This window comes from Lepidochelys kempii, chromosome 6 (assembly GCF_965140265.1).
Source record: "Lepidochelys kempii isolate rLepKem1 chromosome 6, rLepKem1.hap2, whole genome shotgun sequence".
In the NCBI taxonomy this organism is placed as follows: domain Eukaryota; kingdom Metazoa; phylum Chordata; order Testudines; family Cheloniidae; genus Lepidochelys; species Lepidochelys kempii.
Genome location: NC_133261.1, coordinates 88,023,005 through 88,095,093, shown reverse-complemented (window position 1 = coordinate 88,095,093; position 72,089 = coordinate 88,023,005).

Below are 72,089 nucleotides of genomic sequence, written 5' to 3'. Positions count from 1 at the left end.
CTGAAAATTCATCTACAGAAGGAAACCAAAGGCTCACAGACCACAGTGAAAGGCAGCCACCTGAATGGAAATTGAGCCAGCCAGAGTACTTGGGTAAGACCGAACATTTACAACAGTTTTCTACCGCATTTGTAACCCACAGAGACCCAGAGGGAAGTGGTAGGGCTGTCTCAGCTCAAACAATGCCAAATACTCCCTAAAAGACTTATGTGTCTCAACTCAACAATGAATGGCTGGGAAGAGGGAGAGAAAGGGGGGTTTCTAGCAGCTCTGGGTGGCCCAGCTCTGCAGGATTTACCCCAGAAAGGAGACTGAGTCATTCAGACCTTGCAGAAGCCCTTGAGGTGGAACTAGCCCTCAATTTGATTTTTCCATGGAATAGTTAAAAGCTAGAAAGAGAGGAAAAGAAGAAATCCCACCTGAACTGTCAGAGGACTTGTGGAGGCTTTTGGTAATGGCATACCTAGCTACTACTGAGGCCTTCCAGGATAAACTGGCGATGGACCAATTTATAGATGCTCAGCTGGACTTGGACTTGCAGTTCAAAATCAGAAAAGAGAGACCAAAGACACTCTGAAAGGCTATGGAATTTGCCCCAGAATGTGGATCTTTCCTTGCAGAAGTTCATCAGAAGAGGTAGCAGCTGCTAGTGAGAAAGATGAAAGCTGATCACCATGAGCCCTGCAAGTACAGCTTTGTGTCTAATATGTATGATGAATGAGGCAATTCTAATCTGACCACACTGAACAATTAGATAAATTTGGTTTGTAAAACAAGGGAAATGGCAGTAATGCAAAAATTAAAGAAAACAGTTCAGACAAATCCTTGTACTGTGTCGAAACTGACCACAAAAAGGATTGTTATAAATTTTAAGGCAGGCCAAGACAGACTGTCACAAGTGTCCAGTGAAAACTTCTCTCCCAGTTCTGGAAAAGGGGATGCCAGCTTAAGAGGCAAAGCTTGGATGTACAATGATCAGCCCCACCATTTTTTATTAGATCTGGGAAGTTAAACAATAATAATGGGAGTTTGACTAGTGAATGTGTAATAGGGATAATCCACATGGGCCCAAACATAATGGTTATTAAACCAGAAATGCTAAAGAGGTTAAGGGAATAAGGGATCCATCAGAAGAGGCAGCAGCTGCTTATGTGGAAGATGAAAGCTGATCACCATGAACCCTGCAAGTACAGCTTTGTGTCTAATATATATGTGGAATGAGGCCTAATTGGTTGCAAACGGAGACAGTGACTGGGGCAAGTGCACCAGTCCAAATGTGGGAAAACTGGGTTTGAAGATTGGACCTCTGAAATTCAAGCAAGAAGTCTGGGTAACTGAAATAGTGGAAGAGCTAATAATTGGCTTTGATTTCATTATGGCTAATATCTGTGTAATCAGTGCCAGGAAAGGTGTCTTACAAATTCAGTCTATGAAAATTCCCTTTTTAGATATGACTCAGGAGAGACAAATGGTTTGTAGGCAATAGGTTTGCAGTGAATAAATTGTCCTATCCGCAGGAGCAGAAACCATTATAATAGCTACATGCTGTGATAGTTTTCCAGCCAGGGAAAGATGGAGTTGTTGAAATCTGTTTTGAGAACCAGGGTCTCAGGGAAATTTTAGCTGCTAAAGCTCTTGTGGAACTGAATCAAGAACTGATCTCTGTTCATTTGCTGAATGTTTCTACCGATCAGCAAATAGTGAAAAAATGGGGGAGGGTGGACTCCAGTTGCCAGATGTGTACTGATGGATCTGATAAATACTGGTATAGACGAAAACTACAAAGGGAAGCTCCCAGCGTTTATATTGGACTCGTTTCAGCACAGTGCTGCACACTTACACGAGGAACAGCAGAATAGTCTAAAGGACATTCTGGTTAGGAGTTGTTCTCCTGATCCAACAAAGCCATAGGCTGTACGGCACTGGTCCAGCACAGGACTGATTCTGCAGGAAACCAACCCATTAAATAGTCACCTCACTAGTTACCAGTAGCAAAAAGAGAAGAGGCAATACAGGACATTGAAGAAATGTATCAGGAAGGCATAAGTGAGCCTCCAACCAGTCCTTGGGTCATATCCATAGTTTTGGTTAAGAAAAAGGATGATAGCACCAGATTCTATGTGGACTATATACAATTTAATTAAGTCACTTTTTAAAGGATTCTTATCCATCACCACAAATAAATGATACCCTAGATACTGTAGCAGATTCAGTCTGGTTTTCCACACTGGATCTTAAAAGTGGGTATTGGCAAGTAGAAGTGGATCCAAAAGACAGGGGAGAAAACTGCTTTCACAGCATGGCAAGGCTTGTAGCAATGTACAGTGATAGATTTTGGCTTGTACAATGCACCAGCCACATTTGAAAGGCAAATGGCGCCAATATTACATGACATGCCAGTTGTATCTAGATGATATCCTGGTGCAAGATAAAACATTTGAACAGGAACTAAAACATTTATAAACGGTCTGCGATAAGTGTAAGTCTGTCAAAATGAAACTGACCCCAAAGAAATGTGAGTTGGTGCAAACAGAGGCAATCTACCTTGGGGCACACAGTTGGGGAGAGGGGAACTTCCATTGACAAAAAGAAAATTTAGGCTGTTCAGAACTGGCCAACTCCCCAGACACTCACAGAACACGCAGCATTTTGTAGGGCTCTGCTCTTATTTTAGAAGGTTTTTTTGTGGGTTCACCAATATTGCCAAACTATTGCATAGGTTGGATGAGAAAGGTAATCCACTTCAGTGGTCATCAGAAAGTGTGATTTAGCATTTCAAAGTTGGAAGGAGCTCTTGTGACAGTTCCTGTCTTATCCTACCTGTGTTTCAAAACCCCTTTCATTCTGGACACAGAGCTAGAGCAATATTGACACAAGAACACAAGGGACTTGAGAGTATTGTGGCTTATTACATCAAAAAGTCGTAAGGCAGTGATTCTCAAAGTTTTGTACTGGTGACCCCTTTCACACAGCAAGCCTCTGAGTGCGACACCCCCTCCCCCCCACTTATACATTAAAAACACTTTTTTATATATTTAACACCATTGTAAATGCTGGAGGCAAAGTGGGGTTTGGGGCAAAGACTGATAACTCAGGACTTGCGACCCCTTGAGGGGTCCCGAACCCCAGTGTGAGAACCCCTGGTCTAAGGCTGTGTCTACACTATGCACCTTACAGCGGCACAGATGTACCACTGCAACTGCACTGCTGTAAAGTCTCCTGTGTAGCCGCTCTATGCCAGTGGGAGAGAGCTCTCCAGCCAGCATAATTAAATTACCCGCAATGAGCTGTGGTAGCTATGTCAGCAGGAAAGCATGTCCCACCAAGATAGCGCTGTCCACACCAGCACTTTTGTCGGGGAAACTTATGTACGTTTTTTCACACGCCGACCAACAAAAGTTTTGCCGACAAAAGTGCTAATGTAGACAAAGCCTAAGACCTCTAGAGAGAAATTATTGTTCCACCCAAAAGGAACTCCTGGCAGTGGTTAAATCTATAGAACATTTTCATCACTATCTGAATGGGAGAAAGTTTGTGGTCAGAACAGACCATACATCCCTGCTGTATCTCTTTAGATTCAGGAATCCTGAAGGGTAACTTGCATGGTGTTGGAAAAACTGCAGTGTTATGATTTCACAGTCATACTCAGGACAAAGCATGAGCATGGTAAGGCTGATGCCTTGTCCAGACAGCTTTGTAGGGAGGTTTATTGCAAACACTGCCCTGAGCAAGAGAACAAGGCATTTGTTGCTTCAGGGAATAAGTGTGCTCAGGAAAAGATGGCTGTCATCTCTATTCTCATAATTTGCAGAAGTTTCATGTTCATCCATGGGAACGGTGAATGTAAGGTTGCAGATATGGGCACCAAAGCTGTTAAAAACTTCCCAAAGAGGTAATCTTTACAACAGCCTAGCATGTGCCTGGAAAACCAACTGGGAAACACAGTCACCCTGGTATGTAGTATCCCCTCAGAATACCACAGTAAAAGTTTTCTGGTCGCAATGGGAAAGCTCAGAACTTAAAGATGAAATATTGTACAGGAGACGGAAACAACTGCAGGTGATGCGTGCAGGTACAGTGGTTAGCCTGCTGGTGTGCTGAGACCATAGCCTATCATACTGACCAATATGATCTCATTGTTTCCCTGTAGTCCCCCGTATATCTGTCTATACCCTTCTGTTGTCTCTTGTCTTATACTTAGGCCTGGTCTATGCTTAACAATTAGATTGACCTATCTATATCACCCAAGGCTGGGGAAAATGTTGCACCCTGAGCTCTGCAGTTTGGTTAACCTAACCAACCAGTGTAGATGGGCAGCTAGGTCAACGGGAATATTCTTCCATTGACCTAGCTACCGCCTCTCAGACAGATGGATTAACTGCATTGATGGGAAAACCCCTTCCGTTGATAGCTTCAGCTGTGCCCCTGTAGCACTTATAGTAGAGACATAGCCTGAGATTGTAAGCTCTTTGGGTCATGGACTGTCTTTTTGTTCTGTGTTTGTACAGCACCTGGCACAGTCCTGGTCCATGCCTGGGGCTCCTAGAAGCTACAATAAATAAATAAATAGGTATCATCTGGTTGTACGAGACACATTAAAAAAAGGAGGTTCTGAACTTATGTCATGATTGTAACACTGCTGGACATTATAAGATTGCAGAAATCTTAACTAAGCTACGAGAATTTCTATTGGGTAAAATGCAGGCAGGATGTAGAAAATTGGTGCAGGTAATGTAATGCTTGTGTTGTAAAGAAGGGTCCCTCTAAGAAAGGGAGAGCCCCTATTCAGCAGGATCTCATAGGGGCAACCAGCAGAATGCATTGCTGTTGCTGTACTTGAGCTTTTGCCTGAGACAGAGTCTGTTAATCAATATTTGTTGGTTGCCTTGAACTAATTTACAAAATGGCCTGAGATTTACACAGTGAGAAATCAAGAGGCTGTGACAGCAACTGGGGTCCTATTGAATGAATTCTTCACCACATATGGCATCCAGGGTGAGTTACGCACAGAACAATGGAGAAACTTTGAAACCAAACTGTTTCAGCAGGTTTGTGAGATTCTAGGGATCCACAAAACTCACGCCACCCCACATCCCACAATCTGATGGGATGGTGGAAAGTTTCAATAGGACTTTGGGGGTTCAGCTGGTTTCTTTGTAGAACTACACTAAAGGGACTGAGACAAATATATCCCATTCCTTTTGAAGGCTTATGAAACAGCAGTTAATGAGAGCACAAAGCATACGCCAGCACTCCTCATGTATGGGCATCAGCTAAAGACCCAAGCAAAACTGTTGTATGGAGTTCCTGAAGAGGAACAAAGGGATCTGAACCATCTGGACTACGTAGAAACCCTACAATGCAAAACTGAAAAAGCTCACATCTTTCTAGGGAAAATTTGTGGCTTGCCTCTGATTAAATTGAAAAGCTCTATGATAATGTCATACAGTAAACTTTTAAAAGATGGTTCCACAATCCTAAGAGAAAGGAGAATAGGTGCCCCAAGAAGGATAAACCTTGAGAGGGACTCTATACAGTACTGACACAAATAAATGAAGTGGTATACAGGATAGAGTTGGTTCCCAGGATTAAATGCAAAGTTATCCTTAAAGACTATCTGAGAAGGTATCAGGGGGTCAGGATTTCACACAGCTGCCCCCAGAAACTCAGAGTATAGCTGTGAAAGCTGAGGTTGGAAAAGTTGTGACAGAGATGAATTCCCTGTCGACAGTTTGTCACAGCCATTGAAAGATGTCCCTCTGGGTTGTCTCTAAGGAATTCAGGCAGGGAGAGGAGCTCCAAGAAGATTTGGATGAGAGTAAAAATTGATCTGGGTTGGTGATGTGAAAATGCCCTGACAGAAAACTACTATGTAAATATGTAAACAGTTCAGATTTTAAAATTTGTAATTTGTTAAATTGTTTGGGGGTTTTTTCTCTCTAGGACAGGTCATACACAGCATCACCATTTTGGACTCCATCAGGACAATGGGAGGAGTAGAGATAAAGGGTGTTGTTATGCTGAATGGTGTTGGTAGCTGCCAGCAAGTGTAAGTTTGATCTCTGGACAATCATAGACCTTACTGAAGCTGATGGGCATGCTAACTGCCCTCCATTCTGGCTACATGGAAGAAGCAATTAAGCTCATTATGGAGTAAGATAGCTGAAACAATAGAAGCCACTGACCAAGACACTGGCCACGTGGAAGGCCTGAGCAAGAACAGACTAAGGGTCCAAAGCGGAGTTTCTGGGTGCTGCTAGGGGTGACTGGGAACTGACTGAAAATGAAGGGACATTGATTGGATTGCAGCTGTGTGTGTCTGAGTTTCAGAAGCAGAATGCAACCAGAAACGCTAGCCATTTCCAAAAACAACATTTTTCACAATTTCCATTCCACGAACATTTTTGAAATTTCAATTTTTTGTCCCAGTTTGGGATGAAAACAAATGTTGAAATGTCACAACATGCAAATTAACAAGCAATATCTAAAAAACACTATTTCCTTCTCTGAGCTTCCCAACACATCCCGCTTGGCTTGTTTTACTCAACCTGTAAACGTTTCAGGGCAGGAATCATCAGAATTTAGTGTCTTATGTGGTACTGAGCACATTGTCTGCTCCAGAGGTGAAAGTAAGCTGGTCCAGTCCGGTATGGACCATGCTGGACCAGACCGGCTTCCCCAGGCCAGCGATTTAAAGGGCCCGGGGCTCCATACAGCAGCTGGAGCCCCAAACCCTTTAAATTGCCTCCCGAGCCCTGCTGCTGGATCCCTGAGGTAGCAGCAGCAGGGCTCGGGCAGTGATTTAAAGGGTCCAGGGCTCCCTGCAGTGGCTGGAACTCTGGGCCCTTTAAATCGGTGCCCGAGCCCCGCTGCCAGAGCCCTGGGGTAGCGGCGGCAGGGCTCGGGCAGTGATTTAAAGGGCCAGGGGCTCCCGGCCGCTGCTACTGCAGCGGAGCCCCAGGCCCTTTAAATCTCCACCCAAACCCTGGGGTAGCAGCGGCAGCCAGGAGCCCCTGGGGCTCTGTTGGTGATTTAAAAGGCCCGAAGCTCTGCTGCGGTAGTGGTGGCTGGAGTCTCGGGCCCTTTAAATTGCCCCTGAGCCCCGGGACTCCCAGCCGCCTCTGTAGCTGGTAGCTCCGGGGGCAATTTAAAGGGCCCGGGGCTCCCCGCCGCTGCTAACACAGCTGGAGCCCCAGAGCCTTTAAATCTTGATTTAAAGGGCCTTGGTATTTAAAGGCCCCGCCTCTTCTGGTTGAGGCCACGCCCTCTGCTCAGGACTCTGGCGTTCCGATTAATCCTTTAAATTACTTTCACCCCGGTCTGCTCTTCAGTAATAACAGTAACAATAATCTTAACTGCTGTTATGCTCACCTGCCTCCCCTTCTTTTTCAAGCAGTTTACCTTTTTTGACTACTGTCCTTAAATGCATGGACAGGAAGGCATTAAAAGTGTTCTAGACACCTTCTAGGAGATGATACAAAAGGTTGAAAGAGAGGTCCAACATTAACAAAAGCTTCAATACTGAAAAAACTGATGCTTAGCCACACACACACTCCTCTCAGTCACCAGAGAACGTATTCTAAACTAGAGAGTGGATTTTCAATCTCTGATGGAAGTACACCTCTACCCTGGTATAATGCGACCCGATATAACATGAATTCGTATATAACGTGGTAAAGCAGCGCTCTGGGGGGGCGGGGCTGCGTGTGCCGACAGATCAGCGCGTCAGCGTGTCTGGCTCCGACATGCTGCTCTGAGCGGCGTGTTAAGGGTGCCGGGCCGGGGCCAAGGGGTTGGATAAGAGGCAGAGGGTCTTGGGGGGCAGTCAGGGGACAGGGAGCGGGGGGGGGGGGGGTTGGATGATTTGGAGGTTCTGGGGGTGGGGCGGACAGGGAACAGGGGCATTGGATAGGGTGTGGGAGTCCCAGGGGGGCTGGGTGTGGATAGGGGTCAGGGAAGTCAGGGGATGGGGGGTGGGTAGGGGGTGGGGTCCTAGGGGTGATTAGGGATGGGGGGGGTCTCTGGACGGGGCGGTCAGGGGACAAGGAGCAGGGGGGCTTACATAGGGGGTGGGGTCTTGGGAGGGGTGGTTGGGGCAGGGGGGTCTCTGGAGGGGGTAGTTGGGACAAGGAGCGGGGGGGGTTGGATGGGTCTGGGCTTCTGAGGGGTCAGTCAGGGGGCAGAAAGTGACTATTCATAACGGAAATGCTCGAGGCCAAAGCAAGCTTGATACAACGCGGTTTCACCTGTAATGCAGTAAGATTTTTTGGCTCCTGAGGACCGCGTTATATCGGGGTAGAGGTGTATATAAAAATGTATTCATATTTGTGCTGCCCAAGAGGCCTTGATTCTGAGAGTTCTCTGCACCTGCAGTCCCATTGTCTTCACAGTGAGTTGTGGCTGCTGAACAACTCTCCGAATCAGGCCCAATTGCATACAGAAAAAGCATCCATCCATCAAACGGTTTGCTGGTGATTCAGGGCAAATCACGTTCCCCTAAAGAGAAGTGAGAAACACATTGGCTCCTGTCAAGGTTCCTCCCCCACTCTGAACTCTAGGGTACAGATGTGGGGACCTGCATGAAAAACCTCCTAAGCTTATCTTTACCAGCTTAGGTCAAAACTTCCCCAAGGTACAAAATATTACACCCGTTGTCCTTGGACTGGCCGCTACCACCACCAAACTAATACTGGTTACTGGGGAAGAGCTGTTTGGACGCATCCTTCCCCCCAAAATACTTCCCAAAACCTTGCACCCCACTTCCTGGACAAGGTTTGGTAAAAAGCCTCACCAATTTGCCTAGGTGACTACAGACCCAAACCCTTGGATCTGAGAACAATGAAAAAGCATTCAGTTTTTTACAAGAAGACTTTTAATAAAAAAATAGAAGTAAATAAAAATAAAGAAATCCCCCCTGTAAAATCAGGATGGTAGATATCTTACAGGGTAATTAGATTCAAAAACATAGAGAACCCCTCTAGGCAAAACCTTAAGTTACAAAAAAAGATACACAGACAGAAATAGTTATTCTATTCAGCACAATTCTTTTCTCAGCCATTTAAAGAAATCATAATCTAACACATACCTAGCTAGATTACTTACTAAAAGTTCTAAGACTCCATTCCTGTTCTGTCCCTGGCAAAAGCCCAGCATATCGACAGACACAGACCCTTTGTTTCTCTCCCTCCTCCCAGCTTTTGAAAGTATCTTGTCTCCTCATTGGTCATTTTGGTCAGGTGCCAGCGAGGTTACCTTTAGCTTCTTAACCCTTTACAGGTGAGAGGAGCTTTCCCCTGGCCAGGAGGGATTTCAAAGGGGTTTACCCTTCCCTTTATATTTATGACAGCTCCAAGCAGCGGAAGAGGGCCAGACAGAACATAAGGTCTAGACAGGCAGGGTATGACTCCGGCACCTACAAGCTGGACTGAGGTCAGAGATGAGGGACTTAGTGAGTGTTGTTTCCTTAGTGACACTACATCCTTTCTGGAGTGGTAACAAGGAGTTCAGTTTCATAGTTAAGTAAGTTTACGTGTAGCACCTCTATCTGCATGGTTACCTCGTTTAATACCAGTCTTCCTACAGCTCCAGCTCAGCAGGAGATAACTTCCTTCCTCTCTTCCCAGATAAATATACTTGCATCCACCTCCCTCACTCCTTCCTGGCAGGATCATCAGGGCAGATTGGAAGTTAAATTCTAACCACAAGATAACCCTGAGTTACGTGCCAAATAATCGGAGACTCCCAAGAAATAACACAAACGCATGGAATATATTCAACAGAGTAACTGTATAAAACAGGAAGCAAATACGACATAAGAGGATTAACCAGTACTGTCAGGGTCACCCATGTCCGCCCAGTGCTGATAATATACATTAATTTCCCTAAAAATCCCAGTTACATGACCTAATATAGCAGGAATAATTTGGCTGGTTCAGTACAGCCCTAAAGATTCACACATGAGATAAGATGGTAATAGATAGTAGGTAATAAAATCCCTAAATTCTTACCCCTTCGCTTGCAAACACAAAGAATGTCCCAAACAGTTTCCCAGACTAGCTAACTAAAAGATGGTGCACTCACAACTCCGCGAATGATCCTCAGGTTCAAAGCTGAATCTGGACTCCTCAGTAACTGCAGAGGGGCAGGCATTCTCTTCATGCAGAAATCAGGCTGCTTCTTTTCCCAAGAGTACTCCTCACCGTAAAGAGACACAGATTATAACTATTCTAACTCTTAATCTCCTAAACGCTTACATACACTTACAGTAGGCTGGCAGCCCAACTAGTAGCGAGAATAGTACTTGCCACATGGTGACTGATTTATCTAGGGATCGGAAGCACTAACTCAGCCTGGCTGCGCAGGGAGTTTTCCCAACAACTTTCCAGTCATTGGGAGTCACCTTGAAGAGGAAAGCACCAAGATGAGAGAGATTGCTTCCAGGTACCCCAACACCAGTTCTCAGGAGGAACCCTGCATGCCAGCCTGGGACTCATGAGCTCACTAACAGTAAATTTTACCCTTTCGGTGGCTGGCTCCAGACTCCTCCAAAATGGCTTCTCCCCATCTCACAGTTCTCCTAGGGCAGGCTTCTCACTGAGCACCTTCCTTACTTGTCAAGCTGGCTCTGCTTTCCTGGGCTTTTTCCTGTCAATCATTTGCTTCCAATGCCCTCCTTTTTCTCAGGCACTGCTTCTCCTCTGAGCAGGTGGCCAGCCAGACACTCTGCTATTCCTCCCTCCCCACCAGCCGACAGAGGCCACTATCACTTGATATAGTGTCTCTCCTCTCTCCCTCTTGGTTGCATAGCAGACTCTGAGCCTGCCGTAGGCACCCCTGCCTCCCAGGGTCAGGTTGCCTCTCCCTGAGTCACCAGCACAGAGACACCCAGGAACCAAGATGAGCTTCCCAGGGGTTACATTTGCTTCCACAGTAAATGATTATTCCACACCATGAGCCCTTCTAAGTATATAGCTACTAGTGCCTCTGGCTCCATTGCTTGAGATTCCACAAACCCTTTCTTCCCTCCCCACTGTGGAGACCTATTCTCCCCCTCCCATCCTTTCCATTTGACAGAATTCCCTTCTCTTGCCTCTGTTCACCTGCCCCGTTTATGGTGCTTTCCTCTCTATTTTATGTGTTATGATTAAGAGATTGCTAAAGAAACTGGCAGTTGTCTCTCCCTCAGTTGCAATGACTAACTCCTTTAGATAATACAGGAAAGCCACCATTATATTTTAACAATATTAATTTTTATTTTGACAGATAATCATTCTGAAAAGGGATGGGGAGATGGGACAGTGAAGAGGGAGCCGCACTTCTTCCCACTTCACAACCAACCTCTCTCACTCTCACCAGAGCAGTTCTCTGACACGCCCTAAGCAGCATCCTAGCTATTTCACTTTGAACATCTGGTTGGCCTACACTGGGAGGGTAAATGGTATAGGAAGAGGAGTCAGTGGGGGTGCCCTGGGACAGCCAGCCCCATTAAATTTTTTGTACTAGGTGCCAGTGATACATATTTAATGCAAGAAGGATGTCGATAAATTGGAGAGGGTTCCAAGAAGAGCCATGAGAATGACTGAAAGATTAGAAAATACGCCTTTGTAGTGATAGACTCAAGGAGCTCAATCTATTTAGCTTACCAGAGAGAAGATTAAGGGGTGATTTGATCACAGTCTGTAAATACCTACGTAGGAAACAAATATTTGATAATGAGCTCTTCGGTCTAACAGACAAAGGTATAACAAGATTCAATGGCTGGAAGTTGAAGCTAGACAAATTCAGACTAGAAATAAGGCATACATTTTTAACAGTGAGAATAATTAACCATTGTAACAATATATCAACAGGTGTGGTGGATTCTCCATGAGTGGCAATTTTAATATCAAGATTGTATTTTTTAGAAAGGATATGCTCTATCTCAAAAGGACTAATTTTGGGGAACTTCTATGGCCTCGGTTATACAGCATTTCAGATGAGATAATCACAGTGGTCCCTTCTGGCCTTGGAATCTATGAAAGACAAACAAAAAATTCAAACACACACGACAACTCTTTTACAAACATCTTAGCTTGTAATAACTAAATCAAATAATAGAACAAAAGTCATACATTTGCTTCCATCATATCTTTATTTGGCATAACAACAGGTACAACTTATTATTTGGTATAAATTAACAAGAATCATTTTCAGTTCTACCTTTCCATCACTAGACAGTGCGAGCAACAGCTATACTCACTCCAATTGAAAGATCAACCAGAACGTGGAACATTAAGTGTATATTTTCTTGTAAGTGCACTTACAAAGTCTCATTGTATGATAACATCAAGGGCTTGTTTCACTTCTGAGGAGTGCATGGATGTGCAATTTTTACTCCCTGTATCTAAGCAGGGATTCAGCCCTAGAGGAAAGACATTGGTACTATTGTTGCTCTCCACCAAAAAAAGGAAGCTTTAAACCCTGACCATGGCCCACATTGGAATCAATGTTTCTAATGGGTCCCCTTGTCCAAGCCCCTTCTATAAGATTGCCTTGACCACTTACCAGGCTGCACCAGAGTATTTCTTCTGGAGAGTGTTGCAGTAGCAGAGACAGCAAATCTGCCCCCATAAGTTTGAATCCTAGCTGTAAATACTAGTGGTGATGTAAAATTCAGGCTACTTAGATGGAGAGGTAACTCTATTGCGCATTGTCACTTCTCCCCATAATAATTGCCTCTACCATCAGAATCTACTGTATATATTTTTATCATTTAGTAAGAATCTGATATCTGCAAAGCACATATTTCTTCTTACCTTGCAATCTTACTTCTTCCTTCCCTCCAGCTCCCAGCAACTACAGGGCAATGGCAAACATCAACATATAATTTCCATGCAGAGGTTGGTCTTCAGGCTTAACTTCAGCTTGAGATCTGGTATATGCATATTCCACCCATTTTAACAATAGCATATATTGAATTTAACTAGACTTTCATTATAACACTGTACTGAGCTCATTTAAAAATTAAATAAGCTATATATAAAACAAGCTAGCTAAATTGTGAGAAATACAATTAAATAAAATCAGTTAATTTTGGCAGCTGTAAAATATCATTACATCTCTGTTTTAAAGAGAGGTAGAGATTTAAACATGCAAAAAAGACAAAAATTGTTTTCCTTGGTGGTAACCCACCACGGCTGCCAATGTAGGAATCACTGACAAATTAGAAAATTCCCATACAATATTTGGCTCAGCCATTCAACTGAAATATGGGCAATGTTATGCATGCTCTGCTGCCAACTAAATTATTACTATTTGTATTACAGCCGTGCTTGAAAACCCCAACCAAGTTCGTTGCACAAATACTTAGGAAGAGGGAGTCTCTGTCCCAACGCACCTGCAATCTAAGTAGAAAAGGCAGACTGAAAATGGGAAGGAAAACGGAACCGAGATGAAGTGATTTGCCCAAAGTCAGTGGGAGAACTGGGACTAAAATCCAGGACTCTCAAATCTCAGTCTAGTGCCTTAGCTATTGGACCACACTGCCTCACCTCTAACTATGAAACTTGCAAGACTGGCTGGCTCCACATGGTCTTCCTTCTTTTTCTCTTTGTGCACTAGTAACCCTTCTACAATCAGCTGAGCTATATCTCAAGAAGAATTCAGATGCTCTGAGGACAATGATTCTTAATATATAAAGAAGGCAACCATTATAAACCAAAAGTTTCAACTCCATTAGTACTTTTTTTTTAGTTTACATTTTATTTACTTGTTAATTTCTACAGTGCTTACATCTGGAAATCCGGTAGTATCTCAAATGCTGCAAGATCTCAGATCAAAATCAAAACAACACCTGAGTGATTAATACAAAAGGAATTAGCCATTGTCTTAAATAAAAAATGAACAAAAAGATGGTTTTAAAAGCTGAAAACAAGATGGTCATTGATGTCTCTACTTGAAGCGAAAAGCCTCATACTGATGTTTGAAGAAAAAAAAGGGTGAAAGAGCTCACTAGAAAAGATCCCTGAACCACTAAGACGCACTGTTCCGGGCCGAAATCTGACAATACCTTAGGACAAAGAGCAGAAACAACTCCGCCAACCTCAGATATCTTTGAGGAACACATAGTAAGGACAAGATGGAGACTCAAGTACCTAACCAGATCAATAATGGTCTAATGTAATTATAAAGATTACTATACATAACTAAATCCTGTAAAATAGAGGATTATTTCTGTATGGATACATATAATTTTAAATTGTCTTATCAGTTAGCCCTGTATGACATTGTGAATGCTTACTGTCAGCCAATTGTACCAACCTGCAGTACCCAATTCCACCCATAACTCTAACAGCTATTGTGATTGCTCATCCAGACTTCACCCTGCTGTAGTTTCCTAGGTAACCAACACACAGCTGCAGAAACTGGAGGCACTTAAAAGGAAGAAAACCAAAACCATTTGGCAGTATTTCCATTTGTTTCTGTGCCTTTTAACAGTTAAATAACATCAATAATAAAACATCTGAATGCTGTGGAAAAGTATAGGATTTTTAGAGGCTAGGAATACAAAACTCAAGCTGGTCGGAAAATATTTTGGTTTGTTTTTTCTTCCTACCATGGAAAATTTAGGTGAAAACAAACAAAATTTCATCAATATTTTCCACACAAAAAATGGGAATTTTCAGCAGCGAATCCAAAAACTTTGAGCTGAAAACTGAAATTTTGTTTTCAGAAATGGTGCCACAGTGCCCCATGAGAATTGCAGGTTAGGTGCCCTGTGCCCACATTATTCTCTATAATAAAATAAATAATCATCATCATAATAATAGCACCTCGCTCTTAGATAGTGCTTTTCATCCAGAGGGCTCTCAGCACTTTACAGAGAAAATCAGTATCATTATCCCCATTTTACAGATGAGAAAATTCTAAATGCCATACTCCTTTGCCAAACTACATCTCCCATGGTGCATCATGGTCTCTCCTCCTGCTAAAACACCATGGTGAATCATGGGTGTCCCTGGCTGTGGTGCATTATGGGGGATGTAGGCCGGCTGGTGAACCTGGCTCATAGAGGACAGGGGGAACATGAGGCAGCTGAACTACAGTTCCCATGTGATACCCTCATAGCATCTCTGACTCAACATCTTTCAATTTTCTAGTGACTGTTTTTTTATTAAAAAATTGAAATTTTCTGCAGTAGGTAGACACTATTAATGAAAAAAATGTTTTGTCATCAAAAACCCAATTTTCCATAGAAAAAGAGTTTGAGTGGAAAATTTTCAACCAGCCCTATTTGTGAATCAGCAAGTCTGAAACAAGTATGATGCTTCCACACAGTCCGGGTATTATGTACAGTAGGCCTTTGTGATTCTCATAGGTTTGTGTTTGCGTAACCAAAATCTGCTGTTTGACTCAAGGGTTCACAAATGGTTCAACCCCTGCAGTTGTGTGTTCACACAAACCTAAACCTTAAGAAAAATCCCTGCAAATCACCACCCTTTTCTCTGTTCACCTCCCTTCTTGCATCCCTCCTCTTCCCACTTTCCAAGAGGTCCTCCTCAGAAATCTTTTTGCAGGAGGGCAGTGTGGTGTCCTGCAATCAATCCTGGCTCCACTTATAGTGCTCAATCCTTGGGTCCAGCTGAGCTGTTCTCAGGGCCAGACCTCAGGGATAACCTAAGGGATAAAGCTAACTTTATGCCGTCCTTTCAATCCCTCTCCTCACCACCATCTTAGGGAACACTGGGAGCTACTTCAGTCCCAAGTGAACTTAGAGACACCTCAGGGAAGCTCTAAATTGTGCTCATCTGAAGTAGTCTCCACAGGGCTGTTCCAACATCTGAAGATCACCAGAACAAAAACATGCTTTGAGCCCACACCTCCCCCCAGCCAAAACCCACATGTGGGAGTAGTGGGAGCAGGAAATATCCCCCTACACCAGTAGACTGTTGAAAAGCTGCTACAGCAGGGACCAGAATCTGGCTCATAGTCTTGCAGAAGGGGCAGAAACTTCCCTGAAACCTCAGAAGATATCAAAGAGTAATTTCTTCATCTTGTTCCTTCAAAAGTGCTGTCTATTGTGCCTCTGCTCTCCAATCATTGGGAAGGCCTGAGGATAGCAGGCAACATGGACCCCAGTCCTGTAAGAATTAGATACCAGAAGCAGCAGGTATCTAAACTGGCACTGAGGCTAGAGATAGCAATGACACAAGGCCTTCTGGGGTATGTAAACTCCAGGGATTTTCAGCTACAGTGCTGGGAGGTCTGAGCTATAGCTTTGGTTTCCTCTGGTGACGGCACAAACTTCTGGGCATCTCTGACGCCAGTGCCAGCAGTAGAAGCTCTCTAGGAGATCCTGGAAAGGCTCAGAGGGCAGCAGAGCTCCTTTTCAAAATGAGGAAGCAGCCACCCGGCTCTCCAAGAGATCCAGGGAGGAGCCAGAATACCCAAAAAGATCATCACAGATCAGAGAGAAGTTTCCCAAGCCACCACATAGCAACCTTTAACCAGCAATTGGGAGAAAGGGATGACTATGTATTATAGACAGAAGGAGAGCTCAAAGGTGGAGAAACCCCACAGCTCAGACCAGGTATGCAAACAATTTGATGGTCCTGGGCCATTTGTGGTTGGTAATGACACCTGAAACAGGGGAGCTTCTCCATTACACTTTATATATTGGGATGCTGTAGTGCAGGGGTGGCCAACCTGAGCCTGAGAAGGAGCCAGAATTTACCAATGTATGTTGCCAAAGAGCTGCAGTAATACATCAGCAGCCCTCCATAAGCTCCCCCACCTCCCAGCACCTCCTGCCCACCGGCAGCCCTGCCAAGCAGTGCCTCCCCCTCCCTCCCCACACACCCCGATCAGCTGGTTTGTGGCATGCAGGAGGCTCTGGGGACAGGGGGGAAGGAGTGAAGACACGGCAGGCTCAGGGGAGGCGGTGGGAAGGGGTGGAGTGGGGACAGGGCCCGTGGCAGAACCGGGGGTTGAGCAGTGAGCCCCCCTCTCCCCCTGGCACATTGAAAAGTTGCCGTCTGTAGCTCCAGCCCCAGAGTTGGGGCCTATACAAGGAGCCGCATATTAACCTCTGAAGAGCCGCATGTGGCTCCGGAGCCACAGGTTGGCCACCCCTGCTGTACTGCTTATATTAGGAGCTCCTCTGGTGAAGGGTGAGCTTCATGTGAGTCGACAACACCAGTCTGTTAATGAGGAATTGAATTAACAGATCTAGTTGTATTCACCCACACTGCCCAGATGCTAGCCACTGTGAAACAAGGCATGTATACAGGGAGGAGAAAATATATGCTCTTCACAAAGCTGTACATTAGAACCACTTAACTCTTCCTGCCCAGCTTCCATTTAGCTTAGCAGAGCATAAGTCTAGGAAGTGAGGTACCACCACACTAAATGGGATTGTTTCCAGTACATTCACAATTTAAATCACACTAGAATTTAGATTTCCAGAAAACATAACATTTCGCAGTTCATCTGCTAAATTTCAGCACTGGGTACTGAAAAACCATTTAATTCCTGCAGAAGTATCCCATAGGGGAGCCAAATGACTGAAGCAAGACATTCTAGATATTGTTTTAGACTTTCAGCCTCCTTTAGTACGATCTGAAAATTTGCAAGCATTACTTCATCTTCATTGTGCCTGAAGCTTTCATTTTCCATGATGGTTTGATCCTTTGCTCTGAGCCTCTTCAGTTGCAGAAAGTTTCAGTTTGCTTTCCAGTTCAGGTTCTCATCTGCCACTTCTAATCCTCATTTTTATTCCTCCTAGTTAGTCATCTGATCGCTTTGATCCTTTGTAGCAAGCCTTGAACTCTGTTTTTATTCAGATTGGAATCCAGTGTCAAGAAGTGATGTTTTCTTATTCTTGTGGTTTTGCAGCCTGTATCTTATTTAAGCTTATTTTCTCTTTTCAAAGTTTTCTATGGCTTTCTTTGTATTGTCTGTGGTTTCAGGCCCTTTTTCACTACCAGAAAAACCACCAAGGTATGATATTTGAAGCAATATTTATCAGTCTCTTGCTGATGCAATGACATTTGATTCATGTCTTCCATTTCTTTTTAAGTCCTATATGTTGATTAAACAATAGGAAGAAAGCTGTACATAATAAAGGTATAATACATAGAAAGACCAGGTATTTCCCCTACAGTATCTGTGGTTCTTCAAGGTTTTGTTGTCACTGTGTGCCCAACTGTGGGTGTACATGTATGCAAAATCAGAGTCTTTTGAAAAGCAGAGTCCATTACCCTGTGCTTCCTTGTGCGCCTGTGCAAGGGCATAGCCAGAATGAGGCATCCATGACTCCACCTCAGTTCCTTTTAGACTCCAATTAGAAGTCTTTTCAGGACCAGGATAGAATGAAGAACCCCCTGTTAAATTCAGGATACAGAAATATCAGGAACGGAAGCCTCCTCCTCCGTTCTCCAAACATGCCTTCACTATGACTCCTAGACAAAGCAACAAGGCCACTTTTTTTGTAACAGTTTCTCATAAGAAGAATCCCTGATGAAGGATAGGGAAGGAAGATAGGAAAAAGGAGTGGAAATGAATGGGATTAGTGTCATAGGGCAGCCTTGCCTGGAGCACCATTTTGTGGCAACCTATGGCATGACAGGTCCCCCTGCCTTGTTTTCCCCTCTTAGGTGATCATTTACTTCACTTTAGGCTTTCTAGTCTCAATACTACCCCTTCTTGGGGCTGGTTTATGACAATAGCACAATCCAGATAGTCCATAACCAAATGCCCAAATACATAATCCATTTCTCATCGCAGTGCAAGCAGTGATTAAAACCCAAGACATTTCATTCCTTGATGCTTGACATGCCACACATCAGTGCCTTCAACCACGCCCAGACTCTCTGGCAGTCGTCTCCAGTCCATGTACCAGGACAGCCACCCCAATCCTTCCAATTGGAGGGCAACCCTGCTCTTCCCTGCAGGAACCCCCACAGCCTCTCTGTGAGGAGCATCCTTTGCAGGGAGCATCCCTCTCTCCTCTCATGGTTCCTCTGAGGCCAGCTCTCTGGCCCTGGAGATGTCAGTAGGTATGCTCTTCTGCTGCTCCTCTGATTTCAGCTCCCCCCGCTTAGAACCAGCAGGCAACTCCCACTGCTGTTCCTCTGCTCCTCCTGCTTTCAGCTCTCTCCAGTCTTCCAGCCCTGGCTCTCTGGCTTGAGGACTCCAGCCAGAAAACCCCTCTTGCTTCTCTCCTGCCTTCAATCTTCTCCCAGGAACCAGCTTCTGCTTCCCTTCAGAACTCCTCCAGCCCTCTAGCAGCTCTCACTTGCCCTTCCTGACTGAACTAATCTGGCTCTGACTCACTGAGACCCCTCCTCACCAGGTCTCTCCTGATCCTTTATAGCTCCCAGGTGCTGCCCCGCCCTCTTAACTGCCTATATGGGGCCAGCAACACCATGAGAGGTAGGTGTGAATCAACGTTGTTCAACACCCACATCTCAGCTATGACAGTAGACCAGGTCCAGTGGAAAGGGGCAAGGTAGCTCCCAAAGATAATGGCAGGCCCAGATTGGTTCCAGTGTGGCTCTTGCACTCCCGTCAATCCTGTTACCTTGGAGAGGGTGCTGGGTGTGTGATTCAGGAGGAAGAGGATGGACATCTCCAGGCCGTCAAGCCTGGAAGTAAGACGGTGTCCTCTGCCGTTTCTGGGGTTAGTATTTTTTAATATAGCTTTTGATAAGGAGATGGTGTGTAGCTCCCTAAGGACCACAGTGTGTCCATGAGTCTTTAAGCATGCTTCATCCATTATGCTGCTAAAGAGCTCCATCCCCTTAAACGGCAGATCCTGTATGCAGGGGCGGCAAGTTGTATGGGCCCATGGTGCCTGGACTCCAGCAATATTCAGGGCCCTGGGCCTGGCTCCACCAATGTTTGGGGCCGGGTCTCTCCCCTGGCCTTACCTGCCACCCCCATGCGTCTCCCCCGACCCCCACTTGCTGCCCCTGTGCACCTCCCCTGGCCCCCGGAGTATCCCTGCCTCTCCCCTGCAGCTCCACTCCACTCTGCTGGCTCCCGGCATCAACTGCCGCCGCAGAATCCTTGTGCCCCCCATCCACTAGTGGCAGGGCAGGCTGCCCTGACCCTTCCCTTTTCTGGCAGGACCCTCCACCAGCATAGGGGGCCCCCCACCCGCAGTCACCGGTCCTGCCCCATGCTAGGCAAGAGGCAGTCCCATCCCTCACTCCCAGTGAGGGGCAGCATCAGGGGAGCAGGCACACATGTGTTGGCAGCCCCGCCCCCCGGCACTCACCACAGGGGAGGTGAGGGGGCTTCGTGGACCTGAGAGGGGCCCTAGGAGTATGTGCAGTGACAGTGGTGCGGGGTGAGTGTGCTGCCAGGGCGGGGGGAGAAGGGGGCCCCTCTTCCAGAGCTCACTGCTGCCGGTGGGGAGAGGGCTGGGGAGAATCCTGCTCTCTGGCCCCAGCCCCGGGTCAGCCTGTCTGCAACCCAAACGCATCCCCATCCCTGCCCCACCCCAGAGCCCACACCCCCAACCAGAGCCCTCACCCCCTGCACCCCGACCCTCTGCCCTAGCCCTCAGCCCCCCCCAAACCCCTCATCCCCAGCCCCACCCCACAGCCCTCACCCCTGTGCACTCCCTCCCACTCCCAAACTCCCTCCCAGAGCCTGCACCTCTCACCCACTCCTACACCCCCAGCCCACAGCCTGCACCCAAACTCTGTCCCAGAGCCTGCATCCCCACCCCCTTCCCACACACCCTCTCCTGACCCCAAACTTCATCCCAGAGCCTGCACCCCAGCCTTCCGCATTCCCTCCCAGAGCCTGCACCCAAACTCCATCCCAGAGCCTGCACCCCAGACCCCCTCTCCCACCCAAACTCCCTCCCAGAGCCCAACTTCTCACCCCTTTTGCACCCAAACTCCCTCCCAGAGCCTGCACCCCTCCTACCCCAGCCCAGGGCCTGCACCCCAGACCTCCTCCCTCCCCACCCAAATTCCCTCCCAGAGCCTTAGGCAGGTGGGGGGCAGAGTTTGGGGGCGGAGTTTTTTGGGGCGGTGGGTTCTGGGCACCACCAAAATTTCTACAAACCTGCCACCCCTGCCTGTATGGTGGACGGCATCTCTTCTGGAATGACTGATGCTAACAGCCCTAATGCCCTCCACATGGTGATGTCCAGGGCCATCGACCTTGTGGACGTAGTGGACACATCCTCAGCTGCTTCTAACACTGTTCTGACCACCATCTGACCTTCTTATGTAATATCTTTCAATTCCTTCCCATTCTCGTCTGGAATTTTGCACAGGAAGGAAGTGATTCTTTCCTAAATGAAAAAAGAAAAGGAGTACTTGTGGCACCTTAGAGACTAACCAATTTATTTGAGCATAAGCTTTCGTGAGCTACAGCCCACTTCATCGGATGCATTACAATGTATCTCACGAAAGCTTATGCTCAAATAAATTTGTTAGTCTCTAAGGTGCCACAAGTACTCCTTTTATTTTTGCGAATACAGACTAACACGGCTGCTACTCTGGAACCTTTCCTAAGCGAAGATGTTATATTTTGTTAATAGGATATGATAGTTTGCAATAGGGAACTGCAACAATGTGGAAGAATGCACCTTGTGCCCAAAGAAGTCCAATTTCTTAGTGGCTTTTCCTTCAGGATCTGGTCTTCTCTTGTGCTACAGACATCAGCCGAACCTGTGGACGCGGCAGGTAAACAAACTGGCCCAGCCCACCAGGGGGCTTATCCTGGCGGGCCGTGGGCCAAAGATTGCTGATCCCTGATTTACAAGATTAAAATAGGTAAACATACACACGAGTTACAGTCTTAAGTTTCAAAAGGTAATTGATGCTTCTATAAGAAGCAAGTTCTATATGTCCCTTAGGGGAACCCAGACTAAAAACTGGGGATCTTTTGCTTATGCCTTGGCATGAACTGGCACTTAGTCTGCCAGCATCACCCCTTCATCTATACCTTACCCTAAAATCAGGTTGGTTATATAGCAGAGGAATGAGCAAAGCCTGCTCATTTTGCAAGTCTCAACAGTGTCCTTTGCTGATGGTGTCATATTTCCAGCACTGATATGAGGAATGTATCCTGGCGTTTCAAATGCCAAGAGAAGGAATTTTAGTGCTCAAAAGAAAAAATACAAAGAACCTTAGTAAAGCTAGGAAGATACCAGCACAAAAGGTGATTAAACACATAGGCAATAGAACAGATACAAATTCTAAATTGACGGCTTTTCATGAACTGGTATTTAATTGCATTTCATAAACATAAAATAAGAAAGAAACATATAAAGGGAGAGTGCAAAGTTTAGATCACACGACAAGCAGTCTCACATATATCTCCTTAAAACTAACTTCTTCAGGAAAACCTTACAAAAATGACCTCTGGGATTTCTACATCATCTTGATCTGGTACTAGCTACTGATTGTACCCACGTGAATGAATCAGACTGTAGCTCCTCGATGCAGTGACTGCTGCTCCTCATATGTACTGTACAGTGCCAAGCATACTTCAAGAGATCAAATGATAAATAAATACGACTACTCAGAAAAACCATTCTGTTATGTTCTTGCAACATCGCTTTACACAAAAATAATAAAGTGCTGTATCAGGACTATAAGTTGTACCTAGAATGTGTGAGAGAGGTTAGTGAGTCTCAAGAGATAAATATGAAAGTAAAAGAGGTAAAATAGAAATAGTGCAGTATCCATTCCATGTTGATTTTCTTCCATCAGCTCACAATAAGTTCACCTTCCCATGCCAATGTATATGGAACAAGGAGTACCAAATTTGTTTGAATTTCTTTATGTTGTTGTTACACCTAAAAATCTCAAACCCCCACCCCTTAGCCATACTAACAGCCAGTTCCTTAACATTACTGAACCAACATTCTTCCACTCATAAGAATATTTGTTTATCTGGCACTTATTAAAACCCTCAACTGTTTCTTTAGGATACCTTGAAAAGATAGCAAATGATTAGAAATCTCTTGCATCTCTGCAGTAGGTTTCTGTATGGGAAAATCATACTAGGGTATAATGGGACTTGCCTTATCATGACCACAAAAATATGTTTTAAAAAAATTAAAATAAATGGAGGAAAAAGCTATTTATGTCTAATGTTAGAGGAAAACAAGTATGTGTGTATATATACCCTGGAAAACCTATTGAAAAATATTACTGCATTATTACACTATTATATTCTATTGAAAATATACAATATTATATTCTACTGAATATATGACTTTGTGGGGAAAGTCAACTATGCTATCTTCTGTACCAATACTAAAGCATGCAGTTTGTAATTGCCCTGCAAGTAATTTAACTTGCACCTTCACTTTTGTAGTAACTTTTCTATTCATTGGTTCATTTATACCAGTTTTTCCTCTTTTTTCCAGCCTCACCTCCCCATTTTGAACGTGCATCTCTTCCAATCACATATCAATGAGTACCCCATTCTGCAATGAGAAATTTGGAATGACACTAAAATAAATAAAAATGGTGAAGATTATTTTAAAGCAAAATGTTTGTAAAACTTCTGTAGTGGTCATCTTGGTCAATGTCCATGCTGTACCGTGCAGTACAGCAGCTTGGGCTCCATCTTTTTAATCCTTTATAGCCTTTTCAAAAATACTGCTAATAATACTATCTTATAACTGAAATGTTGAAACAAAAAGCAAACATGTGAAGTCTGAGATCTAATAGTGCCTTTAGTATATTAAGCTAGGTAAAACAAACAGTAAATCTGTAAATAGGCTTCTTGCCAGTTCAAATGTTAGTAAAGATTCCATCTCCCAAAACACTATAGCTTTAGGTGCAAATGCCCAGAAAATACTACAATTTGTTATCAAGAAGCTGCTGTTATTTTGAGGATTCCAACCAAGGTTCTCAACAGCAGTAAGATAAGAAGCAATGTCAATTATGCAAGTGTGCCATCTGCTGGCCTAAAAGAAAGAACACACATAGACAAGCATTCCAAAACAACAACACTAGTCTTGTGCATGCTCTTCTATAAAAAGAAAAGGAGGACTTGTGGCACCTTAGAGACTAACAAATTTATTTGAGCGTAAGCTTTCGTGAGCTAGTCTCTTTGTTAGTCTCTAAGGTGCCACAAGTCCTCCTTTTCTTTCTGCGGATACAGACTAACACGGCTGCTACTCTGAAACATGCTCTTTGATGTGATCAAATGCATTCCAGCTATTCCAGCCTTTTTATATACCCTCAGGTTAATTAACCTGGTGCATGTCTTCCTTTTTTAAAGTGTAGGAATGTAAAAAAGTTGATATTTGTGTTGCTTAGACATTTTGTTTATAAATTGGCACTTTTTCTTTTATTGAAACTGTGTCAGTCAAACAAGGACCCAGTGGGATGCTTCATCTCTTCTGTCCTGAATATATACATTACATTTCACACACAAAACAAAACTCTAAATACTGTAAATGCATGTGTTTATCACTTTTCCATTCTCTCTGGAATTGAGCCTCTGAAGTTTCCAGTTAGAGATGTTTTCAGAAAAGAAAATTTTACATCTCCATGTGCATACTTAAGCTTTTTGGTGCTTACCCTGTCACAATACCACAATATTCTAAAATACAACTAGTTGTCATGCCCTTGGCAAGCATCAGGGATGCCACGTGATGGGCAAGATTCTGATCTCAGCTATACCACTGTAAATCTGGAGTAACTCCACTGTTGCATTGGTGTGAGATCAGAATCCCATGGTATGTTTTTACTGGAGTGGTGCTTCAGATATTCACTGAAGAGAGAAGCATAACCTTCTGTTATGTGTAAAGTAATAATATTTTGGCGTCTGGAAGTGAAATAGATAAATAGCTGATTATATTACAAAACAGAAATTCAATTGATCTTAATTGGAAATGCACAAGCAAGCTGGAGAGGGAGAATACCAGCTCTGTGGGGTTCCATCAAAAACTTTTTTCACAAAATGTGTACAGCAAGGAATCCAGTTGCAATCACTCTACCATCAAAGCAAGTTCATATTGGCTGATGATCAGATCCAGAAAGTAGGACCTTGGTAGAAGCAGTAGCCTTGGGAAATTATATATTTTATGAGTGTCAGGGATATGCCATCTTTTCAGGACTAAGAGAAAAGGAAAACCAGGAGAAAATATAATAGGAGCTAAGATGTCCATCAGCTGGAAGGAAGGGAGATAGCAAAATAACCACTTTAGGGCTACAACATTTATTTCTGACAAATTTAAAGGGACTTTTAACAGAAAAGCATGCTGGGAAAGGTTTCAGTAAGAGATGGCCCTAACATTGGGGAGTTTCAGTGCTGATCAGGCAGTCATCTCCAGGGGAAGGAGCTGAATTCCCACCTTTTTAAGGGACAGAGATTTCATTGGAAAGTATCTCTAAATTCTCACGTTTTCAGCCCTTTGTTTAGAATAGTTAAACTTTTCTGTAATTAAAACTGAGATGCTTCTTGAGACATCAGCTACTTCCTGTATTTAGTAGAGCACCATCAGGCCATGTTATATACACACAACACAGTTTCTCGCCTCCTCTTCCCCCATTCACTCCCCTCGCCTCCCAAAAAAATCACACCATTTTGACAGTTCAGAAGCTGTGGTAATTTTACAGCTCTCACCTTCAAAACTGCTACCTCTGAACCTTGAAACTACTTGTCCTAGCAGAAATTTTATGCAGCTGGAGGGATAAATCCCGATGGCTAAATACCAAGGAGCTACTTTTAACCTAACCTTATATTCAGCACTTTTGTTTTATCAGACAGCATGCTTATTAAGACAGTTGTCACATCACTGTATGGAATTGGTTAACTGACTGAAATAATTGTCTTTCCTTTTAGTCGTTGTCACTGAATACCAGGTTAACAATTTCCTGTAGTATAAAATGAAACACAATAAAAAAAGAGTAAAATCCCCAAAGGCAAAATGCTTCAAAAATCTTGAAAATAACACCTACTTTGTTTTGTAATGTGTGAAATTATTACAAGTATGTTCACTATGAGGACTATTGATGGATGACTCACAATTTAGCTAAATTCAATAAACCACATACTGTGCCCATCCCAGTAGGTGACTCATGCATTTTGTATTTCAAGTATCAAGTGTTTGCCAAAAACAGTATTTAAAAAAAGTAGGAAAATTGTTCAAAAGAGCTCATGAATAGGTTAGGACTACCCACAGGCAGCTCTTACTTGCGTTCTGACCACTTACACAGGATTTCATGGGACTACTGTAGTATTCAGTGATAAGAAAGAATGCTTACCACAGGAACCCAGCATCAGAGGGCATATGCTATTTCTCACATATATTGTACCTTCTTTAAATACACACACATTCCAGTATTTTATGTGAACCTTTAAAGGGGCTACATTTTAAAGAGAAAACCCTGCATAGCAAAGATTTTTGCTACAGTCACTGTTTAACAACTCATACATTTGTTTTAAATGGTCATAAAACCATGCTTTGCTTTTGCTCTTCAAAAATTAATTGTCAAAAACCAAAAAAAGGACTGGAAGTTTAAACACACACAGAAAACACAGACTGTCAGGGGAAAATGAGTCCTGGCACTTTGTGACGCAGGGCAGCTGTGACTACGCAACATGAATCAAAGTGATAGAATCAGGCCAATAGGAAGAAGCAAGGCTATCCTGGCTCTGACATGTTATAGTTTAATCAGTCTGCAGAGTGGCAAAAAGCTTTCATGTGCCTATTGATTTTTTTCTAAAGCCATCTGTGGATACCCCACATAAACCCATTCATATGTAGCCCAGAAGAGAATATTATTTTTTGGATTTGAACAGATATTTTCCTGTTACAGAGTGTGTGACATGGAAATGTGGAACATCCACATACCATAACCTCTTTTTTCTGGGAAGGGAGATAAATCCCACAGTACTGTTTACATGTCCCCATAATGCCTCTGAACCAGAGAGGGAGGTCCTTTCTCCAGGTCTATAAAAAAATTCTCTACCTATTGAGTTGGCACAGTGGCCTAGTCAATAAAAAATATATAGAAAAATGTTCAGATACCGTGGCAATAAATATGATCCTGTTCCCTTTAAGTTAACAAGAGTTAATATTGACTACAGTACCAGAGGTATGGCAAGATTTCTGCCATCATTATTCATGCTGAGTAGACCCTTACTCCATAAATAACTCCATGTGTTCCAACAATCCTACTGCAATGGGCTTAAATTACTGCAAGGGCAGTTTAGGTTGGACATTAGGGAAAACTTCCTGTCAGGTTAGTTAAGCATTGGAATAAATTGCCTAGGGAGGCTGTGGAATCTGCATCATTGGAGATTTTCAAGAGCAGGTTAGACAAACACCTGTCGGGGTGATCTAGATAATGCTTAGTCCTGCCATGAGTGCAGGGGACTGGACTAGATGACCTCTTGAGGTCCCTTCCAATACTACAATTCTATGATTCTACTCATGAAATAAAGTATTACTCACCATGGGCGGGGGTGAGGGGTCAGAATCTAAATTTAAATCCCTTTTTAAATTATAATCTTCCAGATTCATTCCACCCTCACTTGATCCATAGATTCCCAGGGAAGAAGAGACTATTGTGATCATCTTGTCCAACCTCCTGTATAACATAGGCCATAAAACTTCCCTGAAGTAATTCCTAGAGCATGTCTTTTAGAAAAATATCCAACCTTGATTTTAAAATGGACAGTGACAGAGAATCCACTATGACATTTGATAAATTGTTCCAATGGCTAATTACTCTCACTCTTTAAAATGTACGCCTTATTTCCAGTCTGAACTTTTCTGGCATCAACTTTTACCCATTGGATTGTGTTATATCTTTGTCTGCTAGACTGAAGAGCCCATTATCAAATATTTGTTCCCCGTGTAGGTACTTAATGACTATAATCAGGTCACCCCTTAACCTTCTTTTTGTTAAGCTAAATAGATTGAGCTCCGTGAGTTGATCACTAAAAGGCATGTTTTCTAATCCTTTAATCATTCTCATGGCTCTTCTATGAACCATCTCCAGTTTATAAACATCCTTCTTGAATTGTGGACACCAGAACTGGACACCAAACAGCAGCGGTTGCAGCAGTGCCAAATACAGAGTAAAATAATCTCTCTACTATTCGGGATTCCTGTTTGTGCATCCAAGGATTGCAATAGCACTTTTGGGCCACAACGTCACCCTAAGAGCTCTTGTTCAGCTGACTATCCAACACAATCCCCAAATCTTTTTCAGTCACTGCTTCACAGGAAAGATTTCTCCATCCTGTAAGTAGGACCTACCTTTTTTGTTCCTAGATGTATACATTTACATTTAGCTGTATTAAACGCACATTGCTTGTACCCAGTTTACCAAGTGATCCAGTTCACTCAGTATCAGTGACCTGTCCTCTTCATTATTACCACTTCCCCAATTTTTGTGTTATCTGCAAATTTTATCAGTGATGATTTTATGTTTTATTCCAGTTCGTTAATAAAAATGTTAAATACCATAGGCCCAAGAACTGATACACCTATGGGACCCCATTAAACACACCTGTTCAAGGATGATTCCCTGTTTACAGTTACATTTTGAGACATCAGTTATCCAGCTTTTAATCTATTTAATGCGTGCCATGTTAATTTTATATCATTCTATTTTTTTTAATCAAGAAACATAACAAATTATAGGCAAAGAATGGTTTCATGCTTTATTGCGAATATGTACCCACCAAAATTACTCTAAAAAAAGTGTGCACATAATAAATTATTGAACATCTTAAACAATACGCACAAAGCACATTTTGAAGAATAAGGCATGTGTATACCTGATTTGTAAAATTTGTAATTTTAACATTATTAACAAATGGCCATAGTCTGTTTTGTTATCCATGCATCATGTTTGAAATGCAGTTCAACACCAGAGACTCAAATTTTATCAAATGCATTTGATATATTAATATCTAGTACAATAGTACTCCAAGGTTACCATTAGTCTGATGGAATGTTATATCCGTTTAAACAAACCAAGCATTAGTCACTTCAGGGAAAGTCCTTTGTAATAGATAAAAATATAATGCATGAATATTTCATTACTAGATGAATACCCATCAAAACTTTACTTAAAATGCTTGAAAGTACCTACTGAATATGCTGCCAGTTATCTCATAAAACAGAGCTGGTTGTAATGCTGCTGTTGAAACAGGAAAAATCTATTAGTCAAGTCATTTAACATACTAAAACAATTATGTCATAATTATAAGGAACATAATTATATGTTCTTGATGTCTTTAATTGTGTCAGCCTCACTAATTAACATTAGAAACTCAATCAAAACAAATTAAGCTTTAAAGTTTAAAGCAGAAGTTAAAGATAAAGATCACATTTACTAAGTTAAATGATTATAACTTTGAATTCCACCTGAGATTAGCCAGCTATTCACGTACACATGCACATGCTCGCTCTCTCTTTCAGTGTAAAACTGTCTTTTTTATATCTGTATCCAAAAGCCTACTCTAACTTAAACTCACAAAAGGCTTGATCCAAGTGAAGTCCACGGAAAGATGCCTCTGCATTTTAAGGGCTAGATCCACAAAAGGAACTAAAGTGCAATGTTGCAGATGCCTTGTCACCCAGTGGAACCCCCAGCCCCAAGTTAGGCTTCCAGGCTCCCCCATACAGTGCACAGGGAGAGTTAGGGGGCTAAGAGTGGGAAATGCAGTTTTCAAAAAACTGAAATTTAATTTTTTCAGGAAGTTTTTTTTCTGAATGTTTTTAAATTTTCTGTTGGGAAAATATTTATTTTTGGGTCAACTCAAAATATTTTGGCTTGTCAAACTGAACTGAAACATTTTGTAACTGTCAGTTAATCTGTGTTAGCATGAGCTCCTTACAGAAATTGTAGTTGAGGTGCTTCATACCCCCATTTCTCCACTATCAGCTGGGCTCCCTGACTGGACTACATCTCCCATGATGCAACATAATCTCCCCACTATTTGAATCACCAAGTTGCATTATGGATCAAGGTATCCTGAAGTTCAATGACCATGCTGCATCAAGGATAAGGCTACAATTTTTTCACAGAGGTCATGGAAGTTATGGAATCCATGACTTCCAGTGACCTCAGTGAATTCAGCCCTGTCAGCTGGGAGCTTCAGGGTCCCCCCGCCAACCCCACAGCTCCCTGTGTCCATGGGAGCTGGGGGCCCCTGGAGCCCCCAAACACCGTGGGTGCCCAGGGTACCACAGAACTCCCAGCCACCATGGGTGGCAGGGGTACCCTCGAGCTCCCAGCCATCATGGGCGGTGGGGGCTCCCCACAGCTCTGAGCTGCTGTGAGTGGCAGGGCCGCCCCGGCAGCTCCCTGCTGACACAGGCAGTGGGGCCCCCTGAAGCCCCCAACTGCTGCAGGTTGCAGGGGCCCCCACAGCAGCGCCTGGCTGACACAGGCAGTGGGGTCCCCTTGGAGAACCTGGCCTCTGCGGGTGGTGGGGGTACCCTGAAGTTCTGAGCTGGGGGCCCCCCAGAACTCGGAGCGGTCCCCACAGCTGCCCAACCTCTGCAGGCAGTGTGGGGGCAGCTGAGTTCTCCATTTTTTCAGGGATATGTTTAGTAAAAATCAGGGACAGGTCATGGGCTTACATGAATTTTTCTTTATTGCCCGTGACCTGTCCATGACTTTTACTAAAAATATCCATGACAAATCTTAGCCTTAATCATGGGAGATAAAGGACAGTAAGGGAATCAGTCCACAGAGGAAAATGGGAGCATGAGGCACCACATCAGTTCAGGGGGGACACTAATTAATGTCTAACGAAGCTGAAATGAAACATGTCAACTGGAAATGTCAAAATGTTATAATAAAAAATGTTAAAATGTTTTGACATTTACAAATAAAAAAATGTTCAGAACTTTCTGTTCCATGAAAAATTTAAATATTTAGACTCTTCGTCCTGATTGGAGATGAAAAGAAACTTCAAAATACTGGAATTTCCTGTAGGATCTAAATTCCTATTTTTGACTAGCTCCACTCCTAACCTAGTTTTATCAGGGAGAATTTGATTATAAATGTTAGAGATTTTTTCTGTCTCTCCCAGTCTAAATGGAATACTTGGAGTAGCTCAGACTGAGGAGGACAGAAGGACAAAGAAGATCTGCTAACTTCAATATTTCAGTAAAGAAATTACATTTAATAAATTTGAGGAAACAGAAAAGAAGAAAATGTGTGCTATCCCAGAAAGTCCTGTATAGAACCTTAATATTTTGTAGATTTTTGTGTTGAGACTAGAGTAAGTCCCTAAACAAAGGCATTGCAGATCATTGGATCTGTACACTTTTTTCTCTGATAAAGATCTTTTGGAATTGATCCAAGTCTTCATAAGGACAACAAAGATGGAAAACTATGAGACTTACTTTTCCCTCTCTTTTTAAGAAAAATAATTTTGCAGAAAATAAACATTTAACTTACTTCACTTTGAATGTCATTGGTTTCTCCTAGACTTCCTCAGAGCCAGACTTGACCTGACTTATGAAATAGAAGGTTTATGTGCTATAGAGTAAGTCTTCCAGGAAGTATAGAGATACCAAGCTTCCTGTCCACTCTAGATTCTGTCTTCTTGCTGGAGCAGAAATAAAGAAGCCCAGAATATGGCACTCAAAGGATTCAGCTACGTAGAACAATAGGAAGTTTACTTCATTGTTCTACCTAGTTCATGTTCCCAAGAAAGGGTTCCTGAGACTGGTCTCCGCATCAAAAAGCTACTACATGGTATCAGGAGTGGGGAGCACTGCATGCTGGAAGACCCAACGAAAGGTAACATTGTGATGGCTGCTACAGCGCCTGTGCAATTGCAAATAACTCCCCCACCAGCCCTGAGACTCAAGAGAAATGCTGAATATGCCTGGAAACAGTTCAAACAGCAATTTGAGTGGTATAGGAAAGCCACCAGGCAAATAAACTAGAGGATGACCAAAAGATTGCTCTGCTCTTAGTGTCAGGCACAGAAGCCCTAGATACACACAATGCATTCCATATAGTGGTGGGAAAAGAGACAGGAAAGATCTTCAGAAATAATGACCCTCGAACATTTTTTGTGTCCCTAGGGAAAAAAATACTTTTGAAAGATATATGTTCAGGATGAGAACAGAGAATGAGGGGGAAACAACAGAGGAGTTTGTCAGATTTAAAACAAAAAAAGTCAGTCCTGCAATTATGGAACATTAAAAGACTGTCTCATTAAAAACCAGATTGTCCTTGGATAAACAAGTGTGTGAATGGTTACTAAGGGAGATGGATCTGACACTCAAAAGGGCAATATGTATATGCCAAGCAGCAGAACAAACAGAAACAAAAATAAAAAGCCCAGAGAAAGGTACTGAGTATATGACTGAGTATCATAACTAAACCAGAAAGGGAAAAGTTCACAAAAATTAAATTGGCCAGGGACAAAAAAAATGGAAAGCAGGAAACAATGCCAGCCATGTGGCAACCAGCATGAATAGAGAAAAAGCCCAGCATTTAGATGAATATGTAGAAACTTTTTTTTTTTGCCTCTGTCTTCACTAACAAGGTCAGCTCCCAGACTGCTGCGCTGGGCATCACAACATGGGGAATAGATGGCCAGCCCTCTGTGCAGAAAGAGGTGGTTAGGGACTATTTAGAAAAGCTGGACATGCACAAGTCCATGGGGCCAGACGAGTTGCATCCGAGAGTGCTAAAGGAATTGGCAGCTGTGATTGCAGAGCCATTGGCCATTATCTTTGAAAACTCGTGGCGAACGGGGGAAGTCCCGGATGACTGGAAAAAGGCTAATGTAGTGCCAATCTTTAAAAAAGGGAAGAAGGAGGATCCTGGGAACTACAGGCCAGTCAGCCTCACCTCAGTCCCCGGAAAAATCATGGAGCAGGTCCTCAAAGAATCAATCCTGAAGCACTTACATGAGAGGAAAGTGATCAGGAACAGTCAGCATGGATTCACCAAGGGAAGGTCATGCCTGACTAATCTAATTGCCTTCTATGATGAGATTACTGGTTCTGTGGATGAAGGGAAAGCAGTGGATGTATTGTTTCTTGACTTTAGCAAAGCTTTTGACACGGTCTCCCACAGTATTCTTGTCAGCAAGTTAAAGAATTATGGGCTGGATGAATGCACTATAAGGTGGGTAGAAAGTTGGCTAGATTGTCGGGCTCAACGGGTAGTGATCAATGGCTCCATGTCTAGTTGGCAGCCGGTGTCAAGTGGAGTGCCCCAGGGGTCAGTCCTGGGGCCGGTTTTGTTCAATATCTTCATAAATGATCTGGAGGATGGTGTGGATTGCACTCTCAGCAAATTTGCGGATGATACTAAACTGGGAGGAGTGGTAGATACACTGGAGGGCAGGGATAGGATACAGAGGGACCTAGACAAATTGGAGGATTGGGCCAAAAGAAATCTGATGAGGTTCAATAAGGATAAGTGCAGGGTCCTGCACTTAGGACGGAAGAACCCAATGCACAGCTACAGACTAGGGACCGAATGGCTCGGCAGCAGTTCTGCGGAAAAGGACCTAGGGGTGACAGTGGATGAGAAGCTGGATATGAGTCAGCAGTGTGCCCTTGTTGCCAAGAAGGCCAATGGCATTTTGGGATGTATAAGTAGGGGCATAGCGAGCAGATCGAGGGACGTGATCATCCCCCTCTATTCAACATTGGTGAGGCCTCATCTGGAGTACTGTGTCCAGTTTTGGGCCCCACACTACAAGAAGGATGTGGATAAATTGGAGAGAGTCCAGCGAAGGGCAACAAAAATGATTAGGGGTCTGGAACACATGACTTATGAGTTTAGTCTGCAGAAGAGAAGAATGAGGGGGGATTTGATAGCTGCTTTCAACTACCTGAGAGGTGGTTCCAGAGAGGATGGTTCTAGACTATTCTCAGTGGTAGAAGAGGACAGGACAAGGAGTAATGGTCTCAAGTTGCAGTGGGGGAGGGTTAGGTTGGATATTAGGAAAAACTTTTTCACTAGGAGGGTGGTGAAGCACTGGAATGCGTTACCTAGGGAGGCGGTGGAATCTCCTTCCTTAGAAGTTTTTAAGGTCAGGCTTGACAAAGCCCTGGCTGGGATGATTTAATTGGGGATTGGTCCTGCTTTGAGCAGGGGGTTGGACTAGATGACCTCCTGAGGTCCCTTCCAACCCTGATATTCTATGATTCTATGAAACTGTAATATGCCCAACCATTATGCTGAAGTGTGCAGAGAAAGCAGGAAAGTGCATGTATTAGGTGGAGAAATAGATTCCTCAAGTGAAGAGGAAGAGTTACTCTTAAGCACCATAATGGACAAGCTGAAAACTCAAAAAATTGGCTAATTAAAATGTGCACAAATGGCACTAGTATGGCATAGTAGACAGACACCAGGGCACAATGGAATGCAATAACAGACGTTGAAACAGAGCGATGTTAGGACTGCATAAAAGTATAGAATCATAGGATGGGAACGGACCTCAGGAGGTCATCTAGTCCAGTCCCCTGCACTCATAGCAGGACTAAGTATTATCTAGACCAGTGGTCTCCAACCTTTTTACGCCCAAGATCACTTTTTGAATTTAAGGGCAAGCCAGGATCTACCCTGCCCCTTCCCTGAGGCCCCATCCCTTCCCCAAAGCCCCACCCCACTCACTCCATCCCCCCCATCACTCACTCTCCCCCACCCTCACTCACTTTCACCAGGCTGAGGTAGGGGGTTAGGGTTGGGGTTTGGGAGGGGGGTGCGGGCTCTGGGCTGGAGCCGAGGGGTTTGCAGTGTGGGAGGGGACTCTGGGTTGAGGCTGGGGTCAGGGGTTGGTGTGCAGGAGGGGGCTCCAGGCTGGGGCAGAGTGTTGGGGTGAAGGAGGGGGAACAGGGTGCTGGCTCTGGGAGGTGGATCAGGTCTGGGGCAGGGTTTGGGGTACAGGAGGGGGTATGAGGTGCTGGCTCTGGGAGGGGGGTCAGGGCTGGGGCAGAGAGTTGGAGTGCAGGAGGGGGTACAGGGTGCTGGCTCTGGGAGAGGGTCAGGGTTGGTTTGGGGTGCTGGCTCTGGGAGAGGGCTCAGGGCTGGGGCTTGGGGTGCAGGAGGGGGTTTGGGGTGCTGGCTCCAGGAAGGGGCTCAGTGCTGGGGTTTGGGGTGCAGCCTCCTGCCAGGCAGCACTTACTGCTAAGGCAGGCTTCCTGCCTAGCCTGGCCACATGTCGCTCCGGGAAGGAGCCAACACGCCCCTGGGGGTGGGTGGCCCATGGCTTCGCGCACTGCTCCTCTCTGCAAGCACCGCCCCTGCAGCGCCCATTGGCCACAGATCCCTGTTCCCAGCCAATGGGAGCTGTAGGGGTGGTGCTTGCAGGCAGGAGCAGCATGTGGAGGGAGACCCCCTACCCACCGCCCTCAGGGCCGCGCTGGCCACTTCCAGGAGCAGCATGGGGAAAGGGCAGGCAGGGAACCTGTCTTAACGGCAGCCCAGCTGTGCCACTGGAGATCGCAGTTGACTGGGAGAGCCTCTGGGATTGACCAGTCGATGGCAATCGACCAGTTGGTAACCACTGATCTAGACCATTCCTGACAGGAGTTTGTCTAACCTGCTCTTAAAAATCTCCAATGATGGAGATTCCACAACCTCCCTAGGCAATTTATTCCAGTGCTTAACCACCCTGACAGGAAGTTTTGCCTAAGGTCCATCCTAAACCTCCTTTGCTGCAATTTAAGCCCCTTGCTTCTTGTCCTATCCTCAGAGGTTAAGAAGAACAATTCTTCTCCCTCCTCATTCTAACAACCTTTTATGTGCTTGAAAATTGTTATCATGTCCCCTCTCAATCTTCTCTTTTCCAGACTAAACAAACCCAATTGTTTCAATCCTCCCTCATAGGTCATGTTTTCTAGATCTTTAATCATTTTTGTTGCTCTTCTCTGGACTTTCTCCAATTTGTCCATATGTTTCCTGAAATTTGTCATCCAGAACTGGACACTATACTCCAGTCGAGGACTAATAGGCACAGAGTAGAGCAGAAGAATTACTTCTTGTGTCTTCCTTACAACATTCTTGCTAATACATCCCAGTATGATGTTTGGTTTTTTGCAACAGTGTAACACTGTTGACTCATATTAAGTTTGTCGTCCACTATTACCCCCAAATCCCTTTCCACAGTACTCCTTCCTAGGCAGTCATTTCCCATTTTGTATGTGTGCAACTGATTGTTCATATTGAATTTCATCCTATTTCCTTCAGACCATTTCCCCAGTTTGTCCAGATCATTTTGAATTTTAATCCTATCTTCCAAAGCACTTGCAACCCCTCCCAGCTTAGTATCATCCACAAATTTTATAAGCGTGCTCTCTATGCCATTGTCTAAATCACCAATGAAGATATTGAACAGAACCGGACCCAGAACTGATCCTTGCGGGACCCCACTCCTTATGCCCTTCCAGATTCACAGTAAAACACTCATAGCTGCTCTCTGGGAATGGTTTTCCAACCAGTTATGCACCCACCTTATAGTAGCACCATCTAGATTATATTTCCCTAGTTTGTTTATGAGGAGGTCATGCGAGACAGTATCAAAAGCCTTCCTAAAGTGAAGATATACCACATCGACCACTTCCCCCTATCCACAAGCCTTGTTACCCTGTCAAAGAAAGCTATCAGGCTGGTTTGATACAATTTGTTCTTGACAAATCCTTGCTGACTGTTACTTATCACCTTATTATCTTCTTACAGGTGTTTGCAAATTGATTGCTTAATTATTTGCTCCATTATCTTTTTGGGTGCAGAAGTTAAACTGACTGGTCTGTAATTTCCCGGGTTCTCCTTATTTCCCTTTTTAGATTGGCACTATATTTGCCCTTTTCCAGTCTTCTGGAATCTCTCCCATGACTTTTCAAAGATAATCGCTAATGGCTCAGATATCTCCTCAGTCAGCTCCTTGAGTATTCTAGGATGTATTTCATCAGGCCCTGGTGACTTGAAGACATCTAATTTGTCTAAGTAATTTTTAACTTGTTCTTTTCCTATTTTAGCCTCGATTCTACCTCATTTCCACTGGCATTCACTATGTTAGACATCCAATCACCACCGACCTTTTTGGTGAAAACCAAAATAAAGAAGTCATTAAGCACCTCTGCCACTTCCACATTTTATGTTATTGTTTCACCCCACACACATTGCGTAACAGGCCTACCGTGTCCTTGGTCTTCCTCTTACTTCTAGTGTATTTGTAGAATATTTTCTTGTTACCCTTTATGTCTCTAGCTAGTTTGATTTCGTTTTGTGCCTTGGCCTTTCTAATTTTGTCCCTACATACTTGTGTTATTTGTTTATATTCATCCTTTGTAATTTTACTTAGTTTCCACTTTTTGTAGGACTCTTTTTTATTTTTTGATCATTGAAGATGAAAGACTACAGTGGAAAAACAATTCTGTTATTAGGAGAGTGCACACTGACATTTAAATACAAAGGCAAAATGATAAGACAAGAGTCTGTGGTGGTATACAGAAGCTAGCAATTAGTCTTGGGCCTACACACGTGAGGTGCTTGGTCTCATTAAGCAGATGTATGCCATAGAGATAGAAAGATGACAGAGAGCCAGATATGAAAGTATTAGTGAAGATGTAGTTACAGGAAATGTGTGCCTCCCACTAATATACAAGGTATGGTTAAGAGAAGATGGAAAATCTGTGGTACATGCTACATGAAAAATTCCACAAGAGGCAAGAAGAGAAGCTGCAAAACATGGCAGCAAATGGCATCATTTGGAGAACAGAAGAACCAACAGATTAGGTTCACTGCTTAGTAACTGAAGTGAACCAAGGAGGGGACTATGGCTGTGTATAGTCCCTAAGGAGCTCGACAGAAACATAAAAAGAGAACACCTTCACTTGCACACAAGAAATGAACCATTGTCTGAGATGGCAGAAGCCACATTCTTCAGTAAATTAGATGCATCAGCCGGATTTTTGGTAGATCCCCTTGAACACTGAGAGCTCCAAGATCTGCACTTTCAACACACCTAAGATTGCCTTTCAGAATATGTTCAGCTTCCGAAGTATTTCACCAGACAATAAGCCACATGCTAGAGGGTCTAATGTGTGAAAGTGTATGATGACTTAATCATTCGGGGCAGCACTACCACTGAACATCAGAAATGACTGAGGAAAGTACTGGAAATTGCAAGAACTAATAATCTTAAACTGAATAAGGCCAACGGAGTCTTGCCCAATGAATCAATTCAGACAATACTGAACATGCCAAGACCTGATGGTAAATAGGAAATTACATATTGAATTATGTCAGCAAGTTCCGTTTTTTTGTTTTTTTTTAAAACCAGTTATAACATTGGGACTTTATTACTAAAACAGGAAAGAATGCAGTATTCCTTGCCATAGTATGATCAAATTATCAGAGTTATGCATCCAAAAGGAGGGCACTTTACAGGTTTCTTAAAGACAGAGGAGTCTAAATAATTTAAGTTTACCATATACAAATTCTGTATTTGTAAAATACGCAAAAAAATTTGAAATCAAAATCAAAGCATTTTACAAGAACCTTGATAGCTGTTAACGAATTACAGTTAAGAGAGATGAGACCAGAATTAGGTCAGTTTTAGATGGATACAGTACTTACTGAGGTGTACAACTCACCTCAGACTCCTCTTCCGCAAGATCAGTGACTAGGCATGGGTGCCAGAGCATGAAAGAGTTCAATGATTTAAAGCACATTCTGACATCAGCTCCAGTGCTGCAATTTTTTGATCCATTGAAAGACATCAAACACTTTACAGATGCCCCAAAAGAAGGACTGGGAACAGTATGTCATATCATGGAAGTGATTGATTGAGTCTCATATGCACCTAGGGCTATGACAGCTATAGAGATGATGTTGGCACAAATTGAAAAAGAAACACTAGGAAGAAGAGGCATATGGATATATAAGATTTATTACTTTCACTAGGGTCATAGCTTCAAAGCAAATAGAGGTCAAAAACCTCTCACTGCAATATGCAAAAAGTGACCAGGAAAAGCACAACCCAAGATGATGTGACCCTAGAGTTCCCACCTGGATGCCACTTAGTAATGGCAGAGACATTCTTAAGAGCACATGTTCCATCTGACAATACACAGCCTGATGATTTGGAACAAGCAGTACATATGCACGTGACCATGATAAAAGAGTCATGGGCATATGCGGTGAACGGGAGACAGAAAACAGCTAATCATGAAATGCTGCAAGCCACAATACAAGTGATAAGTAATGGAGGAAACAAAAATCAACACTTCCAGTCTGTGTACTCCCACAATAAAATGAGCTTCCAGTGATCGCAACAGCGCTCTTGAAGGGGACACAAAATCTTGGTTCCCACTATGATGACAAGCAAAATGGAACAAATGCATGAAGGGCACCTTGGAATGACCAAATCAAAAATGAGAGTTAGAGTTAGAGAAGTTGTATTCTGGCCACAGATGAATAGTGACATCGAAGAAATGGTGAGCAGGTGTGCAATGTGTCAGTGAAGTGACAGCAAACATACCAGTTGAAAACAATTCAAACTAACATTATTATTCCCTATGAGACTGAGCAATCTCTTACAGACAAGGACTTGCCTAAAGAGGGAATGCAATACAGCAGATCAGAAAGATTGCTGAAGTGCCCTAAAAGACTGATCAAGACATGTTTCAGAGAAGCTAGCAATTAGTCTTGGGCCTACACACATAGTAACAGCCGTGTTAGTCTGTATTCACAAAAAGAAAAGGAATACTTGTGGCACCTTAGAGACTAACCAATTTATCAAGACATGTTAATGTTGTGTTAGAGCAACCTGAAATGTTGTTATATTTCTAATATTTTGTTAGTTTTATTTAATAGTGTTTCAGTTCAGAAAAGATATTTAGAATGGAATCTACAAATGGGAAGATGTGACAAAACCCCAACACTTTAAACAACTATATACTTTAAAGTCAGGGAACTCTGAACTTATTTCTAAGACAGTGTCCAAGTCAAAAGAACTCCAGGATCCAAACTTATCCAGAGTTCTGCGGTGGGTCAGACCCAGGCCCCACCTTTCACTTGACTTCAATGGGCTTTCAATCAGGCCCTTGTTGAAGGCTAGACTTCTTGCTCAACATACCTAGGATCAACAGGTTTAACAGCGTAAGAGCAGAAATCAGCTAGATAGCTTTAAATTGAATACTGTTGTTAACCATGAATGACAAGAATGAAGGGCTAGGCCCTAGTGGCTGTAACTAATGATGGTGAAACCTGCTTCCACTAATGTACAAAAAAGATTGCACATCTGTGAAAGTAGGAGGGTAAGCAAAAGAACAGAGTAAAACTGCAAAATGGGGTAAGCCCTAGAGCAGCCTTTCCAACCCAGAGTTTTACCAGTTTTCATGCTGATATAATTCTTTTCAAGACTTCAGTGCTCAGAACCAGGGCCGGATTAACCCTTAGGCTAATAAGGCTATAGCCTTAGGCCCTCCTATTTTTAGGCCCTACTGGTCAGGCACGGGGCGCAGCCAGGCCGGGGTGGGAAGCGAGCTTGCTCACGCAACTCTGCGGGAGCACTCCTGCCGGCAGGAAAGGCAAAGCAGACCCCGGTGGCTTGCAAGGAGCTCAGCCGGCAGCCTGCTGCTTCCACTCCCTCCCGTCTGCATCTCCCCACGCTGCGGGAACACATTGCCAGGTATCCGGTTAACACTGGTGACTGGACACTAAAAATCTGGTTACCACGGGAACCCGTGCCAGCTGTGGGTATAGTTTGAACAGGGATTGTCGTCGTCCCCAGAAATCCCCCTCCCGATTTCTCTGGAGCTCTGCTTAGCTGTCAGGGAGGAGAAAAGCTCCCTCTATTCCCCTCCTACGCTGAGGCTGGCAGGCAGTGCCAGGACACTGCCTTCTGAGTCCTAGTGCCCATCATCATCAGCTTCTATGTCAGCTGGGTCCTGTTTCTGGACAACTGGTGAGTGCCTGGGGGGGGTGGAGGGGCAGGACAAGGGGTGGGGGGAAGAGGCAGTACCAGAGCAGTAGGGTGGGAAGCTTGCACAGAACCTGCTCACACTCTATCCAGCACCAGCCAGAACTATTGCCCCTCCCATGCATACGGAATGAATTCCCACACATACATTTGTAGGAAAAACAAAACAAAACATCCCATTCTGGATACCAGTACTTTAACTTTTACAGTACCTTCTTCCATCAAGGGGCTTCAGATTTATGATGCACTGTGTTCAATACTGTATTGAACTGTACTAAAAAATAAAAGAAATCCAATTTCTCTGATGTATTTTTCTGTACTGGGATGCACAGGCAGCCAAGTTATTTCCTTTTGCTCAGCCTAGTTCCACAGGTCAACACATCTTTGTACTTTTAAGGGGTTGCAAAAGCACTGGAGGAAGCTCAACACAGTGTTGTAGATTTCTCCCTCCCCTCTCCCTCAAGGATTTTAAATCCACTTCTTAGCAGCCTATGACAGAAAGACTGGCTGAATAGGCTAAAGGCAGGTTCTGTCCATTTGCTGGTTCTCTAGCAGTTCAATCCATCATAAAAGTACCTCACATTTGATTTGAGTTTCATCCCAAAAACTTAAAGCTAAATAAACCCGAAGTTAGTCCTCATATTTCCACCCCAACTCAAACGAACTTCTTTCCCAAGTGGAAAATGTTGAGTAAGCATGGAATGTGTGTGATGCGAGAAGAGAATGAGAACACAGAGCAATTCCTGCTGACGGTGACACCTGTGTAGCCTTATTGACTTCAGGGAGAACAGATTTTTGCACAAGAATAGATTTTGGTCCCTTCTGCTTTTTCACACCTGGTATAAGCAGAATCTCATTCACTTTCCTCCCCTAAACTCTGAGCACTTAAGGAAAAAAAATAAGCCAGGTCTGCTTGATTTACACACGCAAATGAAACAGGAAGCTTTCCCTTCATTCTACACCTGCCTTAAAGAAACACCAGACCTGATGTAACAAGGGTGGCACTACAGCAGCCTTGGTTGGACTGTTCTTTACAGAGATCCTTAATAGTTCTTTTAAGATGCTGATTTTCAACCAAGTCTTTTTGTTCAGGGGGCAGAGAACACAACAGGGAATAGCTCTGTTTTGTCAACTCCTAGTCATTCAAAACCTGAAAGCTTTAAATTAAGTTTGTTTAATGTTTGTACAGTGGTTTTGAAGAACTAACATAGTACAGAAGTGCTAAATATTATGACTGGGCAACCATCTAAAGATCTGTGTTACTTCTAGCTGTTACCTTTTTCTTACAGGAAGCTTAAAACAAACAAATGCAAACCATAGTGGGTGGGTGCACACAGAACTCATGCTTAAAAAAAATCTCATGTCAGAGCTGCTGATCACATGTTCTAGCATAGATAATGAGTGCAGGGGACCAGACTAGATGACCTCTCGAGGTCCCTTCCAGGCCTATGATTCTATTCTGTGCTTCTAATTGTGGAAGAGCTTGGTAACAGAATGGCCTGATGTGGTGAATCACTGGAGATTACCTACACAAACTGGGTATCATCCCACAAATAATATTTGGGTTCAATGTGAAAACAGTAATTCATTGTCCTCAGCCAGTGCAACACTGGGAGGCAGCTTTCAGAGCAAAACAGCCTAAAATACAATGCCACCCTATGTAATTTTCCCACTACTACCTCCTCTACTTCAGTGGATTTTACACCTGAGTGGTTTTCTTTTAAATAATAAAAGCTGGCTGCCTCCAAGACTGCAGCCAGAGTGAGATAGCGTATGTGATGTAGAGTCCATAGCGTGGGGGAAACACCTGCAGGGCTTGACTTTGCTCTGTGCCATGTGGAGAGCTGAGGGTAGAAGCAAAAGGTGGAAAAAGGTGAGCGGGATGGGGAATGTTGCAGTGTTCATCCTCAGACAGGCGAGCACTCCACTACCTAGGAGGAAGGAGGCCTAAGAGAAGGACAGCGTAGCATCCCCCATGCTACTTCTTACTCAGAAGTATCTGTTTGAAGAATTGAGTGTCATGAGAGTAGAATAAACTTGTTAATTTTACATAAATAAATAATATGTAAATATATATAGAGAGAGAGAAATGTTTGATGACCTCATAATATTTTTTGCAATATGTAATTCATACTTAGGCTCTTCCCTCCCAGTTGCCTTAGGCCCCTCATAACCTTAATATGGCCCTGCTCAGAACCAGTTCCTAAACAAGTGACACCTGGACAGATCAGTAACAACTTGGGTGTTGAGTTTTGAAGCTCTAAGCCAGAAAACCTCATCAGTTTTAATAAGAGCTGAAGTATTAAATCATGGATTTAAAAATCTCCCTTCCCTTAACCAGGAACCCCTGGCACTAGAGGATTTCTTTCCCTTCTTCCCATTCTGTCAGTGGAAGCTACTTAGTCCTTCATCATTCCAAGGTAGATAACTAAACACCAAACAGTTACAATCTTTGCTTGTTTCTACTCTATGTGAGCATTAAGACCCAAATTTTTAAGAGGTAATAGCTTTGCTAAAGCTTTTCCATCATAACTGAATGACATTCACAAACAAGCCTCCCATCCCCCAACTAAAAAGCCCTCCCCAGACAGAGATTCCTGTTACCAAAGAAGGGAGAATATCTGAAGATTCCATGAAGTACATAAGGGACCTTACTATGCCAATCTACTTAACCTTAAACTGACTAGAATGATGTGCACTAATCCAAAACATTCAGCAAGAAAAATAGGTGCATGCATGTGTCACATGAGAGGCACTGAGGTCTAATGAATGTGTCATTGGCCATGAGAGACAGGAGACCTGAGTCTAAGCTCCAATCCCACTGCTGACCTGTTGTGTGACCTTGGTCAAGTCATTTCACCATTCTGTACCTCTGTTACCCTGCCCCGATTTGCTTGTCTTTTCTATTTAGATTGTAAACTCCACAGGACTGGGACATTTTCTTACTAAGCACAATGGGGCCCTATTCTTGGTTGGTGTCTCTAGGTGCTAGCATAAAAATAACTACTAATTATGCATATCCACATCCACACATAAAAAATGTGTTTGGAAAACTGTGTCACCAACTGCAAACATAATTTCCATAACTGTATGTGCAAATCAAATCTGCATATACAACAAGCCAGCAAGGAGCCTAACTATCTCCTAACCATAACCTAACCTAACCTTTCAGGCTGTTATATAGCACCTATCCCACAGGTGCTTAAACATGATGCATTTACTTGATTTGTTCTCCCAATTGCAGGTACATTTTGGTGTGCAGATCTCAGGTCTTCATATTTGAAATTTTGCCCATAACTAAAATGTTGAACTTTTTATACATCATACAGCTTGCTGTACCTCACTTGTGCAACTAGCTGCTGTCTTCTAGTCAAATGGCAGGGGGGCTTCATTTCAGTGATATAACTGCACGCTTCCAGTTGGCATAGCCCTTTGGAGTGAAAGGGTCTAAATAAATGTAATAATTACTAGAATGGCTCAGATCAGCATAGTCTAAGTTAATTAAGTTTAGTCTGTGTTTTAAAGGTAATTTTAATATTAGGCCTCTGGGCCCTTCAAAAAGTTCACTGCCCATTTAAAAGACACATCCTTGATCCAAGTATATTCCTATTAGGGCAATACACTAACAATCACAATCAGGTATAGTAATGACTAGAGCTGGTCAAAAATTGGTGAACATTTTAAATTAAAATATTGCATGAAAATATCAAATGTTCAAGAAACTTTCAGCAGCTCTAGGAAAATTTTCATTGATCAGCTCCTACATGCTGTTTAAAGAAAGTCTCTTGCACTATCAGAAAATGGAGTATAACATACGTGGTGGTTTTTAATTGCAGGAAGCTGACTTGCTGCCATGGAAACAGATTGGTGGATTCTTCTGGCACATATCTGGTCCCTTTTTATTTTGTGTACAACTCACATTTCATGAAACTGAAAAACAATGGGCAGCTCTGGACTTTTGTTACAGTATTTTGTTTATTTTCTCAAAGAATGTAAATGGAACATTTTTATGTTTATGATAAATTATGTAGGTTGCATTTCCTCCATTGGATGTCCTTCTTCCTCTAAACCAAGATGCTTTCTTGTACGCTCAGAATATATAAAACTGTTTGTTCCTTCAGAGTTTTTATTGGATTACTTCCCCTCTGCATTTCATTTCTTCTTACAATAATAAATTAAGCTTCTTACAAAAGGTATGTATATATGGCCAATTGTGCAGTAAAGTGATTTTTGGGGTTTTTTTTGCTAGATTACATATAAATAAATATCCAGATTTTTCAAAAGTGCCATATTTTCTAAATTTTAACATTCTCTTTCCCCACCCTATGGAACAGGCAAAATGTCTTCATTGTACCTACAAGCATTTTGGCAGGGTTTGGAATGTCAATATTAAGACAAAATGGTAGCAAAAAAATAAAATAAATAATGTAAAATCCCTTTCAGTTTGAAACAAGTGATTACAGTGCTGCTGATTACAATTGGGGAGAAAGCATGCAGAGGCAAAATGCTAGCAGTAGCAATTGTAGTGAATTAACTGGGGTGCTTTGGCATGCTCTCAAGAAATGAAATAACTCACGGAATGAGTTGTAGTGGTGTGAAAACTTGCGTTCAGTTTCCTCAGCACAAGGAAAAGCAATCTACCTGATTTTCCAAAAAGCAGCAAAGCAAAGCAATCAGCTGTTTTAGCGGTCTCTTGCCAGCCAAAGAGATGGGGAGCAGGTGGAAAGCACTGAAGTGGGGGAAAGAATCAGAATCATCTTCAATGTACATCAGTATATTACTGCAAAATATACTTATTTCTCTGAAGTTTTGCTAAAAAAAATTGGACTTTCCCAATGAAAATGGTGCATTTTTAATGGAAGCGTAATTGAGAACAGCGGTCACTCACTAAATGCTGATGGCAGAAAACACAGCCATGATTCAGACCTTACGTGTCAAAGAAAATGGAAAATAAGCATAAAAATCATTCTGATCTACATCCGTGTCTCAGACTGTGGGCTTGTCTACAAAGGGACAATCAGGAAAGCTAATCCAAATTAATTAGAGAAATGACTTTAAAGTGGGTTGGTTAAACTGCATTAAAAAAATGCTGCATATGTCAGAACTGCCAGATGGCCAGTTGAGGCAGGAGCAGATACAGGCTGGAACAGGGGATGGCTAGTGTGGAAACAGGTACAGTAGCAGGAATCTGTTGAAACTACTGGCAATGGGGACATTCCCAGCCAGGTAGTGATGTTGAGCAGACTAGACTCTTAGAAGCCTATATACCTGCTCACTTGGTTGGGTCCTCACCTGTGGATTGGCTGAACCCTGGTTGAATGTTGTGGGGCCTGTCACAAGACCTGTAGATAACTGTCTCTGATGACTCATCACACTCTCTGGCTCAGGAATGACTCATCAGGTTCAAGCAGGCCCAGGCTCAGAGGTAACACATCACAGTGTGGACAGTCTTAGGGCATGCCTACACTTAAAATGCTGCATCGGTACAGCTGCACTGATTCAAGCTACGCTGCTGTAGCACTTTAATAAAATTAACAAGGAGTCCAGTGGCACCTTAAAGACTAAAACAGATTTATTTGGGCATAAGCTTTCGTGGGTAAAAAACCCACTTCTTCAGATGCATTGAGTGAAAGTTACAGATGCAGGCATTATTATACTGACACATGAAGAGGTAACTCCCTTCTCAGTTTTATAAAGCCTGCACCTGTAATTTTCACTCACTGCATCTGAAGAAGCGGGTTTTTTACCCAAATAAATCTGTTAGTCTTTAAGGTGCCACAGGACTCCTCATTTGTTTGTGGATACAGACTAACACGGCTACCCCCTGATACTTGACACTTTAATAAAGATGCTCTATGCTGACAGGACAGAGCTTTCCTGTCAGCGTAGTTAATCCACTTCCTCAAGAAGCGGTAGCTATCTTGACAAAAGAAGCTCTCCCACTGATGTAGCGCTGTCTGCATGGGGCGTCAAGTCGGTATAACTACGTTGCTCAGGGTGTGTGGATTTTTCACACCAATGAGCAATGTAGTTATACTGGTATAGGTCTATAGTGTAGACCAGACCATTTTCAGAATTAAAGTGGCCTTAATTCAGTTTAGTTTATTTCACTTTAACTGAGTTAAGGTCACTGAGTGTGTCCACCCAGGCTTAATGCAGTTTAACTAAGCCACTTTTAATTCACACCTTTAGTTAATTAGGATTAGTTAACTGAGCATCCCTGTGTAGACAAGGCCTGAGCTTCTTGAAAATTCTTTTTATAACCAGATTCTCAACTGCACATTAGCCTCGCTTTAAATGGAAACTCAATCAGTTCCAACCTCTATAGGAGGTTCTGTTATAACACTCGCTCCAGTAATAAGAATGATTTCTTCCCATGTTCTCATAACCAATTGTTGTCCAAAGAGGGTATATAATTGGGTATACAAACTTCACATGGGCTTGCAAGGGTTAACTAACTGCTCTGAGCACAATCAGCCCTGTCCGCTACAGCTGTACTGGGTCTTAGACCCTGCAGGAAAGGACTGAAAAGGAAAGAGCTTGCTGGGAAGGAGAGAAGCCTGACTAGACACAGGAAATGAGTAGGACTGTGGTGAGTCAGAGCCTCCCTGAAAGGAAGGTGTGACATTATCTGATTAAAATATGACCATATAGATCATTGTTGCAACCACTGTTATATATTTGCAGCAAATATTGTACAAAGGTTGTCGAGTGAGGTGTCTATGAAAAGGTTATGATTATGCTATCTGTATGCATGTATCATTTTTGTATTTGAAGTTATAAGTATTAGCTCTATACTTGGATTTCAAATGTTTGCTCCTGGGGTAACACCCACAAGTTAGCCAGCCAGCACATCTTGGAGGGACTGTTCAAATTGAGTGGCTTATCAAGAAACACTTGATTGACAATGGATCATGGGAGACATCCATCTACAGTGAGTGGACTATCATGTAAACATGCTGTCTGGAGCATAGGAAATGGCTTCCTGCAATGACTGAGTGGAATTGGGCATGAACATGTGCCTTGCCCATGTTACTCCAAACTCCATCTTGTTGCTGTAATTTTCCATATTAAGAACAATGGGATGCCCTCCACCTGGCAAAAGCTATGAAAGGCCCCAGAAACACCACCTTTTTGTCTTCAATCCTGCTTCTTACCTCTGGAGGAACCTTGCTACAAACCGAAGTGCTGAACAATGGACTGAATGACCCATCCAAGCTGTGGCTGTACTCCAGAGACTTGACTTAAGTCAGCAATTTATTCCATCACTGCTACAAGCCTGAACCAAGAACTTGGCCATTACTGTATGTAATTGATTCCTTTAACCAATTTTAACTCACCCTTTTCTATGAATAGACCTTTAGATTTTAGATACTAAAGGATTGGCACCAGCGTGATTTTGGGGTAAGATCTAAGTTATATTGACCTGGGTGTGTGGCTGTTTCTTTGGGATCAGAAGAACCTATTATTTGATGAGACTGGTTGTAAAGAACCACTCATCCCTGAAGCCAGTGTTTTTGGTGGTGATATAAGAACTGAAATGGCTGAGGAAACTGCCTTTATGTTTTGTTAGCCAGTGTGGTGAAACAGGAATGTACTTTTGTTGCTGGTTTGGTATATCTTATAAAAGAATAACCACCAGTTTTGGGTTGTGTTTGCCCTGTTTCTCAGCAGTTCAGCCTGAATTTGGTATCCTCAGTTGTGACCTGCTCAGGCACGGTTACAGAAGGTAGGCCTGATGCTGAACTATTTAGGTTGATCAGGTACCTGCTGACAGCTTTTAAGCCAGGTTGTGGCAGGGGTGCCCCCCTTAAGGGACATGGGGTCTGAAAGCTGAGCCATGAGGATGGGTAGATGAATAGCTTCAGAGGAGCTGAGACCTAAGCCCAGTGAGGATAAAAACTCCTTTATTCTGTGTTTGTCTGGGGACTGTTACTTGGGACTTTGCTCCACTGGAAGAGGTGATGGTGATTTTGAACTTTTGTAGTTATCTGGCCAGAGGGCTAACCCACAAGCCACCAGAGCAGGTTGGAAACCCTGATGGGGAAACTGAGGCAGAGTAGCTGAAGCACTGTGCCTTGCCAACATGAGGTGCACAGGGCATGACGACTGACAATAGGGTATGATTTTTTTCCTAAGGCACAAATGTGTTAGGCTCCCAACTGCCACTGACTTTCAATGGCAAGTGTGGCTTTGAAAAAGCTCTCCTCTTATGCTTTTGAGCCAAATTCTGCCCTTAGATGCTCATGAACTGCTGCCAATGGTTTCAATAAGGGCCTTGTCATATATCTCAGGAGAAAGTGTATGAAGTCTCCAAATACAGGTCTGCAACATAAAATTCTAGGAGACAGCAAAGTAGCATCATGTAGGCTGTATTTTTTTAAATTAGACTAAAATAAAGTGGTAAGATAATAAATGGAAGTTTAAACCAGAAATAAAAATCATGCTTATGCAAAGGACTAGCACAATGCCTCTCTTTACACCATGTATGTTACACTTCATACTTAGAAAGACAGACAAATACCTGGGGACTGGGTAAGCTTCTAAATCTCTGCCCTCACTGTAGGAAGCTCTTACTACTGCCAGGGAGCTTGTAAAAGCATCTAGCAGGTCTTTTTTTCTGTCTGTCCTTCTCAGGGTCCACAGCAGCCAGTGGTGGAAGTAGCAGCTACCTTCTAGACCAATGACTCTCAACCTTTCCAGACTACTATACTCCTCTTAGGAGTCAGGTTGTCTTCACTACCTCAAGTTTCCCCTCACTTAAAAATGACTTGCTTACAAAATCAGACATAAAAATAAAGTGTCACAGCACATTACTGAAACACTGCTTATTCTCATTTTTACTGTATTATAAAAGAAATTTGGAATATAAATATTGTACTTACTGCTCTATGTACACTGAAATGTATTACTAAGTCATTTGTGTAGGAAATTTTAGTTTTTACTGACTTTGCTAATGCTTTTTATGTAGCCTGCTAAAAAACAAGGCAAGTGTTTAGGTGAGTTGATGTACCCACTGGAAGATCTCTGCATACCCCCAGGGGTATGTGTACCACTGGTTGAGAACCATTGTTCTAGGTCAGAATAGCCGGTTGTGACAGCCTGTTTTTCTAACAATCAGCAAGTGTAGTCAATAAGTAGAGACAGGGGGTGAGTGGAGGAAATTGTAGGTCCAGTTCTGACAACAGAAGAACCTACAGTTGCCCCACAGGGAGGAGAGGAAAGAGAATTGGTTCTGCATATGCTCACCTCAACTTCCTCATTCACCCTCCACTTTACATTCTTGTTCAGAGTGATCTGCTGATCTTTGTGCAGCCAAAGTCCTGATCAAGCACATATGTTCCCTAATGAGACACAAGATGGGGATTATAGAGGTGACTAAGTTTATTCCCCAGGTCCTGGCTCCCACCTCCTCTCCCTTCATGTACTTTGTGATGGGTTCTGTTACAGAGACCCCCTTGGGACGGTCACCTGACATGCTGAAGTTACCTCCGAGTTCATTTTCCCTATCAGCTGGGGACTTCCAGAACCCTGCCTTGTTGAGCCAGACATGCTAGCCCGCTGCAACACAGACCCAGGGTCCAGGCCATGCCCCCAAAGTTCCAGGCTTTAAGTGAAAATAGCTTTGCAGGTTACCTGACTCCAGCACCCAGACACCCAGCTTCCAATGGGATCCAAACCCCAAATAAATCTGTTTTACTCTGTATAAAGCTTATACAGGGTAAACTCAAATTGTCTGCCCTCTATAACACTGAGATATGCACAGCTGTTTGTTCCCCCCATGTATTAATCACTTACTCTGGGTTAACAAACAAAAGTGATTTTATTAAGTATAAAAAAGTAGGATTTAAGTGGTTTCAAGTAATGACAGGACAAATTAAGTCACCAAGCAAAATAAAGCAAAAACATGCAAGTCTAAGCCTAATACATTAAGAAACTGATTACAGGTAAAATTTCATCTTCAGATGTTCCAATAAGCTTCTTTCACAGGCTAGACTCCTTCCTAGTCTGGGCCCAATCCTTTCCCTGGTAGTCCTTGTTAGTTTCAGCAGACATCTTAGGTGGAAAGCAGGGGTGTTCTCATGACTGGCAGCCCCCTTTGTTCTGTTTCCCCTTCTTTTATAGCTTTGGCACAAGGCAGGAATCTTCTCTCTGGGTCCCCACCCCCCCTCCTAAATAGGAGAGGACTGGATTTAAGATGGATTCCAGTATCATGTGACATGGTCACATGTCACTGTAAGACCTCATCCTTCATTACCCATGGACTGGCCCACACGTCCAGAGGAAGGCTGGTAATGAAACAGAGCCATTTACAATCAATTGTCTTAGTCAATAGGAGCCATCAAGATTCTAAACCACCATTAATGGCCCACACTTTGCATAATTACAATAGGATCTCAGAGTTATACTTCATATTTCTAGCTTCAGATAGAAGAATGATACATGCATACAAATAGGAGGAATATATTAAGTAGGTAAGCTATCATTACAAAGCTTATAAGAGACCTTTTGCATAAAGCATATTCCAGTTACATCATATTCACACTTCTAAGCATATTTCCATAAGACATATGGAGTGCAACATCACATACCTGCCTGCCTCCAGCCACATCAAGGCCTTCTAATTATGAAGAGACTTCCACAGGGCCCTCTGCTCTTGAGTGGATTTCTTCACCTTCCACAAGAGAGGATAATCCCAGCAGGAGTCCTTCATAGGTGCTTCCTCTATGCCCTCTCCAATTTGGGAGAGAGTGCTCTTGTAGGGGAGAAAGAGAAAGACCTGCTTCCTCTGATTCTCCCTCTACCGATACAATGCCCATTGGCAGCTTTCTAGAGCTCTGACTGCTTCTCCCCAAGGGCTTCTTCTGCCTCTCTTTCCATAGCTGCTACTGTCAATGCCTACTTGTTACAGTTTAGCAGTAAGCAGAGCAGCATGAACTAATTATATATCAGTGCCCAGACTGACTGGGTCCACAGAGGGCTTCCAATGCGTTTAAGTCAGTCCTTGAAAAAGAGCCAGAGATGCAAAGAGAGGTACAGGCACAAGGGGAAATAGCCTAATAACCCATTTAGGAGTCATACGTTTTTGCCTCAATTCTAACAAAATAGCCAACTGGCATATTGCATATTAATAGCCAATTTGTTTCACTTAATACAAGTAAGTAGATTAAATATACAAAATAAAAATCATGGGGCTGCATTGCCTTCACTGGCCTTGGGAACTAGTGTGTTAAGCACTTGTGCTATTTCAGCCTGCATCACTCATGTAAAACTAGCTGTACTTTTTTCTTTTGAAGCCTGTGAGGTTTTGAATGTTCCGTCATTTTATGTACTGCAGAACCTGAGGCAAAAGTCAGTAGTTTCAAAATGTTTTGTCCAAAGTTCAGTAAGAAAAGGCCTGAGCCTTAGGACTGAGCCTGCTTTTATGCACTTTTTAAAAAAGTAACTAGCATTTCATTGGTACCATCCATTCCCAAAACAGGAACAATCTGGCAGGAAATGAGAACATGAGTTATTATTGTGGGATGGTGGCCAAATAGAATGCCTTCTCTCCTAATTGCTATTCAGATCAGAGAACAAAAAGAATGAAATATTAAATTAGCTGGGAACCAAAAGCATTTCAACCCAGTTACCTACCAGAAGTGGGAGCATGTCCCTGAAGCTCCTAGGCTGGGAACCACAGCCAATGGGAGGTGCAGGGGTGGTGCCTGCATGCAGAACCGCCTGGCCAACCCTATGCCTAGGAGCTGAGGGACAGGTAGGTGCTTCCAGAGAGCCCCCCAGAGGTAAGCGCTGCCTGGAGCCTGCACCCCCCTGCCCCAGCCTGGAGCCACCTCCCACACCCAAACTCCCTCCTAGGGCCTGCCCCCGCTCCCACAACTCCTGCCCCAGCCCAGAACCCTTTCCCACACCCTGAACCCCTCATTTATGGCCCCACCCTAGAGCCTACACCCCCAGCTGGAGCCCTCACTCACTCTTGCACCCCAACCCAGTAAAAATGAGTGAGGGTGGGGGACCATGCTGGGGTGGGATCTCGGAGAAGGGGCGGGACAGGGCAAGGGTGTTCAGTTGTGTGATTAGAAAGTTGGCAACCTTCCCAAGCTAATAGCACTAGTGCTAGAATCACAGCAGAATAAGACGTCCTGTGGCTATTATACTACAAATAGCACTGACTGAAATTGGGGCCCCATTATGCAAGGCACTGCACAGACACATAGTAAGACAGTACCTGCTGCTAAAGTTTACTCTCTAACTACAGAAGATGGAGAAAGGGTGGGGAAGTTACATACCATTACAACTGTAATATTCACACTTATGGAATCAAGTCACTTGCCCCATGAGCCTTTGGAGTGGTCCATAGAGCAGTACTCATCACAGCTACCCACACCCCAAAGGGTACAAAGAAGGAGGGGCCCCCAATGGCTCTTCATTTACTGTGGTGCCAGGAATTAGTAGGTATTGATTATTCAGAGGTGGTCAGTCCAATCCTCACTTGCAAAAGACTTTATTTTAAAGAAACAGATCTCAGCTTGGCGACCCAAGGGAGCATAATACCCACATCAAGGAAGGGAATGTATCTGCACCCCGAAAGTGAGAACAGTGGAGGTTGTCCCTCCGGACGAAAGAAGAGGATTGTTGGAATTATTAATTATATGACACCAATTCAACCATAAAATTTTATTAAATCTAAAGGTCAAATGGTATTTTTAAGATGTTTAAAGGAACTGTATAAGCCTACATAATAAGCAGTTACTACATACACACAAGCATTTGATCAGAATACTCACAAAAGGATCAGTCCCAAGGATAACCCTGTGATCCCAACTTGATCCAGCATGATCAGATGGGATCTGATAAATATCCCTAGTGAGCCTGGTTTTTATACAGTGCAACAAAAAAGTGACGTTATATTGACTGTTCTCTCAGCTAAAAACCAGTTTTTGCTTGGCTTGGGATGGACTCTTTTCTTAGGGCTGGGGTAGACAAGATTTTATGAGTGAGCCCCTTTCTTCAAGATAACATTGGTATGTTAGGCATCACTATAAGTTTATCATATCACAAAACAACTTCACTTTGTTACAACCAGTTTTTGATAATTAGCTGCTTTTCTTCTCTTATTAGCCACATTCTGAGCTTAGCATTTTTGCTACTTATTTTGCCAGTTAGGTTTTTTCCTTGAGGCCCTCCCATGACTGCTAAAACCTCTTTAATTTTACTTCAACTACAAAACATTTTCCTTTATTAAACTAAGCTAACCCAACCCTTTATATGCCTGTCCAATCCTACAGGGATTGTGTTCCCAAGAGCAAGACAGTGGAGGGGCTATAGAGAGAAGTGATATAGCAGGTTTTTCAGTGTGTGTCCATGTTTTAAGATCAGAGGTAATGGAGGGGATGGGAGGGTGGGAATGGGCTCAGAGAAAGGCAAGTTCTCGCACTAGTATCACAGTAGGCAAGTGCATACATGCCAAGAGTATACAGTTCCTGTCCACCAAGTTACCAGAGTTCAGCACTGCTGTAATGGGCAACTGATGTGGATATACAACAATATCATCATACTAGTTCTGGGTGCTAGCATCATGGTGATAAACCAATCCAGAAGTAGCCTAATGACATTATTCATTATCCTGTCCATGATACACTATGGCATCCACCCCTTGTTGAGTCACTGCAGTGCCTCATGGGGTATGCAGTGTGGCTGGGGAACTTAGACCAGAGATAAGAATCAGGACAGAGACCCCTGAACTGTATCATTTTCAAATTGGAAAAAATTTGAGCTTTCCTGACAAAAACAGACTTCAGTCTTTGGGTATTCAGTTCTCAACTAAATGACAGTTTTCCCACAAAAAAGCAGATAATTTTAACAAAAACCCTCAGTTAGTCAAAAATTAAATTTTCTACTGAAAAACAGTTTGTTACATTTTTTATAAGTGTCACAAAAAGGTAGGACTGGAAGGGGCCTAGAGAGGTCATCAGACCATATCCCCACACTGAAGCAAGACCAAGTATACCTTCAAGACCAGGGGTGGGCAAACTTTTTAGCCTGAGGGCCACATCTGGGAATAGAAATTGTATGGCGGGCCATACAATATTCACAAAACTGGGTTGGGGTGCAGGAGGGGATGAGGGCTCTGGTTGGGGGTGTGGGCTCTGAGGTGGGACCAGAAATGAGGAGTTCAGGGTGTGGGAGGGGACTCTGGGCTGGGGGAGTGGGGTGGGTGAGGGCTCCGGCTGGGGGGTGGAGCTGAGGAGTTTGAGGTATAGGAGGATGCCCCGGGCTGGGACCGAGGGATTTGGAGGCGGGGGGGAGATCAGGGCTGGGGAATAAGGAGAGGCTTAGAGATGCAAGCTCAGGGCAGTGCTTACCTCAAGCAGCTCCTGGAAGCTCCCAGAAGAAGCCAGGTGGCTCTGCATGGTGCCCTATCTGCAGGCACTGCCCCTGCAGCTCCAATTGGCTTCAGTTCCCAGCCAATGGGAGCTGTGGGAGTCGTGCTTGGGGTGCAGGCAGAATGCAGAGCAGAGCCCCCTGGCTGCCTTTATGTGTTGGAGAGAGAGGGGGCCCATGCCGCTACTTCTGGGAGCCACGTGGAAGTGAGAGCTCAAGGGCCAGATCAAAATGGATGGTGGGCCAGATCCAGCTCCCAGGCCATAGTTTACCCACCCCTGACACATTTGTCCAACCTGTTCTTAAAAACATCCAGTATTGGAGATTCCACCCCCTCCTCTACCTATCCTTATAGTTTAGGAGTCTTTTGTAATATCTAACCTAAATCTCCCTGGAGCAAGGCAAGGACTCACCGGTGTAGCACCTCCTGCTGGTCATCTTTGGAATTAGCTCTTCCAGCCTGGAACACCCTCTGCAGGCTGGCATCTCACCTGCTGCTGGCCCCCATGTCCCTTCCAGACCCCAGTGCCCCTCTACATCAGGGTTCTGCCCCCATCTTGCCTCAGTCACTACTGCCAGTCACCATCTAGCCCCCACTCACTAGGGCAGACTGCAGTCTGTAAACCACTCATCAGCAAGGAGGGTTTGGATCTGCTGCCTTTGCCCAACCCTGGGCTGCCCCTCTGCAACCCCAGTACCTGCTTTGGGCCTTCAGCAAGGCCTGCAGCCCGGAGGGGGGGGGGTGAGGTCTCCAGGCTGGAGCTCCCCTGCTCCACACAGGTACCCTACTCAGCTCCCAGACAGCCAGGTCCTTCTCCCTCTACAGCTAGGGAGATAGTCTCTGAGTTCCTGGCTCACAGCCTTTTATAGGGCCAGCTGTGGCCTGATTAAGGCATGGCCCCAGCTGTGGCTGCTTCCTCAATCAGCCTAGCCTATTGGCTCCCCAGGGCAGCCCTTTCCCAGGACTGTTTTAACCCCTTCAGGGCCAGAGCAGGTGACCACCCTACTATACTCCCTTACTGCAGATTAAGCCAACTATTTCTTGTCCTATTTTCAGACAGCCTGGAGAACAATTAATTACTGTCCTCTTTATAACAGCCCTCACCATAGCAGACTATTTTCGACCAGCCCTAGTAGTAAGAAATTTTGAGATGAACACACTGTTTGACCTTCAGTGATGAGATCTCTTCCCTTTTTTCTTTTAAAAGATCAACTTTTCTTTCTACCTTCTTTTAATTTCTTTTACTTGATCTCACTCTTTTTTATCCCGTTTGTGTCTTCTGTCATCCTCCTTTTCAGTTTTATACTGTGTAATCCCTTCACTATTGTAATCCCCTCTCTGAGAGATAGGTCTCTGTTAATAGAAACCGCTTGTGCAGTAGCCTCCATGCACTACACACCAAAGCTGAGGTCCCTAAGCAAGATTCAGTACTCTAAGATTCCACCTGTACAGGCTATTGTGCACTGCATTAGAAATTTTTCCCTTGACACAACACATACCAGTATGGCTCTCAAAGCTCCATTTACTCCAGTTTCCAATATTGCCAGCTAAAGTTTGGACCATTGTTTAATTCATTTTTTGTGGGGCAAAACAACGTTTGGGAGGAGATGGAGGGAAATAAATATAATCATAGACATGAAATTTATTTGGCACCCGATCTAGGGGAGTGCTGAACATCCTTAACTCCTTTGACTCCAGCAGGAATTGACAGAACTTTGCAAAATAAAACCACCCCAGTTCTTTTTGCCCAGTGTCTTCCTTGTCACAAATTCTGTATCTAGATTTCTTCTGGAACTTAAGTCAAACCTGAGGGAGCTTTGTTCTGATAATCCTTTCTACCCAGTGAAATTACGCAGGAGGGGCATTCCTCCTTCTGTTTATAAATATTCTAGATGTGGGCATATACTGAAAAAAAATCCACAAATATTTTCTGAATACTTTAAACAAATTCACTTTGATCTCATACTGTTAGCATTTGCTTTCTGCACGTATTCTAGCAAATTAATTCATGGTAAAAATATTCACAGAAAGAAAAATTTAAGGAGAATATTCTCTGGAAACTTGATTATAAACATTGCATTTATCCCCCAGTGAACATATGAACATCACTGAGAACATGTGATCTGTGGAGTCCCATCAAAACAGTTCAAACTTGGAATATCAAAAATCGCACCAAAAAGATGGTGCTGGACAAGCTCCAGAACAAAAATTATTGGCAGACATTCTGCAAATAATTTAAAACAATGAATACATTTCAAAGACTCACAATCTGTTGGCAGACAATTTGTGAACAGGAATAGAAGAAAAAATTGTGAAATAAATTATATTTTTCTGAATTCCTTGCCCAGCTCCAATTATTTGTATAGTGCCTTTGATGTGCCTGGTGCTGCCTTGGTCTTCTTATTGATAAACTATGTTAGACTGGAATAGCAATTAGAACAGAAGTCCAGAGGGCCCCAATTCCATTGGTTCAGTACCAGGAAATTTTAAGTTCATGAATAACATGTAAGGTTTACTGGTGCGGAGTCTATAAATTCTGTCACTGGCAACCATGGAGCTAAAATGTCTAAAGAATAGAGCTCCAAGTGATCGGCCTTATTTATTCCGTATCAGTACAGCAAGCAAAAAAGAAGATCAAATGAAAAGAGAAACTCTAAATAAAAATGAGCAGATGGCACTTCAGGCCAAGTGTCTGGCATTAATGTTATTTTTAGCTAAATAGAGAATGCATGATAGCTTTCTATTAGATTAAAATATATTTTCACTCCCAAGACAAAGAGGTCTCACCCTTTTGCATGGTGATAAATATAATCCACTAGCAGTATGTTATATTCCATTAACTGCATTTTTCTTTTATTCTTAAAGTACTTACTTTACATTTCAAACCCTTTCCTTGTGTATGTGGAAGTGAGACAGGCTTATGTATGAAACAGTTATTAGCATCATAGAATCATAGACTATCAGAGTTGGAAGGGACCTCTGGAGGTCATCTAGTCCAACCCCCTGCCCAGAGCAGGACCAATCCCCAACTAAATCATCCCAGCCAGGGCTTTGTCAAGCCTGACCTTAAAAACTTCTAAGGAAGGGGATTCCACCACCTCCCTAGGTAACGCATTCCAGTGTTTCACCACCCTTCTAGTGAAAAAGTTTTTTCTAATATCCAACCTAAATCTCCCCCACTGCAACTATTGTCTGTGTCAGTGCGAAAGCTGATATATTTATTAAAAAAACAACACCTTCACACATTATTTTTATATGGCAGTACTTCAAAACTAAACTAACTAAGGATTAATTATTCAAACTTTTTCAAACAATTTTGAATTAATCTCACTGATTTCAGTTGTCAAATATTTTTATATATTTATTATTTTTGAGGCTTTACTCTCCATGGTTTAACTCCTTTTTGGAATTTTAAAAATAATAATTTTTTCCTTACCAATGCTCACTCATGCAATTGGATCCTGGCACCTGTGCAAAGCCCCACTGATTTCCAACACAGGGGCAAGAATCTACATGTCCTAATCTTCTTGCAGAATCAAGGTCCAGTATTACCCTGAATCAATTTGCAAACAGTGATCTTTTGTCCTAGGGTGAAATTCCAATCCTGGATGTCAGGGCACAGCTTCTACCACAGCAAACTGGAGCTTCAATACACACTGGAGGACAAAATTTGAGCCTTCGGGAAAAAACCTGAAGTTAATGTTGCTGTTTTGTTAATTGTCATCAATTTATAGAGTACTTAGGGCAGGTTTACACTTAAAATGCTGCATTGGTGCAGCTGCATCAGTACAGCTGCTGTGCTCTAGTGCTTAAGTAAAGACGCTTCTACGCTGACAGGGGAGCTTCTCCTGTCACTGTAGTTAATCCACCTTCCCGAGAGACGCCGGCAGCTATGTTGATGGGAGACGCTCTCCCATAGACTTAGTACTGTATACACCGGGGTGAGGTCAGTGTAACTACATTGGTCAGGGGTGTGGATTTTTCACATCCCTGAGCCACACAGTTGTACTGATATAGGTCTGTAATGTAGAGCTGACCTTACATTGCCACACTGTGTGTGTGTGCGTGTGCACACACGCACACCAGCTGCATCAACTGCTGTCAGTATAATACTAAGAATTGTATTTATTCGTTAATTACAACCTTTACTTGCAGATCTAGAAGTTAAAAATGAGTAGATTTTTTTAAAATATTCATTGTGATGATTAGAGATGGAAATGGAGAACAGATTTTATGGAATCCAGAAGACTTTTTCCATCAGCTAACAGCTTTAAAGTACTCTAGGTCAAATTTTGGATATAAAATACAGGGATAATGATACTTATGCCCTTTGTAAAGCAATTTGAGATCTGATGAAAAGTGCTATATAGGAGCTAGGTATGTCTGGCTATGCCGGCAAAAGGACAAGAGACACTGGATATGGTTTAATTAGACTGCAGCTTTATTCCTAAATGTCTGGGAGTACCTCGCAAATAAAAGTGTACAGTGTAGGTAATTTCATCATCATTTACATATACCTGGGGATTGGCTGCTGTCAGCTCTCCCTCTTTACCCATCCTGGTCCCCAACCAAACTGCTGCTCGGACCCTTCCTTCCCCACCCCCCAAATGAGGTTAAAGGGAACTATAAAGGAGTGGGAGATTGACTCGCTGCTGTGCTAGTTATACGAGCCCCAACTCCAGCCCCCTGTTTCCACTCCTTTAAAGAATATCTCCTTTAAATCCTTTACCAGCCCATTTTATCTGATCGCTGTATCCCTTCCCTATGGAGGACCTGCACTAGACATCTGCCACAAGAAGATGCCAACAATTAGCTTGGCTACCGCCACCCCCACCCCCCGTCCATACCTAGCTGGGTTCCCAGGCAGCTACTAATGCCCTCTTTCATATCAGCCAAAAACCTATTGGCTCCCAAGTCTGACAGGTGGACCCCATCCTCCCTGAATAATTCTGGTGCCCAATGTGCTAGGTCTGGATGAGAAATTATTGACCCCCCCCATGCCACCTATGAATTTGGCCACCTCCCCATCACATACCTCCTAGCCTAGTCAATCCGATGGGGCTGCACAGTTCCCCGCCACACTCTACATTGCAACATGTCCAACCAAATAATTTTTACTCCAGGGAAAAGTTCGAGGATCTGTTCCAAGTCCCTCTGAGCTCTGAGTGTGAAGTCCACCCCTTTACATGTTCCCAAATCATTTCCCCCGCGGTGAACAAAACCCATATCTGGCACCTGCTCAAGGGCCACCACAGTGTACAGAAGGAACAACAGCTGGTCCCATAACATGCCCCTCCTCCCATGCCAGCCCAGGACTGCTTCACCACTGACGCCCAGCTGCGAACCTCCAGACAACTTGAAAGGCTGCCTATGCACCCAGTAAACTGTACTGTGCCTGCAGATCCACACCACTGTGTGGCTGGCCTGTTTGCCAGCATATGGAATGCAAACACACACAAAAATTAACACGGATTCCTCACATAGGTTCTGTATGCTTCAGAATGCCAACGCCCAGCTGCCTAGCACATTGGGCCACTGCTGTTGCCTCCCTGATCCTGAATGAGGGGGAACCAAATTCACGTGCTGGAAGTCCCAACCACTTCAGTCCCCATCATTAAACTGTAACAAACTGTATGTTGTGAGGGGAATCCTGTCACTATGAATCAAGAAGGGCCCATCCCTTCCTGGCCCTATTGCCATATATGCCCTCAGTCTCCAAAGGGCAGATCTTGGTCTTGCCATGCTCCTGTAGAATAATGGGTTCCTGTAGAATAATTGATCCATCTTTGACCTCCGCAAGGTTAATATCACTGATCACCTCTCCCAATGTATATCTCTCAATTCCAAAGCCCTTCCAGAAGAATCCCCACAGGACCCAAGTACTAATTCACTGATCCTAAAAGCTCCAAAAAAAAATGTTGAGGGGTTAGATAATGCAGGGTTTTTTGTTTGATTGATTGTTTTGCTTTAATGTTCGCTTTTTATAGTGCTGATTATAGTTACTGATAGACTATTCAATCACAGCTTGGCAACCAACAAGCCACATAAACACGAGCTCTATCCTAATTTGAGCTCTGACTTTTAATCCAGTCTCCACCTGTTGGAAGTGAGGTGTAACTCACTGGATGAAGTCCTGGCCCCATTGAAGTCAATGGCAAAACTTATTTTGATTTAAGTGGATCCAGGATTTCACCCTTTGTCTGACCAAGCATATAAATATTCCAGTAAAATCAATTAACAGGTAAGAAATTTCGCTGGTTAAAACTTTTTAAAATATTTCAAAAAATGATATTTTCAATGTTGGTTGAAATTTTCAAAGTAGTGTAAGGAATTTAGCTACTCATCTTCCAAAACCTCAACCATTACATACACTCTCACATCATGATAATATAACACTCACATTGTAAGATCCTCTTTTATAAAACTCTTTCCAAAGTGACTTAACTCCCATTTAGACTGACCTTCATTATGGTTTCTTTTGCTACAGCACTGTAACATTCAAAATGCTATGCTACCGAAGAAGGGAGAATACACAACTTCTAATAATCTTTTATTTCTCATGCCAGCAACTGAGTAATTTCTCAACTAGAAAACTGAAGCTTTTCTTTTGAGTAAAACCTGCCAAGTTTCCGTCACATCTAGTCATTTCAAAGGTCTATATATTTTCAAAATTCTCAGTGTTATAATCTTTATTAAAATCACCCACCATTCACCAAATATTTGTCAGATATTCTATTTATCTTAGAATTAATAGCCACTTTGATGAACTCAAGATGGACTAAATCCTCAGCTGTTGTGCAGAGGCATAGTTCCATGGATATGGAGCTACACTGATTTCCACAAGTTGATGATAGGGCCCTAGGGTTTACTTTAAGAACTGGATTTCCTGGAAGAAAAACACAGTGGAGACTAATTTATTACTGGAGACTAACTAGATGTTATTTCATGCATTTGTTTTATCTCCATTAGGAAAAATATTGTTTCTAAGAATAATTTATCTTTACAAAACAGTGTATATCAGATTGTGTTAAGTAAACACTTAATGATATGCCAAGTGGAATGGCTACGCTAAAATTCATTTAACAAAAGTATCTAGGGTTTATTTATTCCAGCTATGTTTAAGAAATGTTCATCTTGTGCAGTATTATAAGAGGCATATTTTTGAATTTCGGCTAATGTGACTGACTGGTGACTGCCTAATGTCTCGCAAGGAGAGATTTCTAAATATTTGATTTGAGCAGGCAGGGGGATTAATTTAAATCAAAGTTATTTAAACAATTGATTTAATCATAATTTAAATTGGCAAACAGGAAAGCTTGATTTAAACAACAGATTTTAATCTTGCTTTAATGGTTACCAACCAATGAGAATCAACCTTCTTTAGAAAAAATAACTAAAAAGTACAAATGCAAAACATGTTGATTCGCAACTAAATTTACACTAAATCTGGTGTTTCTTTTTGCTAACTGGGAAGATACCTCATATCCAGACACATTTATTGGAGCAGTTATATAGTTATATAGTATATATAGCAGTTATATACTTACATTTATTCAGATTTTTTATTTTTATATTTTTATTATGTCAGAAAATGGCAAATGGTGCATTTCTAGATAACCATTAGTTTTTTGTTGGGGATTTGTGTCAAGCTTTATTTGGATGGAAATTCAAATTCAATTAAAAATGCACAAAACCAGCATTTTAAAATAGTTTTATTTAACTACTAAAAAACATCTTAATTCTTCTGGCTACGTATGAAGTAATTTTGTTATAACTTGTCCTTCAGGATTTTAGAACTATTAGATCTCCTCCTCTCAAAGCTAATTTTTATTCATGGATTGGAAGAGGAAACAAGCTTTTCTGCTTTTTGAATTCCCATTGGTTTCTTAGCTTTGGATGAACTAGTCACTGAACTGAAATTGTTGAATAAACTGAAATAAAGAAAATATTGTCTCTGCACCTGTAGGAGAGACTACAATGATTAAAAGCTGGTTTCGCACTTCAGTTGACTGTGGTTCCAGATGCTTAGCCAGTGACTTGCAACAGTTCAGACGCTTGACTTTCTTTAAACGTTGGTAGCATAGTGCTTAATATTTTTTTATTTAATTTAAATTATTTTAATAGATTATAGTAAATTGAGGCCTTAACATAGGTGGTCATAATTTCAAATTTAATTTATTTTAAATAAAAAATCCTTTATTTACTTTATTTCTGTATTTATTATCACTTTTTATCCACTCTGTGAGGAGGAGACAATATTTCCAAGCAGAATTTATCTCATAATTTGCCTGGCTGTGATTCTGCCAAGTTTCGTATTCCGAACTTTGAGCTAAAAGATGAAGAACAAACTCAGAAACATGGAAACAAAGTTGGGGAAGAGAGCAGTGAAGAGAAAAAGTACTTTCTCAAGGGCACAGGGCTTTCATTGCTTCAAATCCCTCTCTCAAACTAACTAATGCAAAGGTATGGAATATTAATAGCATTGATTGCAGATTGAATGCATTAGCACACGCATCTGGCATACATTGTTCACATCTTTGTAGTGAACACCTACTGATATAATAATTGAGTACAAAAGCCTATGGAACAATAGGATGTGAATAAAAACTAAAGCAGGAGAAGCACTACTGCAATATGGGATAACCTGTCCATAAATATATTCATATGACCCTACTGCAGTAATATTGAGTAGTCTGCCAATAGCATATATAGTAAACAGCCTTGAAAAGTTCTATTCACCCAGGGTGACTAATTTTTTTGATAGGCAAGTAAAAATCGTATTCGTTTGCCATTATCACAGTAAACTATGGATGAAAATATTTTGTGCCTGGGTTTATACATTTTCATGACAATTTTGCAAAGCTGCTTTAGGTCAAGGATATCTCCATATCTGGAAACTCACCATTATGAGGCAGGAATGAAAAACAATACACTTGTTTTTTCATCCAAAGGATTAACAGGGTTAACATAGGCATCACTGAGAAGTATTTGATATCCTATGGGAAATGAGGTTGGTGTCTCAATCTTGCTAGTTGTCCATATCACTAAAACCACTATACCAAGCAGTAGTTACTCCATTTTGATAGCAGTCAGCAGAGAGACAAGGACTAAGATGTGATAGACAGTGAACTGCCCTCTCATCCCTGGAGATGGTCCCTCCAGGTAAGGGTTTAAGCTTATTCATAGGACAGTATAGAGAAACTTTCATTAATGCTGCCTGTGACGGACATTTTCTGTGGATCTACAGAAAACTTCAGCATCTGACACCTTTCATAAGCACTAGAATTCACTTTAAAAACCATTTCCCCCTTCCTCGCAGTCACAAGCAGGTACTCAACCCTTCCCCACACAAATGTAGCTGTTTCTCCAGAATATGCTTGGAATATATTACTTTTAAATTATTTTCGTACATTTTTCTCCTTCCTTTGCTGAATTAGCCTTTATTTTTACCTTGCTCTGCCAGCTGCACAGATATGAAATAAAAACCTTCACAGCTGGAAGAAACCGGATATGGTCACTGGGTTGATGCCATTGATATACTGTGTCAATTAGCAAAAGGGGCAAGCAAAGGCCTTCCTGTGTGACAAGGTTTGCTTCCTTGTCATTTTACATCAGATGGCACCACTCTGCCTTAGGAGATAGTCATTACACACTCTGCAGGAAACTCACTCAAGTATAGAAGACCAGCACAAGTTTTAGGAACCACTTGAATTCTACATAAACCCCATTTTGAGGTCTAAATGGGACTTAAGTGGTTCATAGGATTTGTGCTGGCCTTTCGCATAGGAGTGAGCTATACCCATAGTGAATATAATATAATGGGTTCTTACAAAGTAATCATTGGATAAATTTTTCTATTTCTTTTCAGAGTCCCACATATGTGAGAGTGGGCTCCCATCACCTCAGTGACCAAAGCCTAGACATACTCTATGACACAGGGGCTATTAAACCCACAATTCACAATATTCACACCTGTTTGAACAAGAGTCATGGAACCTTAAACCATCCTTTTCTAGGCCCCAATTCAGCAAAGCATTTAAGCCTATCCTTAAGGGTTTTGTTGAAAAGAGATGACCTGCTGAATCAGGGCCCTAATGACTCATCATTCTCCACATTTCAGACATTTCTGCCATTCTTCCATACGCCTCAAAAAGCCACTACTAGACCCAAAGGCTAATATGCGCAGCCAGTAGGGAGAACATATATGCAGTTTGCACCATCTTTAAGACATCATTGCTTCAGCTGGGTGAAGCTTTTCATACAAAATATTTTTGGGGTGAAAAATGCAGGTTCAGAGACACTAAAATGTTGCACAAATTCATTTTTGTTTCACCAGACCAAACAAAACAAAACAAAAAAACCCCCTCAAACGGCTGAAAAAATCAAAACACTTTGTTCTGATATTTTTGAAAAGACGTGTTTTGATTTTTTTGGTTCACAATGGCTTTGCTTTTCAAAATTTCATTTAATGGTGTTTAAAAACAATACAAAATGTTTTTAAAATGCTCCAAATCAAACTGAAACACATCATTTTGGATAGAACAAAATCTTTTGTTCAACCTGAAATGATTTTTTTCACTTTTCAATTTACCAAAAATTTCAAAAAATATTGTTTTCAGTGTGACCCAAAATTATTTTCTTTTTCTGCACTTGCCAGAGAGCTGAAAATCCAGTATTTGAATAGTTCTAACCACCACCTCAGTACTCCCAGCCTACTTTTGACCTGCAGCTCCACAAAGCAGAGTTTTGTAAACAGCCACACGCTGCTCCATTGCCATGATGTTGACCTACAGAAAATCTTGTTTAAAAAGAAAGCTAAACAAAACAGAATATAGGTCTCATTAAACTGAGGTTGCAAATTAGGAGCTAAGTAATAAGCCTATTTCATTAAATTAGTGTTGTTAAACCAAAGACAATTAGCCTCCCGTGTTTTGTGCATATGCAGGTGCATATCCTAAGTATGTTGTTCCATCAGGAAACCAGGATACCGTCACGCATCAATCTATAATAATCTTGCTGCAGATCACGAACAGAATTACTTGAAATATCTTAACTTCTCCAGCGAGAAGACTCCCAAGAATGTTGTGAATAAGGCATTCAGAGAGAACCATGAAATGAAATGCAATGAAATAAGCGTATTTGGGACAGACTGCAGCTTGGAAATATATAGATTTTTAATACCAGCTAATAAGAATGCTTTGTAGATGGGAACTATGATGGACAGTTAAACTCTTCTGCTTCCCCTGCATTCCACTTTTCACGCTATAAAAAATTGTTAATGAGAATTTAAAAAGCTGCCACCAGTTCTTTAAGAAAGCAAGGATTATATAACATTGTGTTTAAAAATTAAGGCAATACATAGATAAACTCAGCTGTATTTATTATAATATATTCACTTAGATTAAAAGGGATACTATCAAGGTAAAAGTCTTGTGCCTAGAAAATATGTTGCCTGTATTACTAACACCTACAATTACTGAAGATGAACGAGTTTTAGAACTCTAATTTACATTTTGTCATTTAAGCTGTTTATTTACTTTTGAAGAAGGAAGGATGGCCTTGTGTTTAATGCAAATAACTGGAAGTTCATTGACTTGGGGTCATTTATTTTATAGACATTTCAATGGCATGCACCACTGTTATTTGAGCACTTCACATGTGTGATTAATCTGTTCTATTAAACATTAATCTATGGATCCTAGTCCTGATTCTACTCAGTCATCCCATGCAACCTTTGATAAGTCACAAATGCCCCAGGCATCACTTTCCCCATCTGTAAGGTCAAGGTATTATCTACCTTGATATGGTTACCTCACTTAGGCTGTCAGCAGTTTGGGAAAGGAACTGGCCTTTCTTCCATGTTTGTATGTTGCCTAGAACACTGGGATCTTGTTCCATGTGTGGGATTCCTAGGCGATACCATAACACAAATAAATAATACATAATAATAATATGGTAGGATGGGTCCTTATTTTTCTGGAATTGTTGCACTTATCCCTAAATGCAGCTGCATTCAGCCTCAAATTAACTTTCCTACATTTTTTAAAAATGTTTGTTTAAATAAAGTTAACTCGAAAGCTACAATTCCACTCTAGATAGATCTCCACATGGGGGAGACTTAAATAACACAAAAATAACGTGGGAGTTGTCCTTCATTCATCAGGGTGATACAGGTCTCCAAAAGGACAAGCTGAACACTTGGGCATTGGAGGACACAAATCCAGGAGGCACAAGACCCAAGGTGTGGGATTTGTTTTTGTATCATCTTTTCTAAGGCAAACAAGTCCTATAAATCCTGGCTCTTTGCAGATGTCTTTGTCAGGCAGAAAGAAGGAGTTTTTCTCCCCCAACTAAACATTTTTTTCTCTATATATTTTTTAAGTCTGGCAAAATCAAGAATTTACACCAGTTTCTCCAGTGATGTGACTTGTCTGACAGATCACCATTTGAACATTTGTGCCAACCAGCTAGGCCCTAATCCAGCAAAACTATCTAAAGCACATGCATAACCCTACACACGTGAGTCATCTCACTGGAGCTAGTAGAACTAACATATGTTTAAGTGCTTTAAAGGATTGGGGCCATAACCTTAAAGTGTGGCATGTTTGCTCTTCAGAAATGTGTACCAGTTTAATGGCGCATACACATTTCAATAACACGTTCCCTGACACATTTGTGTAGTAATCAGTGTTTGTGCTGCCTGCATAAATATTTCTGTTTTAATTAAATAGAGAGCCCCATATTCTCAGCTGGTGTAATCAGCATAGCAACACTGACACCAGCTGAGAATCTGGTTCATTAAATGGTAATAAGATTCATTCCATTTTAGATCACTAGTTCAAACCCAGATTATTTCAGTACTGATAAAAAAAAAACACATTGCTATCCGAAGGCTGTTCTGTGGCCTGTGTAAAGAAAGTTGATGGGTCCAGCTTCTAATGTACAAATAACCATATCACAAAATCTACCATCATTGAAATTAAGTTGCAACCTTGTATTAGTTCTTAGTTGAGAAGCCAATGACTGAATGGCCATGGAGACTGAACTAATCTCTAACCAGTCATGGTGGTTGCTTTCATATGAAGATTGAAGCATACTGATGGGGAAGCTTTGGGGACTCGTATTTACACTGGTTCTGCTGTGCCTTTCCCTAGATAAACACAGGACTTCAGTCTCAAGGGCTGTCACTGAAGCACCTTTTACAAAACACTAAATTGCCACATAATTTGTTTAAAGTTTTATTTGGGAGATAAAACGCATTTTAAACAGTTAGCTCAGTTCTGCAATGAAAAGTACCTTCGTGTTGAGACAGTCAAGAGTGTTCAGGTCAGGACAAAAGTATATAGGACAAGCTTATGATAAGCTGGCACTGAACTTTCCAGCAGTTTGCATGTGTCTGGAAAGTGCCATCAGTTCCCAACTTTCATGATGATTCATTTGCACCCACCCAAACTTTAAAAAGAAGGCCACTAAATAATGCCTGAGTTTGTACTTTCCTATTCTATCAGAAACCAAGGTAACATTGTACACAGAAAGATACAGTAAATACCAATATTCTCCAGGGCACAGCATTGGTGAATCATAAGTTGTTACTTTGCTCCTGAATATTCATATATGTTTATTTCTTCTAAAATAACACTGGATTTTAGCAGATGGTGCTTGAGAGAATACATGTAAGAATAGTACTTGATCTATCCTTGTAAGACACAAGTATGAGGCAAAAAAGACTACTGCATAACATTTATACGTGGTGCTACATCACTGGAATATAAGAAAGGAATATCATATCATTTGGCTGGGGTGAAGAATACTGCATAGAAGAAAGATAAAGGACAGATTATTTACAAGTCTCTCTCTTAACTTTAATAAAAATAACCAAAACCCTGAAGCCCACATAAGTAAAGACACCCTCAAATAAATCTTCTTCATTTTTATTGCCATAACCAAGAACATGGAAAGTAGCAGTAAATCATAAGCTATGATTTCCAAAAGTGCTTCAGTGACTTAGAAGCCTAAATCTCAGAAGTGACTTAGGCCCTTAAGGCAAGACCAAAGTTATTTAGGCACCTACAGATGCAGATAGGTGCCTAATAAGATTTTTAAAAGAACCTAAGTAGGTTAGATGCCTAACTCCTATTGGTGTATGGCCCTTAAGAATATCTACACTTAGGACACTACAGCAGCACAGCTGCAGAGCTGAAGCTGTGCCACTGTAGCACTTCAGTGTAGACACCATCTATGGCATAGGTAATCTACCTCCCAAGAGGTAGCAGCCATGTTGACTGAAGAATTCTTCCACTGACCTAGTGCTCTCTACACTGGAGGCTAGGTCAGTATAGCTATGTCTCGGGGGGAGAGAGAGAGTGGATGTAAGTTCCTCGTGTAGACCAGGGTGTAGGCGCCTATGAGCCAGATCTTTAATGGTCTTAAGGCACCCACTAGGCATCTATCTGCACCTTTACACGCCTATAGACCTTTAAAAATCTGACCTTAAATCCCAGATCCTCAAAAGATATTTAGGCCCCTAACTCCCGTGGGCCAAAAAATTTGAAAATTTTATCTAATCTCTAATTCCAATTGGCTATTTTTTTAAAGTAGAAAATTGCTACAAATCAAGAATGAATTCTTTTTAACACACTGTAATAATATTACTCTGATCTTATTGCAACCTGTAAAATAGATTATGTAGTGAAAGAACAAACTATAATTGGATGAAGTGACAATAAAAAGTGCAGGTTTATGTTCCCCCAAACACTAACACTCTGCCAAAGCACTTCATTAAATCTCAGATACATGCCAGAGTTGCACCATGAAATAGTGGGGTATTCTAAATAATTATGTACTAAGCATTCGTCTATATAGCCTCACTTCACTTCATGAAAAGAAGTAATAGTGATTTTTGTGAGCCTAAAATTCCATATCCACTAGATATTTATAGATCAAATGACGGTAATATATTTGGTTTCAGGACCTCCCTTGTGTTCTTTCTACATAAAATATTTTCTCAGACTGCCTATGAAATCAGTGAAGTGAAGGCACAGCGGTTAATAAAACCTACAGCTAAAAATAAATAAAGAATACAAAAATATACCCTGTGTTTCTTTATGAGAAAGTTGGAAATATTTGACCAAGAAATATCAGCTGAGCAACATATAGTAATGAAAAGCATGGAGATATTTAAGTTTGTAAAGCCAAATACAAAATAGAATTCTTCCCTAACTTCAGTTATACTGCACAACACTACCTTCCTAGGATACACCACAAAATTAGGACACTGGTCCTGATCTTTCTACAAGTAGAAATCCCCAAATCAATGGAAGTTTTGCTTGCAAAAGAACTCTCTTTCAGTCTATTTTGAGCCTGCCCCCCACCCCCACCTTTGCAAAGATTACTAGAGTTCTTACACAGCAGTCAGAGCAAGAGTTAATTTCTTTGCTACCATAAAAGAGATTTTTCATTAAACAGTTTTTAAGTTCAAACCACACTATCATATAGGATTTAAGTAATGTTAACCCTCTCGCTTAATGCAAGTAAAACAAAACTGATTGCATTATTTACAGATGGTTTTATTTAGCTCCTCTGCTAAAGAACACTCAGACTGGATAATTGGCTACCTTATACATGCACAGTTGTAAATGAAGCTTAAAACATGGTCCTTTACACTGAGCATAATTTGGAGGAAAAAGCATCCTAGACAGATGTCTACTCCATGGTTTATAAGGGTATGTGATACCATCCGCACTTTTCACAGCTAACCCCTTGAAAACCAGGAGATTGACAAAAGGCCCCAAACGTGAAGAGCATTCATTAAAAGATGTAAATAGCCAAGATCCATGCTGTTTTGTTTCAATCTTCTTTATCCTGTTGAAAACAGGAAAGCCTCCTGTCATGCAGGCTCAGGGATTCTCAGGGCCCAATAAAGGTTAGTGACATTTTCAATTCATGTTTGTTTTCATTCTTCTAATCATGAACCCTGTGTCAGCCTGAGAAACCAGCTGAGCTTAATCCATAACCTTTTACAAGCGAAACATTAACTCACAGCATGTTCTGTTGTCTTTTTAAAGCAATACAAAAGGCAGGGAAGCCACAATATACATGATAAAACACAGCAGCCAAATGTGAAGGTTATTTGAAAGACGATACATTTGTAGAAAGAAGGATATTTCAGTAATTGAATTAATCATATTAAGATGTCATAACTGCTACCTACTGCACAAGACTATCTTCAGTACAGATAGCAATTGATTATTATTGACAAAAAACATAAAAATCAAAGAAAGCTTTCTGCTTCAGAATTTCCCATATCAGACTTCCATATGTCACTCCAATATTTCTGTATAATTTATCCATATTTGATTAATTATGTATATACACATATATATAGTGAAAATACTTGGTGAGTTTTTTCTCTTTTCTTCTGTAAATTAACCACACTTTTTTTTCTTAAAGCTTCACGCAAATAAAGGGGAAATAGTTTTGTTTTGCACACAAATATTTGGTGTAAAATCTAGATTTTACACCAGACTATAGACTCCATATTGCAGCACCTCCTTCCCCACTGTTAATACGCATGCAAATCTAGCAGGATGAACAGCATACAGTACAGGACAAACTTAGACAAAAATGGATAATTATTTCTCAAACCTGGATGAACCATTATGAGGAGATTTATTTACCTCCTGTATCACTGTTGGGTAACAAATACAGCCACATATGTATTAAGAAGGTTCTTAAGTTACAAAGGCCAGTTTTATTACCCAGGGCAAAAAAACTCGCATCAAAGGACAAACCATTCTGGATCTAC